The sequence below is a fragment of the Oryzias latipes genome, chromosome 20 (genome assembly GCF_002234675.1).
Source record: "Oryzias latipes chromosome 20, ASM223467v1".
Classification (NCBI taxonomy): domain Eukaryota; kingdom Metazoa; phylum Chordata; class Actinopteri; order Beloniformes; family Adrianichthyidae; genus Oryzias; species Oryzias latipes.
Genome location: NC_019878.2, coordinates 1,138,759 through 1,210,391, shown reverse-complemented (window position 1 = coordinate 1,210,391; position 71,633 = coordinate 1,138,759). Strand labels below are relative to the sequence as shown.

Sequence of the window (71,633 nt, the reverse complement as noted above, 5' to 3'; positions counted from 1 at the left end):
AGAGGAGCAGAAGTGGATTCTTCCTCTCAACCCAAACTCACGTGTCTGCCAGCTTCCCTTACAAACATGTATGTAGGTAAAGGTCAGGAGGGCAGCTCATTTTCTCTCAAATGAAGACGTTTTTCCATCACAAAGACTCGATGAGCAGCGCTGACTGAAGCTTTATGGTTGAAGTCTGGATGTAGACTTTGTTCTGTCTCCATTTTCACCCCAATGATTCAGCTTTGACATTTTAAAAAAAGTATTTATTTCCAGTGAAGTTATTATTTTCTGACTACTGCTCCATGTTTAACAGATTCACTTAAGTAGTAAAAAAAAGTCCTGTAAAAGTGTCGAGTCGTTACAGACAAGACGGGAGAAAAGTTTCTATTGAACTGCAAGGTGGAGGCAGAACGTTGTGTCAGGAAGAGCATCTGACACGGAACCAAAGCCGAATCATTCATGCAGACCACAGAACTAACATGTCGGATCAGTCATGGCCCAAAAACAATAAAGACCGCCAAGAGCAGTGCTCTTATTCAATCAGAAACGTTCTGACAGATGAACTCATTGGCCACTTTATTAGCTACACCTTACTAGTACCGGTTTGGACCCCCTTTTGTCTTCAGAACTCCCTAAATCCTTGGTTGCATTGCTTCAACATGGTTCTGGAAACATTCCTCAGAGACTTTGGTCCATATTGACATGACATCATCAGTTGCTGCAGGTTTGTCGGCTGAACATCCATGATGCTGGTCTCCCGTTCCACCACATCCCAAAGGTTCTCTATTGGGTTCTGGTGACTGTGGAGGCCGTTTGAGTCCAGAGAACTCATTGTCATGTTCTAGAAACCAGTCTGAGATGATTCCAGCTTGATGACATGGAGCCTTATCCTGCTGGAAGTAGCCTCAGAAGATGGTCCACTGTGGTCATGAAGGGATGGACACAGTCAGCAACAATACTCAGGTAGACTGTGGGGTTGGAAACATGCTCTGTTTAATTTTTGAAAATTTTATGGCTTCATTGTATTAGATTTTCATGTCTGAATATTTTATAGATTTATCATATTTTTCAAATAATATGAGTACTATTTTTAACCAACACATTTTAATATTGATTGTTTTTATGGCTTTTTTTTAATTGTTTATTTTAGTGTGTGTGTTGAATGCAAGCAGCTGGTTGCTTTTTCCATCTTCTATGGTCCAGTTTTGGTGAGTCTCTGTAAATTGTAGCCTCAGTTTCCTGTTCTTAGCTGACAGCAGTGGTACCCGGTGTGGTCTTCTGCTGCTGCTGTCCATCTGCCTCCAGGTTGGACGTGTTGTTCTTTCAGAGATGCTCTTCTGCAGACCTCGGTTGGAACAAGTGGTTCTTTGAGTTACTGTTGTCTTTCTATCAGCTGGAACCAGTCTGACCTCTGGCATCAACAAGACATTTCCACCCACAGAACTGCTGCTCTTAGAACTTTTAGATTAGTCATTTTTAATATTCAAACACCGTTTAGTCATAATACAACAATACTGTAACCCTTGTGCTCTCCTAGGCACTTTAACATTGGGAGTTGGGTCATCTAGACCCACTTGACCACATGTGTCAAACTCAAGGCCTGGGGGCCAAATGTGGCCTGCCATGTCATTTTATGTGAGAGCATAAAAGTTTTTAATTTCTTAGAATGAAAAATAAAAATTGGTGTGTATTTGTTCATATCTAGGGGGAATCAGACTTGAAGTATCGGATTGTGCTACTTACTATACATTAGAACTTAAACAGGTTCAATAACAATAAAGGATTTATGCTAGAAAAACAAGCAAACATGTTTTCTATGCAACTGTAATTGTCCCTTTAAAAAGTTATTTTTAAAGGTCTAATCTGTTATTTAAAATTAAGTAGTAGTTACGTTTATTTTTCATTACATTTAGTTACATGTATAAGTTATATCTGGCCCTTTGAGGACAGCCACTATGCTGATGTGGCCCTCAGTGGAAATGAGTTTGACACTCCTGCACTAGACAGTGATCTGAACCTTTTTTCTTCAATGATTTGTGATTTTCACTGGTGTCCATGGATTACATGAAATCTTTCCACCTTTATCCACCTTTGTCATGGTAGGGAGAACACCTCAATGGAAGGGGGGGGTCTGACTACAGGCTAAAGTCTGAATAATGTCTCGAAAACTTTCACGTTTCAAAGAAGGTGTAGATAGCAACTGGACTGTCACAATCTACCGTCTCAGTGGCCATGTGGTAGAGTGTCTGCCCAGAGACCAGAAGGTCCGACCAAAGACTAAAAACGGGAATGCTTGACTCCAGCATTAACGGGTTGGATTGGGGGGGACATCAAATGCAGAAAACAGTGATGGCAGTTATAAAATATGGCATTAGGTAAATAAATGAGTTAAACCAGTGTTGATTAGTGATTCTATGTTGTCTCTTGGGGTTTGTGTGGAGCTGCAATGGCCCAGCAAAAAATCCCTTTTTAAGAAAAATGACAGTAAAAAACATACTTGAAAGCATTTTAAAGTTTTGCAGCTGTAAGTTATTTGATGAAAAACGGACTCAAGAGATATGCAAAGATTCCTACTAGGGCTGTGACGATAACCGCATCACCGCGGTGATGAGGTAATCACCGCATCACCACACTTTTTTTGAAAGTTTTGCCATATGGTGCGTGATTGGAACTATAATAAACACATTAAACACATTCATCTTTGCTGATAATTTACATTCTCTGTTAGTCCTGTGTTCAGACTTCAAGGGTTTCTATGGGAAACCTTTTATCACTCTTCTCCTTCCCTCCTTGTCGGACCTGCCTGCGTGCGCCCGCGGCTGTCACTGTCTTAAGGCCCGTTCACACCGGGACGAATTTCGCCCGCGATTTTCGCCGACGTTTAACGCCTCGTGACTAAACAAAGGGCCCCAATGTGAGTGTGCACACCGACGCGAAAAACACCACGCGTCAAAGCGTCACTTTTTAAAAAACGCCTCGGGTTCGTTTTTTTGGTTTGATGCGCCGCGTCGAAAACTATACGACCAATGAGAACAGCGCTTTTGCACACGTGTCTGGAGCTTCTGAAGTTACAGTAAAACACAACTTGGGGGCGCTCAAACACAAAACTGCCTTTCTGAGCACACATACCAGCGAAGAAGATAGACGCCAAGTAGCGTCTACACTGCCGCGAAGAAATAATGACGGTCATTCTAAAATATCCCAGAACCAAGCACCAGTTGGAGCAACTGGTGCTTGAAATATTCATGTTTTCTTTGTATGATTCTGACAAGCACGTAAATACTTGCTCTCTTCTTCTGAGTGAAAAGAGACTTTAAGAAGCGTAAAGTTGCGCAGCGCCACCTTGTGTACAGGAGTATTTCTGTTTACATTAAGCGCCATCTAATGTCAGGGAATGAAATTGTATGTTCGCTCGGCTCATCGTCAGCGAAAATCGCCTGGGTGTGAACACAAAAAACGTGGCGAAAAACGCTGGAGAACAACGCCTGGCAAATATTCGTCCTGGTGTGTACGGGCCATTAGAGAAGCACGTGGCACGTGCGCACTGCAATTAGACACAAACCCGTGCGCTGTTTCAGAAACACACACACATCTTCATTCTACAAAAGAAGTTTATGTCTTGCGAGGAAATACAACAAATTTACTGCGTTCTAATTATTCATTTCTGTTACAAGCTGCGTACGTTCTTAAGTGCTCGACACGGCCGCCCGCCGGAGGATTTATTGTTGGGGTGGGTGGGTATATTACTGTTCTCAGTCACTCTGTAACACCAAACATGAACGCGCGCTGTTAGATTTCCATGAATATCACTACTTTTTTTTCTTTGGGAACTCTTTTGTGCGACGCACAGCTAGAGAGCAGAAGAATCAACACACACCCCCAACACACGTCACGTGTGTGCGCTCCTTCCACCTAGTCCTACACAAGACGCACCGTGCTGACACAGTCACAGTCAATCTACAACACCTCCATAATTCGTTCATTAGTTAGACAGGTAGTAGTTAGTTGTTACTGTTATTTGTTTAAAAAAAAATAGTACGTTGTAATTGTATTTATTTCCGATGCAGTCGCCGGGGGATTTTGTGTGTTTTTTTTGGGGGGGGGGCTGCGGTTAACCGCGACACCGCGCCCCCTGGTGGTTTATCACCAAAAGCCTGTCTTCCTCTTGCTCAGTTTCCCTCCAGGTTTCGTTCTTCCATTTGTCTGCTTTAAATTCTTGGGCTGGTTGACATGGCATCCCATCACCGTCACCATCCATGTCAGCTCTGTGATTGGTTCAGTGTTTCCTGTCAAACAATCCCCTAAATCCTTTGTTTAGACTCATGTTAGAATCATTTTAAAGATGAAAACGTGAATACATCATTACTGTCATCTTCTGACACAATCAAAATCATGGCATCTGATTTCTGGCATCTGCTTTCATCCCATTTTTTTCCACAAATGGAAAAATCTGGATTCCTCACATCTGACTGCAACCCAGAGCAGTCAAATGACCACAGTGCTGCCTTCCTAACAGACTGCAGCTTCATCTTTGTCTTCATTAGTCTTCAAACGTTCACTTTTCAGAAGTCCCTGAGATCTCTGCCAAGGTAACCAAGGGCAGCTGGATTGGCATTCACTCAATAAGGCCACAATGAGTGATGAATGGCTTGAATAATGAAGGATGTGACAGACTAAGAGTCCTGCTGTTCAGAGTAAAGGAGAAGCTGAAGAGGAAACAAAAACCTCTCATTATTCTCTTTATAAGGATGGCCGACGAAGTATGCGTTATTACTTTTTAACACATGCCGTGGAAGCCTGAACCTCAGCTTCGCGTCGGACGGTTGCTTCTGCAAAGTGTGTTAAAAAGTGATAATGCATACTTTGAAGGCCATTAACCCCTTATTCCATGGTCACTTACAAAATAAATAAATAGTAACCAGTTTTTAGTCCTTAATTCTTTTTTTTTCTCCATTTGGATCATTTTTCTCACAAAAGCGGACTATTTGTTACGTTGCACCACGTAACAAATAGTTACCATTGCTGCAGTCAAGATTCTGCGATATATATATGGTGATCTTTCCAATGGGTTGAATAAAGCATCAGTTCAGAGAGAAAGTTCACCTCTTACTGCTTGTTTTTGTACAAATGATGAAGCTAAAGGTTGTTGTAACCCTTGTGCTATCCTAGGTACTTTAGCATTGGGAGTTGGGTCATCTAGACCCACTAGATCAGGGGTCGGCAACCTTTTTTACTCAAAGAGCCATTTGGGACCGCCCCTAATGAAAAGAAAGCACCCGGAGCCACAACCCGTTTTGACATCATTATATCTATTATGCATGTATATATTATTCAAAGGTGCTCATTACGTCGATCACGATCGACCGGTCGATCTTCAAGGACATGAGTGTAGACCTTTATCCACCTTTGTCATGGTAGGGAGAACACGTCAATGGAAGGGGGGGTCATCTAAGACAGCACAAGGGTTAAAGACGCCAGGGTAGTGATACAAAACATTTAAGCTAGGTGACCGGAACTTATTTTCTCACAGTGCGGTTATCCTGTGGTATATCACTTTTTAATGCACACCCAGCAGCCATTCAGATTCGAGTATTCACCCGGACCATGGTATAAATTGAGTTATCCTCCAGCTGGTTAGGATTACTGAAACTTTGTTCAGCTAAAGGTTGTTGTCTTTATTTAACCCTTGTGCTATCCAATGGGGTCCAGATGACCCCCCCCCCCCCTTCCATTGACGTGTTCTCCCTACCATGACAAAGGTGGATAAAGGTGGAAAGATTTCATGTAATCCATGGACACCAGTGAAGATCACAAATCATTGAAGAAAAAAGGTTCAGCGCACTGTCTAGTGGGTCTAGATGACCCAACTCCCAATGTTAAAGTGTCTGGGATAGCACAAGGGATAAAAAACAGACCAAAGGAAATGCCTCAGTCTTTCAGACTGTGAGGATGTCACACTCAAAGGTGGAAAGTGAGCCTGTCTTCCACCTGACAGGTTGGAAATGTGAAGGAGACGGGCTCCCTGACATCTGACGCCCCCTGCTGATGCCTTCACAGCTGCATGCGCTCCCCTTCTAATGTGCATCACTGTGGTTAGTAAAGTAACTGCAACAACATCCCAAATCCTGTTGGCATGTTACACGTCTGCTTGTTCTGGCAAAGGCAACAGAAAGGCAGGCTTACGTGACGTTCATATTCGGACGTGAGCTTGTTTGGACAAGCATGGGTGAGACCTTCCATGAACTGAAGGAGCTGTGAGAAGCAGGCGTCAGATCAGACCATTCGGTCCACGCTCTCCTTTAACCTTCTGGTTGTGGGATGGGATTCCGTTTTTTCTGTGGCTGCTAAGTTCCTCCAGAAAACTTCATATAGAGCAGTTCACACACTCTCAACTGCAATCAAATCTTCCAAAGAAAGTTAAGATTATATTTAGATGAATCAGATCTGAAGGAGGGACATCTTGTAACGTCTTTGTGTTCCATGTGTTGATGGAAATCAAAGATTCACGTGAAGTTTGAATGAATTTAACCTGGTTCAATGAGGTAAATATGGATCTTTTTAGATCCACGTATGTTTATAAAACTCAGAGAGGTTGGTAAATGACTTCAGTCAGGGACTTTCTAAGAAGAAGCCGTCTCCGCTGGACATCTGTTATGTGTAAAAGAATAAGATATGAAGCATTTCAAGGAGTTTCTCCTGTTTCATCTTTGAGAGAAAGGGAAGCATGATGGGCTAAAGATAAATGTTAGAAGATGGGGGTTTTGTGATTGGCTTTATGATGTAAACGTTAAAAAAGTATTTGTTTTGAAGAGAGAGGTTCATGTCTCCTGACGCAATATATGTCCAACCACAAAAGTGTAACTGAATGAAACCCAGAAGAAAACCTGCAAATCAGCCATGGAAGTGAGTGTTAAAATGTGTGCGTGAGGTTTTCTGATGACCCAAAGCAGCAGCTGCATGTTAGCAGCCTGTCCTCAGCACAGTGAGGATGCTCTTTTCTTCAGCCCATGTCATCGCCTTCATTAGGGAGGAACTGCTGTTAACACACGCCAACTATAAATCACCCAGTGAAAATCAATGGGCTTTAGTTAGCTGGAGACCCACTGTGCACATGGAAACGTGTGAGACGAATTGAGATGAAGGGAGAACAAAACAGGAACGATGTCCAGCTACAGAGTCTGGGGTTCAATTTCTTAATTTCAAACAAAACTAAAGTAGACGGAAGAGTTTGAAACAGACAGATAAAACAAGACAGTGTTCTTGAAAAGGGGTGGGTCGAAGAGAAATGTTGTCTGACTCCGCCCCTTTTTTACAACACCAGGGGGTATTCCAGAAAGCATGTCTAACCCTTGTGCTATCTTAGATGACCCCCCCCCCCTCACATTGACGTGTTCTTCTTACCATGACAAAGGTGGATAAAGGTGGAAAGATTTCATGTAATCAATGGACACCAGTGAAGATCACAAATCGTTGAAGAAAAAAGGTTCAGAGCACTGTCTAGTGGGTCTAGATGACCCAACTCCCAATGGTAAAGTGCCTAGGATAGCACAAGGGTTACACTACCCTGAGTTTAACCCTGAACTCTGGCTGAAATCCGCCTGAACTTGCTTACTCTGGGTATGTCGGTTCCAACAGACCGGATATGAGTTGGCGTAATCACGCTCGACTTAGTAACCCTGGGTTAATGCACGTGCACAGCAAGTACATAAAGACATTCTCAATAGATCGCCGATTTCCAGAGTCACCATGGAAACACGTGGAGAAAAAAGAGACTGCTATACTTCAGTGAGACGGAGTCGGAGATTTTAATGACGACGTATGAAGATTATACGTCCGTCAATACTAATACCGCTGCATCATCTGCAAAAGAAAGACTTTCTGCTTGGAGAAAAAGAACGGACAAAGTAAAGGCACGAGTTTCTGATCTTATTTCCAACTACATTGTGATGTATATATATAGAACGTATACAACTTTAATTAATTGATTTAATTGGTAACAAGTAATTGAGTTAAATTTATTCAACCTAATTTCTTACGTCTACCCAACTCAATATTTTTTTACAACTCAAATATACATATTTATCTAACTAAATGTCATAGTACTCCAATTCAATAAAATGTTTTTCCATTTTGATTTATTGTAATCCTTGAACTCTCATATGTCTAAGTTTGAGCCTGCAGATATTCTCATTTTCATAACAACAAAATGAATGAAAAAAATGAATGAATTTATCATAGCACCACTATACAGTATATCCTTATCATCCTCTCCCTCCCTCTCGCTCATGGTGCAGAAAGAATTAAACATCACAGGATAAAATAACTAGATGAAACACAGTAAAACAGCTAAACAATTAAACACATTTGGTCAAAAACCCACACTTAAACCCAAATCCGTCCAGACAGGCAAAGGGAATGATATCCCACAATCCCTTGCGGTGCCGATCTAACAGCAGCACCAAAGTTACACCTACTTAATTGAATTAATTTAAAAGAAATTTAAATAAATGTCTGATAACTACGTGTTATTTTTAAACTGACTTAACAAAAAAATGATTTATTTTAACTGAAGCAAATAATTAAGTTAGATCAAAGTAAAAAGTTTATGTTTCCAACATCCATATGTGGTCTTATCACCCTCTCATGGTGGAAAAAGTATTATCTGAGCTTCTTCATTCACTAAATCATCTTCAAATGGACACGCCATGCTGTTTCACCTCTCTGTAAACAAACTGACCTTCAACTAAACCTGCTCCAGACCAGGGGCCTGTTTCAGAAAGGAGGTTCAACCAACTCTGAGGTTAAACTTGAACTCTGAGTTGGTCAATCGAGAGATTAACAACTGAAGAGAGCAGTTACCTATGTTTAAAATCTCGGACTCAAAAAATTTATAAAATGTTTTAAAAAGAGAAGTAGGAATAGGGTCTAAGAGGCAGGTTGTAGTGTTTGCTTGGGAAAAAACTCGACCAAGCATCTCTGCATCAACCAGGACAAAACTCTCCAGTGTTTCCTCAGGTAAAGACAATTACACTGACCTGCTAGGATTACTGTTATATACCGGTTGAAGGATGGATCTAATAGCATTGACTTTACTCCTGAAGTGGTCAGCAAAGTCCTCACATGCAGTTTGTGAGTGAGGCATGATGGATTTATTAAAATCTTTGTTTAATAAAAAATCAATATTCTTAAAAAGAAACCGGGGGTTGTGTTAATTGTTTGTGATGAGATTTGAAAAATAAAGTGTCCTTGCCTGCTTAACAGCGTGGTTGTAGGTTTTTAGTTGATCCTTTAAAACAGGGGTCGGGAACCTTTTTGGCCAAGAGAGCCATAAATGCCACATATTTTGAAATGTAATTTCGAAAGAGCCATACAGTAATGTAGTGTCCCTTCCCCACACTGAGGCACGGAGACTTAACCTCTTTTAAAGTTCTTTATTCCGTTTACTGCAGACCACAACAAACGCCGTTCAATTAATTCAGCAACTCCTGAATCTCTCCCGCCGAGACGAGAGCTTCTCCCAACTTTATATTCCCCCCTCCCGCTCCAGCCCTCCCCTTTCCCTTATTCGGCCCATAGCTGAACCCCATTGGTCCAAACTACCTAACAACAGGCTGAGCGACAGAACTGAGGGCCAATAAGATCTCTGCTTGACGCGTTCAATGAACTCCAGAACTTTTAACGCGGCCCAACAGCCAAGTTAAACTCACTCCGCGACAATTTGTTTAAAGCTAAATATACAAATGAATGTGTGCATTTGGTGTAATTTCAACATTTTTAAAGTACAATAAGTCTGTGGATTCTTTTTAATAACATTGTTATTCTGTTGCTAATAAATGATGAGTATTTCTCGTGGTAGTTTTGCTGATTGTCTAGTCTGGTTGATACGTGGTGAGTTTCTGCTTCGTTCAGGCGTTGAGACTTTAAACGTGATTGTAGGTCTGAATGTTCTGTAGATGTGACAAAGACTGATCACATGCAGACGGGGAGCCAAACACACACTCACACGCTGCAGTGAGTGACGGGCAGTGGGTTTTACGTTTTTACAATCCCTGCGCGATTCACCTGCTGCCTGTCCCCACAACACCTCACCCCCACCCTCTGCTTTCTTCCTCACACATCCCGTCTCCGCAACTGCGCTTCACAGAGTTTGTACCAGTTTCCAGCTGGTACAAACTCTGTGAAATAATAGATAATAGTAACTGATAGCGCTGGTGTAGATTTTTCTCTCTAAGCACCGCTACTACTGCGCGCCTCTGGCATCGCATCGCGCCTGAGAAGGACTGGTCTAATGAAAAAAAAAAAACTATAATTAAAGATTTGTCTGCGAGCCACATGTGACCATCAAAAGAGCCATATATGGCTCGCGAGCCATAGGTTCCCGACCCCTGCTTTAAAAAGTCATAGTCGACTGTTAAATTAGTTTTTCTAAATTTTCTCTCTGCTCTCCTACAAATTCTCTTCAGATTTAAAATAGCACCGTTTCTCCAAGGCGTCTTCGGATTCTGTTTCAAGATTTTTGTTTTCATTGGAGCGGCTGTATCAATGGCAGACTTAAGTCTGTCGTTAAAATCATCAGTCAGAGAATCGCAGGACAAAGGTAAAATCTGAGCAGGAGTTTGTTTTAAAATGTCAATAAAATGTTCTGCCACTGCCAGGAGTTATATATCGCTTCGTCACAGTTCTCACTGAGGCCTCTTGCTGGATAGAACCAGTCACCTTAAAAAACACACAATAATGGTCTGACACAGCCAAGTCAACAACAGAGGACACACCAGCAGACAGGCCGTAGGTGATGACCAAGTCCAGGGTGTGTCCTCTGTTGTGAGTCGGCTGTGCCACATGCTGGGTAAAATCCATACTATTTAAAAGATTTAAAAACTCAGAGGCAAAAGGGTCATTCATGTTGTCAACATGAATATTAAAATCTCCAGTTATTAAAATCCTATTGTGCCTCAGAAGAATGACAGATAAAAGTTCAGAAAAATCTTGTAAAAAACCGGAGGGAGGACTTGGTGGCCTGTAAACAGTCACTGCTAAAATAGGTGGGTTGCTGAACAGGAAGGAGTGATGCTCAAATGAAGGATAATCAGTTGATGGAAAGGTTTCCGTTTTTAAAATCTTGTTGAGCAACGGATGCTGTTCCACCACCTCTCTTACCTTCCCTTACAGAGAATAAAAAATTAAAATTAGGTGGAGAGGCCTCAGTGAGAGTAGCTGGAGCATCAGTACCAAGCCAGGTTTCAGTTAAAAACAAACAGTTCAAATCACGGTCAACAATCAGATCATTAATTATAAAAGACTTGTTAGAAAGAGATCTGATGTTAAAAACAGCCATATTCAGTGTGGCAGGTGAAACCAGTGATTTTTCAGTTAATTTTATTTCTGTATTTAGTGCTATGTGAACAGGACGGAGACATCTGACAGAAGGAATGGTTGACTTTGAATGTGAATGTTTGTGATCTCTGCTCGTGATGTGTACTGGAATAAAGGATATGGAGGGAATGTGTGTGCTTTGGTCGAACCGTCAGCTGGAAGGTGCGTGCAGGAGAGGAGGGTGAGATCTATGTTCATCCCCAGAAGATGGGAGCCTTTATGGTTTGGATGTAAGCCGTCTGGTTTGAAAAGGTTTGTTCTATTGTAAAATGCGGTGAAATTGTCAACGTAGTGAATATTCAGGGAGTGGCAGTAACTTTTTAACCAGATATGGAGCTGACGGATTCGGGAGAATTTTGTGTCTCTGTAACGGGGGAAGGTAGTGGTCCAGATATGATGCAATGTACATTTAACTGCTGGATGTGATGAATAAGGTGGATGAAGTCTGCTTTCAAAGTATCAGACTGCTGGAATTTAATGTCATTGGTACCTGCGTGGATTATGATGGTTGAGGCAGATGGGGGTTTACTGGTGAGATGATTGTGGATGTCCTTTACTGATGCCCCTGAGATGGAGTGTGTGTGGCACCTCTTGATGCCGACTTGTCGGATCATAGAGTCTCCCAGGATGAGAACTGGACGGGGCGCTGATCCCGGATCCGGTGCGGGGCCCCCATACCTGACAGCCGGGTTTTGCGAGGCAGCAGAATGCCCGACAGACAGCGATCCCGGGTGAAGCTTAGGAGGAAGATCTGGCAGAGGCTGATCGGGCGAGATGTTCTCCAAACCCCGGAGGGGCTCGCCCGATCGCCGGGTAACCGCGTCACGTAACAGCCTGCGGTGCTTCACTCCTGCGGCGGAGAACGAAGGGATAGCGGCGGCGTCAGGCGACGGGACCGGCGCTGCAGCTCCTGGAAAGAATGTGCTCCGGTATGGCTCCCGCGAGGCGTGCCCGGAGGCAGTGGCCTGGTCAGGCTCATTCGAAGCGGGCCCGGAGGCCGCAGTGGACGTCGCTCCCCGATTCCGAACCCTGATCGTAGCCGAGGGGTGAACGGCAGGAGGCTCCTTCCGATCACATCCGGCACCAGCTGTGGGAGATGGGAGTGCAGGAGGACGACGGTGACACAACCCCAAACCCGGTGGTCCTGTTGGTTTGTTGGCGGATCAGCGGATCCCAGATCTTCAGCCAGCGGGGCATAGCGGTTGGAGAGCGCCAGTCTAGCCGAGCAGGAAGGATCAGTTTTCGGCCCGTGCCTCCTCCGGCTGCGCCGTGTCACCTCCGCCCATGACAGCTTGGGTGTAGAGCTGAGAGCCGGGTCCCTGAGCCCCGCATCGGCCTTCTCCTGCTCGACGTCAGCTGGAAACCGTACAGACTCTCCAGAGTTGGGGTTGTCTGGGCCTCGGATCTCATCGGTCGGCTCCAATCCGTCTGTCACGCCACGTAGCTGCACAATATTGCTGTCGGAGCCGGTGGAGTGAGCTTCAGCAGGCTTTCCTCCAGACCATGGAAGAGTCTGTGACAGGGAGCGACTGGTTTGGTCCACGATGACTGATTGCTGGAGGTATAAAATATAATTTGACTGTGAGGCTGAAACTGAGAGTATTTTATCAATCAGGTTGTATTTCTCCTTAAGCTCCGATCTTAGCCTTTGAATAGTGGCTTGAAGGTGGCAGTGATTTGAGTTGCAGTCCTCACAAACGACGGCTCCAGGAGCGCCAGCCCTGATTTCAGGGTTAACGCACTCAGAGTTTACACTTAACCTCCTTTCTGAAACAGGCCCCAGGTTATGTTCAGAGTATTAGTTGCCATGGCAACTTGACATACCCTGAAACATACCTCTTGTGGCAAGTAGGACACGCCCACTAATTGTGAGGCAGCAGAACACACTTGTGTTAATTTGGTGGCGGTGCTTTAGAAGCTCTCCTCCTCTTCGTTCAGACATGAATTTGTGCTGTGCCATACATCCAAGGCATCGGGAAGTAGAGCGGGGGTTGACAGGCAGGTAAGCCGGGCTTTGAGTTTTCTGAACCGAATAGGGAGTGGGAGCTGACAAGTAAACTTGTTCACAGCTCCATGCACACAAGAAACCGGCCAGACTTTGGCGCATCTGCAACGTAGCGGCAATGATCTGCAAGCGTGACGTGTCTCTGTTTGCCTAGATCCGCCCTCCTCTCAGTGACCGGTATGTTTAACTGGCTTCCACCTGCACATACAAGTAAGGCTCCTGCAAACTATTTTTCTTTTCCTTCAGGAACGTGTTTGAGGCTGCACGCCCTTCTCTCCCCCCAAATAGGGGTGTAAGCTGCTGCTTTGCTTTTATTGTTTTTATTGTGATTTCTGTCCGGGTCCCACCCCCGCCACGACGGAACCGGTTAGAGTGAACGCCCAGCTCACGGAGACGTCGTTGCTGTGGCATCTCACCTGACTGTGGACGACTCCCACCAGCTGATCGGCGGTGGTTGGGCGGCTTACCAGCGCCCCGGAACACTAATCATCTTTTTAACCTTTACTTTTAATTGTGTGTCTTTTATTGATATCGTCAATTTTATTCTTGTTTCAGGAGGTAGGAGGCCGAGGTGGTGGACTGCTGTGTCTGGTGGTGGGTCCCAGTGTGCTGTGTGGTTTCCCTCACGTGTGCAGTGATTCACAAAAGGGTGTTTGCATTGTTTTTATGCTGTTTTTAGCCACCTCGGTAAGCTCCTCCTCCAGAACATTTTTAACTGACTTTTATCAAGGATTGTTTTACTAAAAGGTTTCTTAACATTGTTTTTTTAACTGAATTCTAATAAATTATATTTTAAAACAGACCACAGCCTCTGCCTTGGTTTAGAGCAGGACCTGCACCTGCCTTACTTCAAATCTTTTCCTGGGGCTCAGCAGCCCCAGGTGGCGTTGTCAACCCGTTTTCTCGTGCTGCCACATTCTGGCGTTGTCGGCAGGATCTTTTAAACATTATAGGCAGAGGCTGGTGTGTTTTTTTAAAAGCGATTTTATGTTGGAAACCTTGACGTTTGTGTGTCATTGTTCTTAAGGCAAAGCAGCAGCATTTTTTTTCCCCCCAGTCCTCGGAGTTTAGGATTTTTACATTTTATATTTTTTTTTCCTGCTGAACAGAATGGAGGAAGAACTCAGAGAATTGAAGAGTTTAGTGGCCCAGCTAAAAGCTGACAATGAGAGACTCCGTCAGGAACAGGTTCACACACAGTCGGAACCCATAGCGGGTCCGAACACTGATGTGCATGCAGATCTCCCTCCTACAGCTTCTGGATCAGTAACCGAGAGACTAATTTTTGTTCCCAGGGATCGCAGATGCCCCATGTTTAGTGGGATGTCCAACCTTTCTCTGGATGACTGGTTGGAGGAGGTACAAGCCTGTAGTAGGGCCAGACATTTGTCTGTGTCTGAACAGGCCTTTTTTATGTTTGATCACCTGGAAGGGGAAGCGCGTGCAGAGATAAAGTTTCGGCCCACTGCAGACAGATGTGATCCGGAGAAAATTATTTCTGTGCTGCAAGAACTCTATGGTTGCTCACAGTCCTATGTTTCATTGCAGGAGGCCTTTTTTTCTAGAAAACAGCAGGATGGGGAGAGCTTACTGGAGTTCTCCTTGGCACTGATGAGTTTGATGGAGAAGGTGAAGCAGCAGTCACCATGCAGGATGACAAACGCAGAATCGCTGTTAAGGGACCAGTTCACTGAACATGTGCTGGACAGCTCCTTGCAGCGTGAGTTAAAGAAATGGGTTCGGGGTCATGCGAATGCTACATTGCTAGAGGTTCGGAGAGAGGCCATGAGATGGGAATGGGAAGGCTTACAGGGTGGCACTAAGGGCCGCAGTAATTCTCCACCTTCGATAGTGGGTATGCAGTATGGGGTGCAGGGTGGCTCCCAGCAAAAGGCTCATACTCCTCCCACATCTGAAATGGCCGAACTAAAAGAGCTAATTAAATGTCAGCAGGAGCAGTTGAACGAGCTCACAAAAAATGTTAATGTTTTGCAGAAGTCATGCCAGCAGGGTCGCGTACAGCGCAACCGGCAAATAGTATGCCGGCGGTGTGAGCAACCTGGTCATTTTGCACGAGAGTGCGATGGAGTAAGAGTTCCCCATCAACCCTCCTCCCAGCCGCGTAAGGTTAAGCCTTCAGCGTCGGAAAACTAGCGCCCACCAAACCGCAGAGCCACGGTTTGGTTGGGGCAGTGATGGGCTCACAGCAGATGTCGGGTGACGTGGGTGATGCTGGCCGGCTGATCTCAGAGTGCCCCTACCTAAATGTAGATATGGGGGGTGTCCAGGTCAGGTGCTTGTTGGACACTGGTTCAATGGTGACTACAATCACTGAAAGTTTTTATCAAAACCATTTTGAGCCTTTAAGCAGAGAACGCCTCCATCACTGCAACTGGTTGCAGCTCAAAGCAGCAAATGGGTTGTCCATCCCTTATGCCGGGTATTTGGAGTTGGACATTCAGTTTTGTGGCAAACTGATGCCAAATTGTGGTGTGTTGGTTGTTAAAGACCCACCCAGTACTACCATCTCTCAGGCACCTGGAGTTTTAGGAATGAATGTTCTCCGAAAGTGCTGTCACGAGCTGTTTGGTGGGCGCGGGATCGCCATGTTCGAGTCATCTCTCCTTTCGGGGGTTCCAGAATCTGTGATGCAGGCATTGCAGCAGTGTCATCGTGTCATCACACAGGAGGCGGGTACGCCAACAGGGCGGGTAAAAGTCAGGGGGGCGAAGGTCTGCCGCATTCCAGGTGGGACCATGAAATTAGTGGGTGCTACCTGCTCCGAGCAGTACTCTGGTTGCACTGTGCTCTTTGATCCCTCAGACTGTAAGCTGCCAGCTGGACTCCTGGCGTCTCCCTCTCTGGTGGAGGTGGTTCGAGGTACTGCGTACATCCCCGTTGTTAATGTTGGTTCTGCAGATGTTTCGCTGTATCCTCGCACCCTTTTAGGAACCCTGGACAGAGTTCATGTTGTTAGCCTGCCCGCTGGGGTCACAGAGGTGGCTGTCGTGGGGTCGCAGGTCGCGTCAACGGTACCAGCCCAGATAGAGGGCCTGGATCTGTCTATGTTGCCGGCTGAGGACCAAGGTGAGGTAAGGTCCCTTTTAAGCAGATATAGCTCTGTCTTTTCTGCTCACGATGGGGACTTGGGATGTACTAACCTCATCTCTCACGACATCCCACTCCTCGATGACACACCCGTCCGGCAGAGGTACAGACGAATCCCACCCTCGGAATACGAGGTTGTGAAGGAGCACATCAACCAGCTACTTAAAACGCAGATCATTAGGGAGAGTAGCAGCCCATATGCCTCCCCACTGGTGCTGGTAAGAAAAAAAGATGGCAGCCTTCGGATGTGTGTCGACTACCGTCCCTTAAATGCGAAGACCCGGAAAGATGCGTTTCCTTTGCCCCGGATCGAAGAGACTTTGGACTCTCTGGCTGGTGCGCGTTGGTTTTCCACCATGGATCTGGCCAGTGGTTACAACCAAGTGCCAGTAACTGAAGCTGACCGCCCAAAGACTGCCTTTTGCACCCCATTCGGCCTATTCGAATGGAACCGGATGCCGTTTGGGCTTTGTAATGCTCCCAGAACATTCCAACGTCTAATGCAGAGACTTTTTGGTGACCAACAGGGCCAGACTTTGCTACTATATCTTGACGATATAGTGGTTTTCTCGTCTACCATTCCCCAGCATTTGGAACGATTGGAGGTGGTGCTGGGACGGCTGCAGCTGGAGGGTCTCAAGGTAAAATTGTCCAAGTGTTCTTTCCTCCACCGGGAGGTGAATTATTTGGGACATGTCATCTCAGACCAGGGTGTTTCCACCGACCCAGCGAAGTTGGAGGCCGTGTCTGGATGGCCGCGTCCAACCACTGGTACGGAGCTGCGTTCATTTTTAGGGTTTGCCAGCTATTACAGGAGGTTTGTGGAGGGTTTTGCCAAGTTGGCAGCCCCCCTTCACAGGTTGGCAGCTGAGTGGGGTGCGAAGAAGTCCAGCAGGCGAAGTCCCCAGACTAGCACTGGCATGTGGACAGAAGAATGCCAACAGGCTTTTGACATGTTAAAGGTAAAGCTGACCACCGCTCCAATACTGGCATATGCAGATTTTTCTCTGCCCTTCATACTGGAGGTGGATGCCAGTTATGCAGGCCTTGGGGCTGTGCTCTCCCAGGAGCAGGATGGGAAAGTGCGACCCATAGCATATGCTAGCAGGGGTCTGAGGCCCACGGAGCGAAACATGTCAAATTATAGCTCCATGAAACTCGAGTTTTTGGCCCTGAAATGGGCCATGACCGAGAAGTTCCGGGACTACCTGTTGGGCCAGAGGTGTGTTGTCTATACAGACAACAACCCTCTTAGTCATTTGTTTACAGCTAAGCTGGGTGCCACCGAACAGCGTTGGGCAGCTCAGCTGGCCGCCTTCGACTTTGACATAAAGTATCGGCCCGGTCGGAGCAACAGCAATGCAGACGCGCTGTCACGTCAACACTCCCTGAACTGTGTGGATGTTGATTCTGTGGTTCCAGGTACATCTGTCCCACCAGCGCTACAGCAAGCATTGGGGCCGCTGTCAGTCGAGGCTGCTCAGGCTCCGATTGCTGCTTTTGTCGAACGAACGCCTGTGGAGCTGGTTAAGTTCCAGCAAACGGACCACACGATTAAAGTCGTTTGGGATTTTTGGAGGCGCCAGAGACGTCCGGATGCGGCAGAGCGGAAACAGATGTCCCCTGCTGTGCTGACTTTGTTTAAACAGTGGAGTCGGCTTACTGAAGTCAGTGGTGTTTTATACCGCCAGGTGTTGCGCCCAGATGGGGCCGAACCAGTGATGCAGTTGGTTCTGCCAAGCTCTCTGAAGAATGAGGTTTTAACCCAGGTTCATCAGGAGCACGGCCACCAGGGGATCGAGAGGACCTTGTCGCTTTTAAAATCGCGCTGTTATTGGCCAGGGATGGCGTCGGAGGTCACTCAGTGGTGCCAAGCATGCGAGAGGTGTCAATTGGGAAAAGATGCCCCCCAGCCGGCTCTTAGTCTAATGGGACACTTGATGGCATCACAGCCTAATGAAATTTTGGCAGTTGATTATACCCTCCTGGAACCAGCAAGGAACGGTGTTGAAAATGTGTTGGTCATCACTGACGTTTTCAGCAAATACACCATAGCAATCCCCACTCGGGACCAGTGTGCCTCCACGGTGGCCCAGGTGCTGGTGCAGGAGTGGTTTACAAAGTTTGGTGTCCCAGCCCGTATCCACTCTGACCAGGGTCGCAGTTTTGAGAGTTCTCTCATTGCGCAGCTCTGCCATCTCTACGGGATACAAAAGTCCCGCACAACCCCGTATCATCCGGCAGGGAATGGCCAGGTGGAACGTTTTAACAGGACTCTGCACAACTTGCTGCGTACTCTGCCTGTTTCCAGGAAAAGGGATTGGCATGCATGTTTGCCTCAGGTATTATATTACTATAATACCACACCACATCAGTCAACAGGGGAGTCTCCCTTTTTCCTCATGTTTGGGCGGGAACCAAGGCTCCCTGTCGATTTTCTTCTGGGAAGGGTAAATGATCATGGTGGGGGTGGTGTTCATGAGTGGGTTCAAGAACACCAGGCCCGGTTGCAGGTGGCTTATCGGGGAGCACAGGAGCGCCTGAAAGCTTCTGCATCCCGAAGGAAGCATAACCATGACCAAAATGCAAAGGACTCTCCACTGACTGAAGGGCAACAAGTACTGGTCAGAGACTTTAGTGCCAGGGGCCGCCACAAAATTCAGGATTTGTGGAATTCTGTGGTGCACAAGGTCATTAGAGCGCCACGTGAGAGTGGGTCCGTGTACACCATTGCTCCAGTTAGCAACCTGGCTCGAACGAGACAAGTCCACCGCTCATTATTGAAGGCGTGGTTAGGCGAGCCTTTGGTGGAGAATGCTGGCCTTGGCGAGCCTTTAACATCAGCTTGCTCTAGCTTAGAGGAGGAACATGAGAGTGACTTTGACCTGGCGATTCAGAGAGCATCTCATCCATCAGCCACTATAGAACAATCAGTTGTCCCACCAGTGGTGGTCTCTGAGACTTCCCGGCCAGCGGCAATTCTGTTACCCGACACATTTGGGGCCACAGCCGTCCCACAGAGTGACGCTTGCGAGCAGGCGGTACCACCCGTAATATCACCGACCCGGCCTGCTTTACTGGAACATGGAGTTCGCAGGTCAAACCGGGCAACTGCTGGTCAGCATCAAAATCCTCATCACCTTCCAAGATCAGTAGCAGAGACTGTTAGAGGAAGTCAGCCATTTTCCAATACAGTTACTGCTTGGTTTAGACCTTGGGATGGAACTTGACATCGGGACGATGACAAAAGAAAGGGGGGTAGATTGTGGCAAGTAGGACACGCCCACTAATTGTGAGGCAGCAGAACACACTTGTGTTAATTTGGTGGCGGTGCTTTAAAAGCTCTCCTCCTCTTCGTTCAGACATGAATTTGTGCTGTGCCATACATCCAAGGCATCGGGAAGTAGAGCGGGGGTTGACAGGCAGGTAAGCCGGGCTTTGAGTTTTCTGAACCGAATAGGGAGTGGGAGCTGACAAGTAAACTTGTTCACAGCTCCATGCACACAAGAAACCGGCCAGACTTTGGCGCATCTGCAACGTAGCGGCAATGATCTGCAAGCGTGACGTGTCTCTGTTTGCCTAGATCCGCCCTCCTCTCAGTGACCGGTATGTTTAACTGGCTTCCACCTGCACATACAAGTAAGGCTCCTGCAAACTATTTTTCTTTTCCTTCAGGAACGTGTTTGAGGCTGCACGCCCTTCTCTCCCCGCAAATAGGGGTGTAAGCTGCTGCTTTGCTTTTATTGTTTTTATTGTGATTTCTGTCCGGGTCCCACCCCCGCCACGACGAAACTGGTTGGAGCGAACGCCCAGCTCACGGAGACGTCGTTGCTGTGGCATCTCACCTGACTGTGGACGACTCCCACCAGCTGATCGGCGGTGGTTGGGCGGCTTACCAGCGCCCCGGAACACTAATCATCTTTTTAACCTTTACTTTTAATTGTGTGTCTTTTATTGATATCGTCAATTTTATTCTTGTTTCAGGAGGTAGGAGGCCGAGGTGGTGGACTGCTGTGTCTGGTGGTGGGTCCCAGTGTGCTGTGTGGTTTCCCTCACGTGTGCAGTGATTCACAAAAGGGTGTTTGCATTGTTTTTATGCTGTTTTTAGCCACCTCGGTAAGCTCCTCCTCCAGAACATTTTTAACTGACTTTTATCAAGGATTGTTTTACTAAAAGGTTTCTTAACATTGTTTTTTTAACTGAATTCTAATAAATTATATTTTAAAACAGACCACAGCCTCTGCCTTGGTTTAGAGCAGGACCTGCACCTGCCTTACTTCAAATCTTTTCCTGGGGCTCAGCAGCCCCAGGTGGCGTTGTCAACCCGTTTTCTCGTGCTGCCACACTCTGTTTCTGGATCCGAGAGCGGTGGTTGTACACTTCTTTAGCGCCAAACTTACCGTGGCAGCTAGCATAACCTGCTTTCTGGAATACCCCCCTCACTGATGATCTTCATGTTTCTATTGACAGTTTTGTTCAAAACATTCACGTTACATTCTGCATAGCACCTGTGCAGAAGTGACATTTTTGTTTCTATTCATCATTTCTGGCCTTGTACAGTTCCATCAGTGACATCTTGCAGTTTTCTTTAAATACAAGTAAACTATTGCTTTGTTTTAAAGTTGCACATTTACGAGAAAAAAACTTGAAAATTTACAAGATTAAAGTCAAAGCTACAGTCCAGCGAGTGAACGCCATGTGCAGCAGACCGACTAAACTCACTTTGGTCAAACTGTCTTGGATTTGAACAGGTGAGCTGAATTTTTATTGATAGTTACTGATTGTCCATTGTTTGAGTTACAGTTTATTGATATGTGATGTATTGATGGGCAGCTTGCAGGATCTCTGCAGCAATCAGTCCCTGCAGATGTCCACTTCCATCCTTTCTTCCTCCACCACAGACCAGATTTCCTCCAAGTCTGTAATGATTCTGTCTAAAGAGAACCAGTCTTCTGCATTTTCATTCAATGTTCTTATGCCAAAAAATAATTTGGTTTTGAGTTTTTCAAAGGTTCAGAATTTGTTTGTTCTTGAAACCTATCTGGAAATAAAGCTTCACGAAACGCTCCACGTCTTTCATCTTCGAGCAAGGCTCCAATAAAAAGACAACTTTTGTGTTTATCTCATTAATTATGTGACATGATTAGGGTTCTTTTTTCCTTTAGTTTTCTCCTGTTTTGTTTCTGTCATGATTAGAGTTCTGCTTCCTGTTTTATTTTGAAGGTTTCCTGTTTGTTTTTGTTTTTCAGTTTGACTTCCCTGGGGCCTGTTTCAGAAAGGAGGTTAAGTGTAAACTCTGAGTGCATTAACCCTGAAATCAGGGAAACCCTGGGTTTTCTGTTTCAGAATGGGAGGTTTGTTAAACCAGAGAAAGCAGAGTAAGTCAAACCCGTTTCTGAAAGAGAGGTAACTTATACTCTGAGTCAGTGTCCACGGTTACTTATGCTGTGAACCTAACCTGGTCGGGAGCAGGTTTTATTCTCTAAACTCAAGGTTTCTGCCTGTCCCCTCCCCTTTTTAAAGACGAAGCGGTATTTTTCGCTTTAACCTTCATTGCCCACATTTCCGTCACACAGAGACGGTCTAAGTGACAAGAATGGCTTGTCCTGTTTTGGAGGACCCAATAGACGAGGAGGCTGCATTAATTCATAGAGAATTACATTTATGTCGTGCGAGGATTTTGAGACCTAGACTCAATTTTTTGTCATTTCTCCATACGTTTTTGTTTGAGCGTTACCGTTTTTCGTTGCAGTCAATTACATATATACAATGAAAACAACATTAGGTATTGCTATGTAGATGTTTCATATGTCAAATATTGTCAACAAAGCCTACATCCATGACATGCTCACATTTGACCTGATTGAATTATGTTTTTATACTTCATTTTTAGCTGCTGCCATGTTCTTTTAATTCCTGCAGGATTGCATCTACATGAAAATGAAATCGGGGACATTGAATTAGATTAATGTAACAATTACTTTTGGGAAACACAATTTGCTAGCACTGCTTACTTTCTTAATCCCATATAAACCTATACCACTTGATCAATACAAGGGTAGACAAAAGTAAAAACACAATTCTGTAGCAGCCCATGCAGTGTCTCATGTTCATGCATTTACTACTGCAGTTACGGTAGTGGGACTGTAGGGGGCATGTGTTCTGCTGTGCAAGATTTATAATAAAGAGACCTGTGGAGTGAACAGACGTGTGTGTCTGAGCGCCATAATGTCATTCACATCTACCGACACTGAACCCTGTGAGGCCGGCTACAATTGAATGTATTAATATTAAACCGACCAACGTTTGCAAGAGGGGAAGGTTAACAAAAAAGTCCTCTAAACATTACCGACGTTAAATGCATTTTTCCCCCAGATTGGTTCTGTACACTATGCAGCATTTCATGCATTTACACCAGGAATAACACTTCAAAAGTACACCTAAATGTCGCCATTTTTTATTTCACACCTTACGCTATTTAAAAAGTTATTACAGCCAATATTTTATAACAATGATTTAAATGCAAACTTGCGCATTAACTTGAGCAGCTATGTTTCCCACGCTAACTGTCTCTGTTTTGCAGATGCAGCGGTGTTGCTTTTTTTCTGGAATATGTGCTCATATTCACTGTAACTCTGCAGCAGCACGTCAAGTTCAGCTGGCGAAAAATACGCAGACCTCTTTTTTTCCACGGTTGCCATGGTGACTCGTGATATCTGCGCTCCATTGATAATGGCTTCTTATAGTCGCGGTGCGGACGCTTAACTCCGAATCAGTCCACTCAGAGTTGATTGACCTAACTCTGATCAGCTTCTCTGAAACAGAAAACTCAGAGTTGTTAATCTCTCGATTGACCAACTCAGAGTTCAAGTTCAACCTCAGAGTTGGTTGAACCTCCTTTCTGAAACAGGCCCCTGGTCCCAATCTCGCCTGATTGTGTTCACCTGTGTCTCGTCAGTCCTGTTGGTAAAAAAGTCTTGTCTCTGTCCTCCTTTGTGCTGGTCCATACTGTCTTCTTCCTGTTTACTTGGTAAGCCCACAGTTGGTTTAGTTTCCCTTCCCACCAGCGCTTTTGTTATGTTATTAAAACCCTTCGTACTTGGAACCGCCTGCCTCCCGTCTCTGCATTTGGGTCCTTCACCAACTCAGTACCTGACATTATGACTTTTTTCTCATAAACGTAAGTCCTTTTTTCTTGCAAATTTACGTGCTTTAAAGTCATAAATTTCCAAAATTTAAAGTGATATAATTATCACTCTATAACTCTGCCAGGGTGGGTGACACAAGCGCAGGATGCCAGAAGGTAGGTTTACCAAAGATTTAATTATAATCGAACTCGAAGTAGTAATCAAAACGATCCGGCGACAAGTGCCGGACAACACACAGAATATATACACAACAGTGAATGGGAAACAGGTGCGTAACCAGGTGCGAACAATGAATGAACGTAAAGACAAGTGTGATGAGGAACCAGTAACCGGAAATGTCAAAATAAAACCGGAAGTGAACTGAAATAAAACAAGCCGCCCTGGCCCCGGTACCTAACAAACTCTTAAATGTATGAGAAAAATGTCATAAATTTAACCTATGACTTTTAAAGTTGTAAATTTAGGACTTGTTGGTAAACTGGCCCTAACACTCCGTCATATGGACGTAACCCTTGTGCTATCCTAGGCACGTTAACATTGGGAGTTGGGTCATCTAGACCCACTAGACAGTGCGCTGAACCTTTTGTCTTCAATGATTTGTGATCTTCACTGGTGTCCATGGATTACATGAAATCTTTCCACCTTTATCCACCTTTGTCATGGTAGGAAGAACACGTCAATGGAAGGGTTATAGGACAGCACAAGGGTTAAAGGAGTAACAGCGTTGGTTTGTTTCCTGAGGCTGTCAAAAGGTGTCACTTCATGTCAGAACTCTGACTCTCAGACCAAACCTCTGCTGTCAGTCAAGCCCCTTCAGGAAGGCTCCTGATGATGCTAACAATGAAGCTCCGGCACTGGCTGGTCTCACTGGCTGCATGAATTTAGGCTGAGCTCCCATGTATGGAGTTATTTCAGTCTCAATAATCAGAAATGCACACAACCGGTTTTACAAATACACACGCTCCGATTCACAAATGTCATTTTATGCAAACGTGAAAAATAAATTTGGAAATACACACCCTGTGTTTCACAAACACACACATTGTGTTTCACACATGCACACTAAATGTTTTACAAATGCACAATAAGTGTTTCTCACAAATGTGCACACTGTTTTTCACAAAAACATTTTAGAAATTCACAATAAATGTATCAGAAATGCAGACTAAGTGCTTCACAAACATGATTTTTAGTTACACATGTGATGTGAACTCACAGATCATTCGAATTGCAGACTGTGCATTCAAAATCCCGTTCTCGTTTGTGAATCTCCCCGTGTGTGTGAGAGATTTTTCTACGGTGAATATTGAGACTCATCTGACGGAGCGGGTCGACTAATCTCACCATTGGCTAGTGAATCTGTCAATCAAACTCATCGGCAAAGCAGGCGGGTTCGCTTTTAGCCAATCGAATGGCCCCTTACACTCTTCACTCTCAACTGACGAGGGAGGGAGCTGTTCAGCACAGCAGTTGGGAGGACGCGGGCGGCAAACATGGCGGAGAGGTCTTCCGAACGGGATCAGTCTCAGCCCGTAAGTAATGCACTTATTTGATTATTATTCCCTCGTTGTACGTCCTGTAATGTTATTGAATACTAAGTTGAAGCGTTCTCCTTGGCCAAGTGACATGTGTGAATGCTTTATGAACATTTCAGCCGAGTCGTTTGCAGAGTACCCCCACCGCAAATTAGCTTAGCTTAGCCTGTGCGGTCATATTTTTTATGAAAGCGGGGGAGGACTTATGATGGTTTTGTCAAGTTTTATACTTGGCATACCAGCTCTTCACACAACACGAGTAACTACAACCAACCAGGGGCCTCGAAACTAGCCGGCTTTCGACTCAAATTGTGTCTGTCTGCCCTGTGAGTGTGAGGGGAGTTTAAGCTAGCGCGTCGGTTCAAGCTAGATATACAGCCAATCTGTAGGTTCTTAACATGATTCATAAGGAACTAAGGGGAAAACATGCCGGATTTACAGCAGCACAGAAAGTTTAATAAAAAGTATTGATTTGGAGACGGGGATTTGTTTAAACACTGATGCTATGCTAACTAGCTAGTAAGTTAGCTGTTCCGTGTGCTGCCTTTATGTAAACGCGATCTGGGTTAAAGTTAGACACAGTCTTTTCACAACCCAGACTTTAAGACGGGGTGGATATGTGCAACAAAGTTAATTCATATGACATTCATGAAAACGGCATTTTTTGAATATAACAGAGACGTGAATCCACTGTTGAATGAAAGAAGCCTCATTAAGTTTCTAACGTTAGAACCCGTATTGTGCTGAAAAGCCCTGTGTGATTGTGTCAGAGTGACAGCCACTAAATTCCCCGTATCTTTACTTCCAATGACGTAATGACAAGAATCCCAAACATTATGATGTTTTTAGTCTGTTTTGTAGTCGATAAGTAGTCACAGAAAGGGCGGATGGGAGAAATATGCTGCCAACAGTGATTTGAGTAGAAGTTACTGTAAGTATTACACACAGGCTTCCTGTGTTCAGTGTCTTGTCTCTGATTTTTTTAAAGCTGTTCTTTACTACAAGCTCAAGTTATCATAGCAAGAGTGTTTTAAAAAATTCCCCTTTCTAATATTTGAAAATTATGTAATTTAATCTCAGACAGCTAAATGATCTAATCCATGTTTGTCGTGTTTTTATTTATTCTCTAGGAATTGCTGAAGTGTGACATCCTAAATACCTTTCTATTCTATTCTATTTCATATTTTATCATCCTATTGTATTACTGTTTTACCTATCAATTGGGAATTTAGCATTTTTGCCCCTGTAAATATCTGTCAGTTGAAAGTATTTGTACTTGTATTCCATAGGTCTTGTACCTGAAGATGGCAGACAACAACTATGCAGACTTGGCCTTCTTCAGTGACGCTGTGAACGTTTATGGCTTTCCTCTGAGGTATTCATGTTATTCATAAAGAAATCTTTTATTCACATATCAGGCAGTATAAGTACTTGGTTATTTGTACAAAAATAAAATTACTTTTTTTAGACTCCTCTGAAAACAAAGGCAACTCTAAAACTCTTTCCCCTCATGAATAACATTTACCCCCCCCCCCCCCCCCCAACAGTCTCTCTCACCTCATTTTTTTCCCCAGTGATACATGTAACCCACTCCTGCAATTTGTCTAACCTAGAAATTCTACTTATTGGCAACATACATAAGAACATTACATTTTAAATTGATGTGTACCGTATTTGCGATGCATTTGTAATTATGTGTTTGAGACATGATTTTCATGTTATTGTCAGGGTGAGAGGAGATCACGGAGGAGAACATGTGGGCATAGCCGAGTTGATGCTCACAGTACGTACAACTGACACAAACAGCTTCATTGTGGGAAAAGTGTACACACAATCAATGGTGAGTTGAACCTAGTTTTAGAAGCTTTAATATAAACATAAAAGTGAATGATGTATTAAAAATAAATCTGACAATATAATATTTCTTTTTGCTTTTTTCCAAATACAGGATTGAGCTCCTCTGGTGTGATGTCTTCGTGAGTGTTACTGGTTTATATTACAACATCCTGCACTCTCCTGAGGACCAAGACTTGCTCAATATCAGTAACATCACGTATTCTGCTGCCACTATATTTTCCGACCACGCATTCAGGCCAGTTTGGATGTCTTTAGTGACGCGTGGGACAGCCATCCAATCAGGACGGATGCATGACACCAAATCAGCTGTGGCAGTTGGGCTTGACCCAGAACCCTGTTTCTGATCCCTGGGTAAATGCTTTATTTCAGTGTTTTTTATTTCAGGCACATAATTACATACAGAAGAAGAGAGACTGAGGGGAGCAAGACAGAGTTCAAATCAATACTGCTGTATTGTTCAAGGGACTTCATTGTATGTAAGGATGTTATGAAAATTAGTTCCAGTTTAAATAAAATTCAAATCAGTAGAGATCCCACATTTGCTTAAATTTTGATGTTTTAATCTGTCCATGTTTTCTCTGAATTTTACTCGGCAATAAAGGGTGAATGTTTGCACTTTGTTGTTCTATGACCATCTTTTGTTGTGTAGTATTTAAGCAGCTATAAAACCCAGAGAGATGAGGATCTTTTTTGCAAGGGTGACCTGGCCAAGAGGTGTATATGTATATGGTTACAATATAAATTCAATGACATTTGAGTTATTAAAAAATAATAAAATTAAGGTCAAGCAAAGTGACTTCGGGCTGAGCAGCGGAGGTGTGTTGGGTATCTGTGATTGACAGTGAGATGAACTTGAGGTAATGTAGTCCCACTGCGTGGTACGGAGCAAAGTGATGCCAGTTTCTCCACAGAACCTACTGTGGAAGTTGCAGGTTTTTCTCCTCCACCTTCATATGATCAAAACCGTGTCTGAGTGTTGAAATGACGCTAGCATGAAAGCTAAGAGAATAACGTACAAACAATCCCGAGTGAAACATTCATTTTAAATCTCATGACCAGTACAGAGTTCGATGGATTCTATGTCAACTGCATTCAACCACTGTTGCCTTGCTACCAGGTCCACTGAAAAGTTGCGCAAGCCAGTAAATTTTGACAACCGAAGGCAAATAAACCGACAAGCCATGCTAAAGCTAACACGCTAACGACCGACTGGTCCAGAATCAAATATGGGCGGGGCTTTTGCCACCTGCAGAAAGCGTAGAGAAAGTGTAAGGGGCCATTCGATTGGCTAAAAGCGAACCCGCCTGCTTTGCCGACGAGTTTGATTGACAGATTCACTAGCCAATGGTGAGATTAGTCGACCCGCTCCGTCAGATGAGTCTCAATATTCACCGTAGAAAAATCTCTCACACACACGGGGAGATTCACAAACGAGAACGGGATTTTGAATGCACAGTCTGCAATTCGAATGATCTGTGAGTTCACATCACATGTGTAACTAAAAATCATGTTTGTGAAGCACTTACTGTGCATTTCTGATATATTTATTGTGAATTTCTAAAATGTTTTTGTGAAAAACAGTGTGCACATTTGTGAGAAACACTTATTGTGCAGTTGTAAAACATTTAGTGTGCATTTGTGAAACACAATGTGTGTGTTTGTGAAACACAGGGTGTGTATTTCCGAATTTATTTTTCACGTTTGCATAAAATGACATTTGTGAATCGGAGCGTGTGCATTTGTAAAACCGGTTGTGTGCATTTCTGATTATTGAGACTGAAATAACTCCATACCCATGATGCCCGGCCAGTGGCGGTTCTACACTAACTTACTCCCTGGGCGAGTAACCCCCCCCCCCGCCCCCCCCCCCCCCCCGCACACATACAAAATTTGACAACATCCTGTTGTGTTCCCTATCTTCTATTTAGCCATTTTACACAAAAAATGCATGCATTTTCTAGACTCGTATTACAGGGGGGTCAAACTCAGTCACACAGGGGGCCTAAGTTAAAACATGCTTAAGGTTTGGGCCGAAGAAGATAAACATTTACTGAACACACTAAAGCTAAACTTTTAAACCTTTTAAACTGAACTTTTTCAACATAAATATGAAAAAAAAACAGGAACACAAGTTAACTTAAACCCTAAATAACTTGTAATATTTTGCTCTCCATAGAAATATATTCTGTCAAAATTATACAAATATGAACATGCTGCAGAATAAAACAAAGAAAGCCTGGAAATATTAATAAGAAATTACAAATCAAATATTTCCGTATTTTTTGCTCTTTAATCATTTTTTAAAGCTTTTTTTTTTAGAGCTGGACTCCTGCTTCATTTTTAGCAATAATTTCTTAATGTGTGACGTCCTGTGTGTCTTTGTGAAACATATCAGAGGGATTAGATCTAAAAAAAAACTTATTGTGATTAATATTTTTAGGTCTTATAAAACATTAAAGACTAAATCATAGAAATTCATCAGTGGGATTACTCCAAAAATATTTGGCATTTCCCTAAATTTGTGCAACACCAACAGCAGAAATCCTCCAAAAAAACTCAATCCATAAAAAATGGTCTGCACCCAGCACCCCTGTTACGGTTTCTGTTTCTTTGTTTCCTTTTTGTTCTGGCATGTTTTGAGTTTAACTTCCTGTTTTATTTTGTAGGGTTTCCTGCTTTGTTTTTGTTGTGAGTTTTTCTTTGGTTCCCCATCCTAACTGATTGTGTTCACCTGTGTCTTGGTTGTCTGTATGTATTTAAGTCTTTTCATTCCCTTCCTCTTGGGCTGGTCCATAGTATGTTAGTCTGCTCCCCCGGTTTGGGGGGTTTAGTGTTTAGTGTTTAGTGTTCTAGCCTGCCATCTGCAGTGGTTTTGGTTTTGTGTCCTTAGTTTTGTTTATTAAAGCCCCCGTTCCCCTGCAACCTCCTGCCTCCTCTCGCTCTCTGCGCCTGGGTGCTTCCTCCCTTCTCCCCCCGTAACAATCCCTCCCCCTCCCCTTCCCTCTCACACACGCGGCTCCGTCTCTGTGACGGGAGGCGCAGCTGCGGCCCAGAGTTGATTTTCAGATAGAAAAAGACTCCCCTCACACCTGTTAGTGTGATTCAGCCAGCCACCGGCGAGTTGCGCCCCTCTCTCGAGTTTTTTGACTTATGCTCCAAAGACTACCGCAAAGAGGTGTGGCCGCAAATGTCTTGCAGCAGAGGGCGGTGGTCACGTGCGCGTCGGGTCTGCTGTGTCGGAGCACGGACTTGTGGGAAATAATCCCCATTGCCTGCTTTTGTCGAAATTGGGTTGAGCACGGGTGTTTGTTCTGCCTAATTCCTTTTCATGTGCCTGTTTTACGTTGTTTCACTCTGAGTTATTTCATCTTTTTTTTTTTTTTGCACCATAAGTGTGAAGGGGAAACAGGATGAAGACATTCTTAATAGTCTGATGTGTTAAGATAAAAGTGTTAAGTGTCGGCAGCTGAAGCAATTTCAAATTAAAAGCGCAAAGCTTACTCTTTGAATATAGTAGCCTCTTTGAATATAGTAGCAAAAAAATATGTAAAACGCCTCGGACATGGCAAATGCCGCCCCCTATGAAGTGCCGCCCTGGGCGACCGCCCACATCGCCCATATCGAAAACCGCCACTGTGCCCGGCAGCATTTATTCACACAGATGAAGGTGATCTTCAATGAGCCTTCTCTGCTCTAATAGTTAATAACAGTGAAGACCTCAGGCTTTGGCTCAGAGCCCTGAAGCTGTTGAGGTTGCATAGTGGTATGGGACAGTGTGTGTATTAAATGTGTGGTAATGCTTGAAATAGCATTGTTGATAGTTCAGCAAGTCCTAACAAGGGTGAGTTTAGGGTCTGTGATCTTCTTCACCTTTAAATAAAGAAGGCTAAGCCATCATGAAGTCCAGGTGGGATTCTTTGCCAGCCCTGGAGGAGGAGCTTCCAGCTGAGGATTACAAAAAGAAAACTTGGAAATGACCAACATGAACGTAGATGCGAAGTGTCGCAGTGTCTCTGAATGGATGAAACAGCCACTAGTGACTTCCCCGTGTGTAGATCAAAGGTCTCTCCCAGAAACCACCTCTTTCTACCCGACAACAGCAGCCAACTTACCGTAAAATCCCAGTTGGAGAGCAAATTCAAGCGGAGTCTGAACTTTGACTTTTCCTATTGCAACTCTGATCTGAATCGACTACAAACGCACTGAAGAATGACACAAGCTCACACTTTCAACACAATGGTTTTTTTGAAGACAGCCCCGGAGCTAACAAGGACAACCTGGTCTGTTCTAGAGCCGGCGAAACGTGCACGGGGAGAGAGAGCGTGGTCGGCGTCAAACTTCATGTTTCACACAGAAAGACTTTGTCTCTAAATGAAGAGCTCAGTCGTGCTTTACATGACTTTATTTGGTGAGTAACACACTGAAAGGTGAAACGTGGACAGTGAAGCTTAAGGCAGAGGTCAGATGTCAGCCAGCACACGGCTGTCAATGCCAAACAGGTCCTTACAGAAGAGCTGCCCTGTCTCTTAGCTGCACAAAGTGGACTCTTTCAGGCTCATGTGTCAGCGCCTCACGCTAGACAGCAGAAATACTTCAACATGTAGAGGATGAGCCTTCTGCTGGCTTCCTGGATGGGTTCAGTCAGTGTTCTGGAAAGGCCCGGAGGCGGACCCTTTGGTCGAAGGACAGGCAGGAAGGTGTACAGAGAGAAGACAGAACCCTCTACATTCAGGATGCTGTGGAGGAACCGTTGGCTCCTCCCACACTGAACGCCAGAATGCCGAAAGTCCCGCTTAGACTCCTGCATCAGCTGTCTGCAGTGACGGGGGGGTAAACAACGCTCCACTGTAATCTCATTGACGTTTAGTCGGGACAGAATTGGTGTCTTTAAAAAAAAAGGTTTACGTTTCAACACTGACACACCAGGAATCAACCAAAACACATCTCTAGTTTCTGTGGAATTTCAGTCAACAGAAACTTCAGTCGTGATGGGAGTGGGCGGGAACACGCCTGTGACGTCACAGGGGAACACGCCTGTGACGTCACAGGGGAACACGCCTGTGACGTCACAGGGGAACACGCCTGTGACGTCACAGGGGAACACGCCTGTGACGTCACAGGGGAACACGCCTGTGACGTCACAGGGGAACACGCCTGTGACGTCACAGGGGAACACGCCTGTGACGTCACAGGCTCCCTTCAGTCATCTGATAATGAACGCCAGCAGCCTCACAGCCCCGCTGGGCGTCATCTGCTGCTGCCCGTTCAGCAGGAAGGTGGGTTTCTGTCAAACCCTCAAAATCAAGGTTGATGAGTGGAAGCCAGACACCACTGGACTCCAGGCCCGACGTTTAAACCAACACCTGAGCCCAAATTTGGTTAAAAAAGGGGTTCTGTGCAATTCCTGACAGATGTGATTGAATGTGTAGTAAGTGAGCCTGATGCTCTTCCAGCACTTAGAGAACCCAAACGTCAAACCCCGTCCTCGGGGTTCTGTGATGCCACTGTCTTCCCTCTGTAGGAACCCCCCCCGCCATGGGAGAAAACAAAGCATCAAACTGCTGAGGGCAAAAAAGTGTTCAAAGGCGGTTAGCAGACAGTCTGTCCATGTGATCTGCTGTGAGAAGCACTGAAGGCACATGCAGCTCCTCCTCCTCCTGCGGCTCCTCCTCCTGCAGCTCCTCCTCCTCCTGTAGCTCCTCCTCCTCCTGTAGCTCCTCCTCCTCCTGCAGCTCCTCCTCACTTGTTCTTTGCAGCCAGAGGTTTGCGGCTGATCTTCTTGCTCTTGTCGTTGTTCTTCTTGGGAGGCTCTGGATTGGCTTGCATGTGTCTGCCATAGAGACTGGGGGGGACACACACACACACAAAATGAGAGATTTTTCACACACTCCAGTCACTTCTGTAAATGAATGACATGCATGTGGCATCTGCCTCGCAGACGTCTTCTGTTAGCAATCTATGAGCATGAAGGGAGCTGGACAGCTGCAGGACGACCGGCTCTGTTTCGTGAACTCCACATCATCGTTCCTCGGTTCAGCCAGACTTTACCGGCATTGTTAGAGGCGATGGAGGCGTCACCCTCCTTGTTCTGGAAACCGTCTTAAATGATTCCCTCCTTTCATTCCCGACACTCAGGAACTCGTCAGGAGGTTAAGACACAGGTTTGTGGATGAACTTATGACGAGCGTGTTTTCATCACCGGGGGCGGCTCCAGCTCTGATGGATGGGGGGGGTGGGGGGGGGGGGGGGGTGCATGATCAGCCGGTGTCAGAAAGTGAAACTCACTTTACCACAGATTGGTCTGGTTCCCAACGGTTCCCAACACCCTGTGCTTAGGGAGGACCCTTAAGGGGGACATCACAGATAAACTCTGGGATGTCTTATCGGTGACTTTAAGCTACCCAAAGTTTCCTCAGAAAAAATACACAACACCAAAATTCTCAAGTTTGGTGCCTGAAACCTGAAGCTGTGAGTCTTAACTTTCACAATTAACCGTCTGAACATCCAGAAATGACAGCATTGGTTTGAGTCAAGTTTGAAATGATACAGACAGGGGACTTCTGGGGACACAGGAGAAAGTTTAGGGTATTTCTTTGAAGCAGAGAACAGAAAAAAACTCTTCAATCAGGCCCACACTGATGCACAGTGTAATAGAACGCTGTAGAAAACACAGATGCTCGCCTCTAACAGTGGACTCTCATCCACAGCATTTAAGGTTAATGTCATTTTAACACTTTTACTACAGAAATGTCCTCACCGTATCCAGGCAGGGTTCTGTCTTGGCTCACATTTAACGGAGTCTTTCTGAGTTTGGGAAAACTCGACCTAGATTCCAAGCTCAGACTAACTTTTCCACCTCTGACACATCCAGACACCAGTGTTCTTTAGCTCCTTTGGCGTCTGGTGGCAGACAAGTCATTCTGACGCCAGGCTTACCCTGGAGAAGTTCCAAGTTTCACCTGTGACTGCAGACATCCACTCCCATTGTTGGCTGAATGGATCTAATGTGTCCACACGTGGCTGAGTGGGTGTGGATCCACACAGGGTGACTGTATATTAGTCTGCTAACTGTGTTCTCTCCATAAATACCAGAAGAGGCGAAGGAGGCTTTACATCTTCAACAGAACAAAGAAACTGGAGCTAAAGCTTCAGCGGCTGACTGCACTTTCTTCTCTTTATGTGTGCAGCAGACGCCTGGACCCAGGAGGACATGATCTCCATCCAGCCAGAAACACTTGAAACCCATACACACACGCACACACATGCAAACACACACACGCACACACAACCAGAGCTCATGTCGGGGTTGCTTCTTGTTTTATTGTGTCTTTTTCCAAGTGCTGCAGAGCTTTCAGACTCAGCTACAGATCAACATATTGGTTTTTGGCTACATGAAGTGTTTTAGTGTGAAGGGTGTGTGTGGGCGCGTGTGTGTGTGTGAGTGGGCGTGTGTGTTCACGGGAAGCCCTCTAATGACCTGTTAAGAGCCAATTAAAGCAGACCATGAAAGTGGAGTGGATTCAGATTCTTGATGACATTTTTATGGACTTCTGCTGTTCCTCACGGCTTAATTAACCCCAGCCTGTGTGTGTGTGTGTGTGTGTGTGTGTGTGTTGATACTTGTCTTCTTTGGTGTCTTTAGAGTTTAAAATCTATGTTTATGTGATGAACGTGAAGGAAGAACACTATTGACTGGAGGTGGACCTTCCCCTTATAGCCACATCGTAAGGGCGGCTAAATGACCTCATATAGTTGCTTTTCTCCATTCTTTACACTTTTTTACACACAGATGTGATCAGTAAATCAGTGCAAATAACAAGAAGAGGAAAAAGGAAAAATACAGAAGGAAGTGTGTGGCAAGAACAAAAAAAATCTTTACAAATTTAAAACGTTTTTTTCTTTTCTGGTCTCATCCTTTTTCTTTAAATCAGCAACATTTACTTTGAGAGAAGCCGATTCCTCCTCGGTCTGAGCTTTTTAAATAACTCCTGAATCCCTGACCTTACGGAAGAAACGGAGCACAACAGGAAGGAAAGCTGAGTCTGGCTGTTGTCGTGGTGAACATTTCCACCATAGCTGCATTGCTGATACTGTTTTGTGAAGCACCTTGAATTACTTTGTGTACGAATTGTGCTATACAAATAAACTTGCCTTGCCTTGCCTTGCCTTATGAGCAGCACATTGTGCACACGGGTTAAAAACATGCCAACTGCCTGGGAGTTACTGCGTCTACACTGACAACAGGCTGGACCAGAGTCGGAACTCGGATGCTCTCTCTAAAAAAAGTCGTCTCTACCTCCTGAAGAGGCTCAGGTCATTGACATCTGTCAGACCATGATGAGGATGTTTTACGACTCTGTGGTCTCTAGTGCCTTCTCGTTTGCTGGGATTCATTGGGGCAGCAGACTGAGGGTTGCAGACTTCAGCTGATGCTCTTCCTGCTGGTCTCCTGACCTCTGACCTCCCCTTAGGAGCAGCTAAACAGTCTGAGTTTATTGGGAAATGGCGTATTCTTGTATAACTCTCTTCTACCCTTCCTGAAGGCCAAAGGACTTTCCAATCACAGTCCTATTCACACACCGTCATGAGTGTGTGAATGTATCCACCGGGCCTGGAGCCCACCACACAGGGTACCGCCCAATTCACAGGGTACTGCCCACCTCACAGGGTACCGCCTTCGCAGGGTACCGCCCACTTAACAGGGCACTGCCCACCACACAGGGTACTGCCCACTTCACAGGGTACCGCCCACTTCACTGGGCACTGCCCACCACACAGGGTACCGCCCACTTCACAGGGTACCGCCCACTTCACTGGGCACTGCCCACCACACAGGGTACTGCCCACTTCACAGGGTACCGCCCACTTAACAGGGCACTGCCCACCACACAGGGTACCGCCCACCTCACAGGGTACCGCCCACTTCACTGGGCACTGCCCACCACACAGGGTACCGCCCACCACACAGGGTCCCGCCCACCTCACAGGGTACTGCCCACCCCGCAGGGTAACGCCCACCTCACAGGTTATCATCTTCGCAGGGCACCGTCCACTTCACAGGGTACTGCCCACCCCGCAGGGTACTGCCCGCTTCGCAGAGTACCGCCCACCTCACAGGGTACCACCCGCTTCACAGGGCACTGCCCACCACACAGGGTACCGCCCACTTCACAGGGCACTGCCCACTTCACAGGGCACTGCCCACTTCACAGGGCACTGCCCACCACACAGGGCACTGCCCACCACACAGGGTACCGCCCATTTCACAGGGTACCACCAACTTTACAGGGTACAACCAACTTCACAGGGTACTGCCCACCTCACAGGGCACTGCCTGCTTCACAGGGTACTGCCCACCACACAGGGCACTGCCCACCTCACAGGGTACCGCCCGCTTCACAGGGTAGCGCCTACCTCACAGGATACTGTCCACTTGACAGGGCACTGCCTGCTTCACAGGGTACTGGCCACCACACAGGGTACCGCCCACTTCACAGGGTACCACCCACCACACAGGGTACTGCCCACCTCACAGGGTACCGCCCACTTCACAGGGTACCACCCACCACACAGGGTACTGCCCACCACACAGGGTACCGCCCACTTCACAGGGTACCACCCACCACACAGGGTACCGCCCACTTCACAGGGTACCACCCACCACACAGGGTACCGCCCGCTTCACAGGGTACCGCCTGCTTCATAGGATGTGCTAATGGCAGACAGAGATCAGCAGCTTCTCTGACTGGGAACCGTAGGCGAAGTCAGAGCTGTCAGCAGCTTCCCAGCAGAGGAACAGATAAAGAACAGCTTTTTTACACCTTGTCAGTCACAGGAGTGTGAGGCGGCGCATGATGAAACCTCTGTGGTCACATGACTCCACACTGAAATCACTCCAAAGCAGTTTTCAGCTTTTAGGTCGTCATTTACCCACACGGGAACGGGGGAGGGGCTGGATGATAAAGCTCATGCAGACAGGTGTAAATGAAGCTGTGATGACATTAGCACCTGTCCACAGACCAGCTGCTGCTGTGTGTGTGTGTGTGTGGGGGGGGGGGGGGGGGGGGGGCTTTAGTGCTTGGCATCCTCCTGTCCCTGCAGCTCTCAGGTCATTGGGCCCCCACCAGGCCAGCAAATCAGCTGAACTACATTTCCATCCTCACAATTTTGTGATCCAGTCTCTCAGAACGATGAGTGTCAGCAGCTGATGACGGCCAGGTGTTACACCCCTGTCTAGGGGTTTGTAAGTGGGTGTAACAGAAAGGTAAAAAGGAAAATTAAATTCACCAATGACTCATAAACTCTCTAGGGACCCAGACTGAAATTAAGCTGGGAATTCATTTACAATGAAAAACTCAAAGCTATACAAAAAAACAACCAAACCTGAATTTGAACTGAATGGTAAACTTCTTTGAAAAATAACAAAGGGGATGCTCAACACCATGTTCATCTTCCTGCAGCAGAACTGCCCCAGCACCACAATCACTGGCATCGACTTCTAATTTGAAGGGACGCTCAAAATCAGGAGCAGCCAGGACAGGGCCACTGCAAAGAAGAGCTCTGACAGAGTTAAATGCATTCTGGCATTCAGGTGACCAAACAAAAGGTTTACGGACACTAGTCTGGCTTGTTAAGGGAGCCACAACATCTGCAAAGTTACGGCAGAAACCTCGGTAGTACCCCGCCGTTCCTAAGAAACGTCGGAGTAATTTGTGGATCTGAGGGGCTGGAAAATCGAGGATAGTCTGAACTTTTGCAGTCAGAGGATGAATTTGACCCTGACCTACTTCTTTCCCCAAGTAGGTTACAGTAGCTTTCGGTAAGTTCAAGGTGAGTGAAGCTCTACTTTGCCGCTCAAAAACATTGGTCAAATGTTTTAAATGTTCTTTCCAGGTTTAAGAATGGACAACAATATCATCAAGGTAGACTTCACAGTTCTTTACTCCTGAAAGAACTTTGTTGGAAAGTGGCAGGTGCATTTCTAAGACCAAAAGGCATGACAGTGTACTGCAAAAAATGATCAGGAGTAACGAAAGCAGATATTTCAGATGCACGAGGGAGTCAATGGAACCTGTCAATAGCCTTATAGCAGATCTAATTTGGTAACAAAAGGTGCTGAACCAACTCGGTCCACACTATCTTCCATGCGTGGTAGAGGGTATGACTCAGGTTTTGTGATTTGATTCACCTTTCTGAAATCTGTGCAAAATTGAACGGTTTTGTCAGGTTTGGGGACAAGCAGACAGAGAACTCCAGGAACTGGAACTAGGTATAGCCAATCTGTTTTCCAACAGGTATTTAACTTCCTGTTGAAGCTGTGAACGTTTGGTGGGGTTAACACGATAGGCATGTTGTTTGATCGGAAAATGTTCACCAACATCAATGTCATGGGATATTGCAGAAGTACGGGAGGGAATATCTGAAAAAAAGAGAGATGTGGTTATGGATTAGTCTGGAAATGTCCTCCTGTGCAGACTTACTTAGGTGACCTAGGTAAGATGCTAAATCATCCAGTATTCCTGAATTTTGAAGTCGAGAACATGACGGGACCTGTCGAAGACCGTCACTCTCTGGACTGTACTGAGATGGGGAACCTGTTGTGGACAGAGAAACAACAACTCCCACAGTACGGTCAAAATTAGGCTTCAGCATGTTAATGTGGCACACTCTGGATTTCCTGCGTCTGTCTGGAATGCTCACAACTTAATCAGTTTCACTGAGTTTTTCTTGGATCATGTAAGGTCCACTAAATTTTGCCTGGAGAACTGAACCAGGAAAATGGAGAAAAGTGAGAACTTTATCTCCAATGTCAAAATGTCTTTGCACAACTTTCTGGTCAAATGTTCTTTTCATTTTTTTCTGTGACACAGACAGATTGCTGCGAGCCACTTCACAAGCTCGATGCAACTTTTCCCTGAAAGAACTAACATAATCTAACACATTTTGTTTAGCATCACAAGAATTAGACAGAATTTTGTCTTTCAAACGTTTCAAAGGGCCACGAACAGTGTGACCAAACACGAGCTCTGCTGAGCTGAATCCAGTGGATTCCTGAACACTCTCTCGGGTGGCTAACATCAAAAATGGCAGACCTTCATCCCACTCTCTACCAGAGTCTAAGCAGAATTTCTTCAACATAGATTTCGACGTTTGGTGGAATCTTTCCAGTGCGCCTTGTGACTATGGATGATACGCACTTGACGACCCATGTTTAATGGAAAGTGATTTAATAACCTGTTCAAAGAGCTTTGCAGTGAAAATTGACCCTTGATCAGACTGTATGGATTGTGGAAAACCAAATGTGGAGAAGAAGTTAACCAGAGCTTTAATTATAGCTTTGGTTCTTAGTGTGCTCAAGGGAATTGCTTCTGGGTAGCTCGTTGCAGCACACATCAGGGTCAGAAGGTACTGATGCCCTGATTTGGTTTTAGGTAGTGGACCCACACAGTCTAGGATGAGATGTTCAAACGTTTCACCTATTGCAGGAATTGGATGCATAGGTGCAGGTGGAATTACCTGGTTTGGTTTTCCACTCATCTGACAAATGTGACATGAACGACAATATTTGGTCACATCAGATTTCAAGCCTGGACAAAAAAAATGACGCAAAATGAGATGGTATGTTTTCTTTAACCCCAAATGACCCGATGGTCCATCATGGGCTAGGCTGAGAATCTGGCAACGATACTTCTCCGGTACAACGATTTGCTGAACAACATTCCATCCCAAATTACCAAGAGCGGGAGGAAACCAATTACGAACCAAAAGTCCATCTTTGAAAGCATAAGCTGATTTCTCTTTATTTGAATTAGCAGCAGACAAACATTTGGCAAGAGATGGATCAGCTTGCTGGACATGAACAAATTCATTTTTGTCAACATCAAAAGAAAGTGTCGCTTCATTAAATGGCAGGTTAGGCATTACATTTGACTCAGGTTCAGCTTTAGCATGTTTAGAAACATCTGGATTACAGAGAAATGAATCAGACAAATCCACAACATCACTCATTTTTTTCGTTTGCGCACGAGTAACAGCACAAGCAGGAAACAGAAAAGGTTCGCTGGCAGCAACTTCCGAGTCATTGGATTTTCCATAACTTCTGGGGCAGGAAAAACTTTTTCCCCAGCCAGCTCATTTCCTAAGATCATGGCGACCCCACACACAGGTAACTGAGCACGGAGCACGACTTTTGCCGGCCCAGAAAAAAGTGGCGAATATAAAAACACGTTATGCGTCGGAGCCCGAATGACATTCATGTTCACGCCCCACACAAATGTGTCAAACCCACAGGAAGAATCAGGAGAAAATGGCAAAACACTGTCAAGGAGAAGGGACTGACTTGCGCCGGTCTCGCGCAGAATTAAAATCGGCACCTGCTCTTCCTCCTTCCCCGTCAGGGAGACAGAACCTTTAAAGATGAAGGGGCGAAAACTTTCTTCCGCCTCCTCGCAGGGCTGATCAGTGACAACAGGAGATTTTACAGGACCAGATCGAACAAAACCGACCCCTTTGGGCTTTTTGGGACTTTGATTGTTCTCTTTTGACAGGAGCACGGGACAGTTAGAGATGACGTGTCCGTAACACCAGGATTACCAAGAACAGTCCACACCCTCCGTCTCCTGCACTCCATCAGCATCCCGTCCTCCATAGTTTTACCAAGGCCCTATTTCAGACGGATTTACATGTAAATCAGGGAGTTTTGCTGCAGTCAGATGCTCTTTCTGCTCCTCCTCTCTCACTCTCAGGTCTTCTCTGTCCCGCCCACTGACCACCTGTGCTTAGGGGTGCAGCGGATCATGTCTGATTCCTGATCCTTGTGGATCACTGGTCACGCTTTAGCGTACTGCAGATTGCACCCCTAACCCCTGTGGGCAGTGGGTGCAGCATTTAAAACAGTTGTGTGGTGTTGAATGCGATCTGCCATCAAATTCCCCGTCCTCGCTTTAGCACGTGTCAAAGTTGCTGCTTGTCCAGACATGTTTTAACAAACCTGAAGCTCCCGCCGCGTGTGGGAGGAGCTACCATCAAAAGTTCTTCCTGACCTCATCATGGAGGACGGAGAGGATGATGGAGGAGCAGTGCACGTGTCCATGTCTGGGTTCATGACATCATCCAGGCGTCCTCAGGTGCGTCTAAATCACATATGTCAAACTCAAGGCCCGGGGGCCAAATGTGGCCCTCCATGACATTTTATGTGGCCCCCAAGAGCATAAAAGTGATTTCTTAAAATAAAAAATAAAAATTGGTGTGTATTTAATCATATCTAGGGGGAATCTGCCTTGAAATATCGGATTGCGCAACTATACATTAGGACTTAAAGACTGTCCATATAATCTAACCTGACAGAATCTAATTTAAGAGGATTTATGCTAAAGTAACAAGCAAACATGTTTTCTATGCAACTGTAATTGTCACATTAAAAAGTTATAATAAATAAATAATGAGTTCTTTAACATTAAGGAGTAGTTACATTTATTTTTCTTTTTTTTAGTTACATGTATAAGTTATATCTGGCCCTTTGAGGACAGCCACTATGCTGATGTGGCCCTCGGTGGAAATGAGTTTGACACCCCTGGTCTAAATGAATGCCACTTTCCGCCCTACGTACATCCGTCTCTCTGTGAGCCAGTTTGAGGACTTGCTGTCCCGCTCTGTGGCAGGAGACAGACTTGTTGCAGCAGGACGCAGTAAAGAGGCTGACATCCCCTGATTGTCTTCCTTTTTTCAAAAAAAGCAACAAACCAACTGGTTCTTTTCGAAAATGCACCAAAGTGCTCTTTGTTTAAATGGGAATATCTTGAGTTCCCAGATGTCATTAATGTTTGTTGTTATAAACAGGCCTCATTTTGTGTTTGTATGTTTAGAAGTACTATATATTACATAAATGTTTTGAAACTAATTGTAGGCTGTTATTTTGTTCTGTTGCTTTTTCCCATTTACTGATCCGAAAAATGATCCAAACTGGACTCTAAAAGTGTGACACCATGCGGACCGGGAGTTTTCTTTCCCCTTTAGTAAAACCGTTTCTGCCTTCTCACTCTGAAAGTGGATTTGATGAGCTGCTCTTTGGATTTGATGGACCGTCTGATCCTCAGTGGATGTTGAAAACGTATATGGATGATTGATAATCGGTTTTCTGACGATCAGGACTGGAGGATTTCTGCTGTGCCCTTGCAGTGAGAGGTGGGTTGGTGGAGCTTTGTGGTTCAGACTGAGACTCAGACGTAGCTGGACCAAAAGCTCCATCCGGCCTTCTGTGCCCGATAAACAAAATGCTTGTGGTCTTGAGCTACAACTTGAAGGGACAAAGTGAATCAAATTGCTCAGGGTTTTTGGGCTCCACCGCCTCCATCCCCACCGCCGTACAGTGACAGAAGTTGGCAGTGGCCCTGAACGCAGCAGCAGATCAACACCTGCCATCTACCTACTACCAGGGTCACCTATTGTCAGAAACCTCTTTCCATGAAAATGTCCAGAGGTTATGGAGTAAAGGAGGGCCGGGTCCACAGCCCAGATAAAATACGGCGTTGTGTCAGGAAGGACATCCGGCGTAAAAATCACCTGAAGGAAACTGTGCGAGCTGATTCGGCAGACCCGTAAGGGAGGTCCTGAAAGGTGAACAACATCCCTTAAATCTTAAGGGATGTTGGTACCAGTCAGAGCCAAGATCCAAAAACTTTATTCACATCAACAACTGATCTGAAGGAGAAAGCCAGTATGGATGGTTTTCTGTCACTTAGCAGGCAAACCTACTGAAGTAGAGAAGAACAGTCCAGGTTCTGCTGAAGGCCCTGAGCTTCAGGACACTCAGAGACGGAGTGAAAAGTTTGACAGACACAACATCTGAAATGGTCTTAGAGTTCGTCCTGTGCTCCACTTTGAGAGTCTGGGCCTTCCTAAAGGTGGAGTGTGAACAGAGGGGGGGTGTCTGTACTTACTACTTGTACGTCTCTGAGCGAACGTATTCAAAGACGTGCGAGACGCCGAGCTGGAACTGGTCTGCGATGGGAGTGACCCATGGATTGTTCTCGGCCTTGAAAACCTGTTTAGGACCAGTCAGATCCAGATTCCCTGCAGACACAAGAAGGACACTGAAGTGACGCGCCCTGATCTTCACATAGACGGGTGAAGTGCCGATTGGTCATTTTCTGCACGTCCTGCTCAGTCCCAGATAAACATCTGGCTTTGCAGTCCAGCATGTTCCTCAGCTACCGACTCATCCACCGCCCACCCCCAAAGATGAGTTTTACAGCTGAAAACGTCAAAAGGCCACCGTCTGACTTGCATGCCTAAATCTCAGGTCTGGATTAAAGTTGGAGTACTTTCAAAAGGTCAAGTTTGATGACGGGGAGTGGGGGCCGGATTGTCCTGGACGGCTGAATCAGTCCCGTCTGATGTGCCTGAGCCCTGAAATCTGAGCCTCTGAAGCTTCAACTCCACTGGGCTCCCTGCTAATTCTTCATTTTTAGTCCAGTAAACCTGATTTCCATATATGCCTATTTTTAAAGGTTTTGACGACCTTTTCTTAGCAGTTAAGGCCCGTACACACCGGAACGAATTTCGCGCGCGATTTTCGCCGACGTTTAACGCCTCGTGACTAAACAAAGGGCACCAATGTGAGTGTGCACACCGACGCGAAAAAACGCCACGCGTCAAAGCGTCACTTTTTAAAAAACGCCTCGGGTTCGTTTTTTTGGTTTGACGCGCGGCGTCAAAATCTATTCGACCATTGAGAATGGCGCTTTTGCACACGTATCTGGAGCTTCTGAAGTTACAGTAAAACACAACTTGGGGGGGCTCAAACACAAAACTGCCTTGCTGAGCACACATACCAGCGAAGAAGATAGACGCCAGGTCTACACTGCCGCGAAGAAATAATGACGGACATTCTAAAAGATCCCCGAAAACGCTCATGATACATTTTCAGCTCTTGTACCAGTCGATAAAACTCCCCATGTTCTTCTCTTCTCGTAATTATGGGATGTACCCAAAATCGGCGTCTTTTCCGGCGTCTTTCATCATTCAACTGAACAATAATTTCTTCATCATTGGAACTGGAGCTACTGGTGCTTGAAATATTCATGTTTTCTTTGTTTGATTCTGACAAGCGCGTAAATACTTGCTCTCTTCTTCTGAGTGAAAATCGACTTTAAGAAGCGTAAAGTTGCGCAGCGCCACCGTGTGTACAGGAGTATTTCTGTTTTACATTAAGCGCCATCTAATGTCAGGGAATGAAATTGCATGGTCACTCGGCTCATTGTCAGCGAAAATCGCCTGGGTGTGAACACAAAAAACGTGGCGAAAAACGTGGCGAAAAACGCCTGGCGAATATTCGTCCCGGTGTGTACGGGCCTTTAGATGTGACGGTGTTATGCTGGAAATGAACCTTTTTTTTTCAAGTATTCTAGGACATGAACCTGTTTTCTTGGATGTGGTGCTGACTGCTGCTTGCACTGTTTTCAACTGGAGCTTTGTTTTAATCACTTACTGCCTCCCCGGGGGGCAGTAAACCTGTGGACTGTTAGCCAGCGGGCAGCAACGTTTTCATTGAGAGGTTCAGTTCATCCTCATGGTGTGGTCTGTCATCGTCATAATAGTGTTAGCACTGCTTAGTCCACCAAACTGTGAGCCTAACGGTGGGGTGGGGTACATACCCAGCTCTGGAGGCAGGACGGTCAGCCTGTTGCCCTGAATGTGGAGCTCTTTGAGCTGAGCCAGCTCGCCGATCTCTTTGGGCAGGGAGATCAGATCGTTATCCCGAAGACTCAGCTGGAAATAAAGAGACAAACGCTCAGTTCCAAACGCACAACACACATGATCAGAACCCTGCATGTCCGACAGGAAACCCTGCTGCTGCGGGCACAGCTCAGGCAGGAGCAGCTCAGGGCTGGGGGGGGCCGCGGGGCCACAGGGCAGCGGGGCCACAGGGCCGTGGGGCCACAGGGCCGCGCCTCTAGACTCAACAGTAAGGATAAGACAGTTCTTTAGGGAGCTTTTCTTTGTACACTGAGGTTTTCTACATCCTGTACAAAACTGGACATTTTTGCCTTTTTCTTGTCAATTCTCAGGATTTTCTCATTTAACCTGAGTGTCTCCGTAAAAGTGACAGTGTCTACTGTTCTCACCTGTTCTCCCCTGTTCCTTGGGGTCCCTGTCCTTTAACCTGACCTGATTTATCTCACACCGTCAGATGTAGAGCCTGGAAGTGGAGAAGTGCCTTGCCCAAGGACACAGTCTGGCCTGGAATTGGACCTGATCTGTGCCTCGGGGAGCTGAAGTCTATTGACCTGAAAGAGCCTAAAGCATCTCCTTCTCCAGCAGAATGCAGACTATGAAGAGACACGCAGGTGAGGGGGGGGTGGGAGAGGGGGTGCGCCCTGAGACCGGGGAAAGTGGGATCAAATGAACAACAGAGTCCCAACCCGACCCCTCCCACCTTAACTCAGTGCAGCAGAGACAGCAGCTCGCTGCATCCTTGTGTGGTGACACTAACCCCACTCTTTCTTCAGGACTACAGAGACGCTGGACAATAACAGCATCCAGACCGTTAAATGGGGGGAGGACTTACTATTTGCAGCTTGGTCAGCTTTCCGATGTCCGCAGGAAGAACCTCAAAGTCATTGTCGCTTAGATAAAGGGCACGCAGGGTGGCTACAAAAGAAAGATGTCTGTTAGTCTGCAGCAGTGTGGAGCTCGACCTCTGAGGAGACGCTTCAGGAACGACAACAAACAAAGTAAAGGAGAGAGGACGTTTGGGGGGGGGGGGGGGCATACACCTGCTGGTTACCTGTCCCACCTGTGAGAGAAGCAGCAGGGACAAATGGGACACAGGAACTTGGGATCGGTCGTCCCGCCATACACCGTGGTGTCAAAACCCCCCAGAGCCACATCAGCACGTCATTTCCACGCTTTCAGAGGAAGCTCTCTGCTCAGAGGCTCCGCCCATGGACCGGCCGTCCTCTGCCTGCTTGATTTGGTTTGATTGTTTTTGCACGACTGTCAACACGGACTAATGCAGAGGTCCTCTGAGAGGTTCCACACACTTCTACTGTGCAGGAGGTTCTAAGAAGATCCACAACATGGAAGAACCGTAGGTCTGTCATTTAACACTCACAAAGAACAGTAAACTCCCACAATGCCATTCAACTGTCAACAGTGACGCTGATCCACATCCTGACTGACTGGTCCACATCCAGCAGTCCAGGGAGGGCTGGAAATGGCCTCTTCAGGACCCGGGTTGGCCCAGTCCTGCTGTAGTCCCTCACAGACGGAGAAGCCTGATGCTTCCAGAACTTTTTCCATGAACCGGCTCAAGGAAATCCAAACAATGATGAGCTGTGTGGGTGTGGGTTCAATTCTGAGGTTTGAACACGAGCAGAGCTAAATGATTCATCTTCATCAAAAGCTGTCAGTCCTCTGATGGATCCAGCTGGTCTTCAGCTTTCAGCATCCGTGTTTGGTTGGACTCCTCCGTCTCATGCAGGTCCTCCCTGATGCTCTGCAGAGCAGCGTCTGGTCTGTGGTCCACTGGACCCTCTTTTCTACTCTGTTCACTACCAAAGCAATGATCTGAGCTGCTCACGTCCCTCATGACAGCATCCGCTCCTTCCTAAAGAAGGGAATCAACTCTTCACCAAACTTCAGTGCAGTTTTCTGCTGAAAGGGATTCCAAGTTCCAGAAACGTGAATCCCACAGCAACATGGAGAATGAGAACAATGAGTGACAAAGGCTAAATACTAAACCACTGTTTGGTTAGGAAAAGCTAAAGGTCAGTGAGTGAGTCAGCTGTGAGGGGGGGGGGGGGGGGGGGGTCGTGTTGAACTCACTCAGGTAGAAGAAGTTTCCTGGCAGAGAGCCTTGGTTCAGGTTGTTGTACGTCAGGTCAAGAACTTCCAGAGCAGGAAGGGAACCGAATCCTCTTGGCAAACCGCTCAGACGGTTCATGCTGGATCACAAAGACAGAGTAAAGCAATGTCCTGGATGTCCTGGGCATGAACACGGCATGAACACGGCATGAACACGGCATGAACACGGCATGAACACGGCATGAACACGGAAACATACCCCAGGTTCAGGTGCTTGAGCTTCTGTAGACTGCTGATCTGAGTGGGCAGTTCTTCAATCTGGTTGTTGAACATGTTCAGAACCTCCAGGTTCTTCAGCTCAGAGATGTTAGCAGGAACAGCTGGAGGAGACATGGAGGAGCACAGACACCAGGACACACCCTCACTAAAGCAGCTCACATGTTCAAATCCATCCGCATGCATTACCGCCTTCACGCGTGAGCCAGCCACTGCCGTCAAGACTGAGACCTGACGGACAGATTTGGTTACCTGTGATCTTGTTGTGACTCAGGACCAGCTGGGTGATGTGAGACAGCGTGACTGAAAAGACAAGAAGACTTCATGTTAGTGTTTCTGCATCTGAGGACGGATGGAGGAGAACTGTTCTTCAGTGTTTGTCCACCATACTGGTTCCAACAATAACTCAAACCATCTGAGCCGGATCAGCCCAGCAGCACTACTCTGTGTGGCCAACAGGCAACAGGGAGGCTGGTAGAGACGCCAGTTCAAAGTCTAGAAAGTCCCCATCCTGGTCCTCAGGGCACAGAGTCCTTCATGTGATCCATGTTAGCCTGCTAAACCGCACCTGATTCAGCCAACAGAGGAAGGACTCCAGAACCACTACATCCAGTCCAAAACCACTACAACCAGTCCAGAACCACTACAACCAGTCCAGAACCACTACAACCAGTCCAGAACCACTACATTCAGTCCAGAACCACTACATCCAGTCCAAAACCACTACAACCAGTCCAGAACCACTACAACCAGTCCAGAACCACTACATTCAGTCCAGAATTACTACAACCAGTCCAGAACCACTACATCCAGTCCAGAACCTCTACATTTAGTCCAGAACCACTACATCCAGAACCACTACATCCAGTCCAGAACCACTACAACCAGTCCAGAACCACTACATTCAGTCCAGAACCACTACATCCAGTCCAAAACCACTACAACCAGTCCAGAACCACTACAACCAGTCCAGAACCACTACATTCAGTCCAGAACCACTACAACCAGTCCAGAACCACTACATCCAGTCCAGAACCTCTACATTTAGTCCAGAACCACTACATCCAGAACCACTACATCCAGTCCAGAACCACTACAACCAGTCCAGAACCACTACAACCAGAACCACTACATCCAGTCCAGAACCACTACAACCAGTCCAGAACCACTACAACCAGTCCAAAACCACTAAATTTAGTCCAGAACTACTATATCCAGTCCAGAACCACTACAACCAGTCCAAAACCACTACAACCAGTCCAAAACCACTAAATTTAGTCCAGAACTACTATATCCAGTCCAGAACCACTACAACCAGTCTAAAACCACTAAATCCAGTCCAGAACCACTACAACCAGTCCAGAACCACTACAACCAGTCCAAAACCACTAAATCCAGTCCAAAACCACTAAATTTAGTCCAGAACTACTATATCCAGTCCAGAACCACTACAACCAGTCTAAAACCACTAAATCCAGTCCAGAACCACTACATCCAGTCCAGAACCACTAAAACCAGCCCAGAACCACTACAACCAGTCCAAAACCACTAAATCCAGTCAAGAACCACTACATCCAGTCCATAACCACTACAACCAGTCCAAAACCACTACATCCAGTCCAAAACCACTACAACCAGTCCAGAACCACTACAACCAGTCCAGAACCACTACATTCAGTCCAGAACCACTACATTCAGTCCAGAACCACTACATCCAGTCCAAAACCACTACAACCAGTCCAAAACCACTACATCCAGTCCAGAACCACTACAACCAGTCCAAAACCACTACATCCAGTCCAGAACCACTACAACCAGTCCAGAACCACTACAACCAGTCCAAAACCACTACATTCAGTCCAGAACCACTACAACCAGTCCAGAACCACTACAACCAGTCCAAAACCACTAAATCCAGTCCAGAACCACTAAATCCAGTCCAGAACCACTACATCCAGTCCAGAGCCACTACAACCAGTCCAGAACCACTAAATCCAGTCCAGAACCACTACATCCAGTCCAGAACCACTACATCCAGTCCAGAACCACTACATGCAGTCCAGAACCACTACATTCAGTCCAGAACCACTACATCCAGTCCAAAACCACTACAAACAGTCCAAAACCACTACATCCAGTCCAAAACCACTACATCCAGTCCAAAACCACTACATCCAGTCCAGAACCACTACAACCAGTCCAGAACCACTACAACCAGTCCAAAACCACTACATTCAGTCCAGAACCACTACAACCAGTCCAGAACCACTACAACCAGTCCAAAACCACTACATCCAGTCCAAAACCACTACATCCAGTCCAGAACCACTACAAGCAGTCCAAAACCACTACATTCAGTCCAGAACCACTACAACCAGTCCAGAACCACTACAACCAGTCCAAAACCACTAAAGCCAGTCCAGAACCACTAAATCCAGTCCAGAACCACTACATCCAGTCCAGAGCCACTACAACCAGTCCAGAACCACTAAATCCAGTCCAGAACCACTACATCCAGTCCAAAACCACTACAACCAGTCCAAAACCACTACATCCAGTCCAAAACCACTAAATCCAGTCCAGAACCCCTACATCCAGTCCAAAACCACTACAACCAGTCCAGAACCACTACATCCAGTCCAAAACCACTACAACCAGTCCAAAACCACTACATCCAGTCCAAAACCACTAAATCCAGTCCAGAACCCCTACATCCAGTCCAAAACCACTACAACCAGTCCAGAACCACTACAACCAGTCCAAAACCACTAAATCCAGTCAAGAACCACTACATCCAGTCCAGAACCTCTACATTCAGTCCAGAACCACTACATCCAGAACCACTACATCCAGTCCAGAACCACTACATTCAGTCCAGAACCACTACATCCAGAACCACTACATCCAGAACCACTACATCCAGTCCAGAATCACTACAACCAGTCCAGAACCACTAAAACCAGTCCAAAACCACTACATCCAGTCCAGAACCACTACAACCAGTCCAAAACCACTAAATCCAGTCCAGAACCACTACATCCAGTCCAGAACCACTACATCCAGTCCAGAACCTCTACATTCAGTCCAGAACCACTACATCCAGAACCACTACATCCAGTCCAGAATCACTACAACCAGTCCAGAACCACTAAAACCAGTCCAAAACCACTACATCCAGTCCAGAACCACTACATCCAGTCCAGAACCACTACAACCAGTCCAGAACCACTACATCCAGTCCAGAACCTCTACATTTAGTCCAGAACCACTACATCCAGAACCACTACATCCAGTCCAGAACCACTACAACCAGTCCAGAACCACTACAACCAGTCCAAAACCACTAAATCCAGTCCAAAACCACTAAATTTAGTCCAGAACTACTATATCCAGTCCAGAACCACTACAACCAGTCTAAAACCACTAAATCCAGTCCAGAACCACTACATCCAGTCCAGAACCACTAAAACCAGTCCAGAACCACTACAACCAGTCCAAAACCACTAAATCCAGTCAAAAACCACTACATCCAGTCCATAACCACTACAACCAGTCCAAAACCACTAAATCCAGTCCAGAACCACTACAACCAGTCCAGAACCACTACAACCAGTCCAGAATCACTACAACCAGTCCAGAACCACTAAAACCAGTCCAAAACCACTACATCCAGTCCAGAACCACTACATCCAGTCCAGAACCACTACAACCAGTCCAGAACCACTACATCCAGTCCAGAACCTCTAAATTTAGTCCAGAACCACTACATCCAGAACCACTACATCCAGTCCAGAACCACTACAACCAGTCCAAATGCACTGAATCCAGTCCAGAACCAGTACATTCAGTCCAGAACCACTACAACCAGTCCAGAACCACTACATCCAGTCCAAAACCACTAAAGCCAGTCCAGAACGTCTGCATCCGGTCCAGATTCTCTGCATCCAGGCTAAGACCACTGCATCCAGTCCAGAACCTTTGCATCCAGTCCAGAACCTCTGCATCCAGTTCAGAACCTCTGAATCCAGTCTAAGAACTCTACACCCGGTCCAGAACCTCTGCATCCAGTCCAGAACCTCTGCATTCAGTCCAGAACCACTACATCCAGAACCATTACATCCAGTCCAGAACCACTACAACCAGTCCAGAACCTTTGCATCCAGTCTAAGAGCTCTACATCCAGTCCAGAACTTCTGCATCCGGTCCAGAACCTCTGCATCCGGTCCAGTACCTCTGCATCCAGTCCAGAACCTCTGCATCCAGTTCAGTACCTCTGCATCCAGTTTAAGACCTCTGCATCCAGTCCAGAACCTCTGCATCCAGTTCAGAACCTTTGCATCCAGTCTAAGAACTCTACATCCAGTCCAGAACCTCTGCATCCGGTCCAGAACCTCTGCATCCGGTCCAGAACCTCTGCATGCAGTCTAAAACTTCTGCATCCAGTCCAGAATCTCTGCATCCAGTCCAGTACCGCTGCATCCAGTCCAGTACCCCTGCATCTAGTCCAGAACCTCTGCATCTAGTCCAGAACCTCTGCATCCAGTTCAGAACCTCTGCATCCAGTTCAGAACCTCTGCATCCAGTCCAGAACCTCTGCATCCAGTCCAGTTCCTTTGCATCTAGTCCAGAACCTCTGCATCAAGTCTGAAACTTCTGCATCCAGTCCAGAACCACTACATCCAGTCCAAAAACGTCCCTGCAGTTCTACAATTGTATCCAACTTGAAAAGCTCTAGACGTCCCTGACGTCACTGTGACGCACACAGCTGGCTGCTCTCCCTGTTCCAGATGTGCAGCGGAGCCTTAAGTTCCTGTTTCTTATCAGGTAAGGATGCAGGGCCGCACGCGCACGCACGCTCCTGATGCAAACCCATCCTATGAGTGGCAGTTTAAAACTCCTGCAGCCCCGCAGAGGAGCCCCCGCAGGAGGAGCAGAGGAACCCCGCAGCAGCCCATGATGCGGGGAGACTTTCTCACATGGAGCTCTGAACGGGTCCTGTGTTTGCAGGTACCCCCCACCCCCACAACAAATCCTGCTTCCAGTTTTCTCTCTTTCCGGGACTCTGCTGGGCCGATGGACCCCACGTCCGCGGCCACGCCCCAGACCCCGTATGAGCACGAGCGTCTTACACAGTCCCGGGACGTCCAGCATGTTGGAGATGCCCCGGTCGGACATGTCCACCTCGGGGAGACTCTTGTCTCGACTCTCGTCCACGATCTTCCTCAGGGACTTGGACATCTTTCTGAAACGACACGGACACGGCGTCAGCTTGGTGCTTCCGGTCCACCGCGAGCGCGGCTCTGACCGTCCGCGCCTGCGCACCGCCTCAGGAAAAAGAGTCCGTGGAGGCTTACCGTTCTTCTGTGGAGCAGGGTTTCAGGATTTTAGGGATTTTTCTTCAGGATAAAAACTTCCCTTCCAACTCACAGCGAACCGGAAGTTGTACTGACACCCTACGCTCCATAAAAGGAAACTTCCTGTTTCTGCAGCGGGCGGGTCCGAGCTAACTCCACGGATCACCAGCACGATTCCTGAGCCTTTCTTTAAAAGTTTTCATTATATATTCGTCTTTTTACACCAATGATCGATATTGAAGCGGCAGCCATTAATAGTTTGATCTCGTCTGAAGGCAGAACCGGGACATCCTTCCCGAGGGGAAAGATCCTCATCTATCCCACAATGCTTCGCGGTCGCAAATTATATTTTTCCATAGAGGCTAAATACATGTTAAGATCTGTTTCTTTAAAAAACAAAGTTTAGTTAGAGGATTTTATTGTGTATTTAATATTTTTTTAGGCGGCTGCAATGGAAAACTTAATGACTGTAAATGTGACCGTATGTTTACAGTCAATGGGAAAGCATTACTTGGTTGATTGCAGTTCTCTGTCAGGTCATCCAAGATCATGTAGAGAGCATAAACCACTGTGTCCAGGATTTGGCTAGTCTAGTTTATTTTATCTTAGTAAGTAGCTATTGTTCATTTTTTATGACTGATTCTGTGTTTTCGTACAATTATTTATTTGAAGCCCATTGAGATGACTATGTTGTGATATTGGGCTAAATAACTACTTGAATGTGTAAGTCCTTGAATTGAATATAGCCAAGAATAAATGTGAAAACAGAGACAATAAAAACATCGGTCGCTGAGTTGCCTTTCTGTCCAGACGTTTCCACAGATGGTCTGACCGACCCACCACCCATTGGTTGCACAGGATATCCTTTTAAGTCCAGACCCAACACGATGCACATCTACAACCTGTGATTTATACACAAACCAATTGAGCAGATTCTATCTGAAATTATCAACGCTTTCCAAAAAATGTGAAAATCACGAAAAAGTATATTCTCAAAAAAAAATGTACACATTAAAACGCTACTACAATAAATTTTGTTTCAAACATCAGAACGCATTACTAGTTTCTTTTGTTCCTTTTTTTTTGCAGATGAAAAGGATTCAGTGAAGAAAAATTATTGATTTGTAGAAGTGGTTTCTGATTTGTGTAAATTCAATAAAAGCTAAAATACAGTGTATTTTTCATAGAACGCAAATATAACATTGAGCAAAATGACACAAACGTCCTAAAACTGGTATTTTCTAAAAATAATAAACATGAATCCACCGTGTCTGCAGCTTTTTTATCAGTGTGACTCATTCAAAAGTCAGTTGCTGTGTATTAAACAGAGCAGCTTCTACTAAAGTGAGAACAAACGGTCTTAATAAATCCGTATGTCGAGGAAAACTCATGTTTTTCTGTAAATAGCAGCCTTATGTTTTTTAAGTCGAAGACTCGGTTTTCTCACTGGCTCTCTTCTCCCTGAAGAAACAGCATTAAGCGGACCATTCTGTTGCGGACTAAAGCTTGTAAACAAAACCATGTGACTAAAGATCTTTTCAGTCATTGGCCAGGAACTGCCACCTGCAGCTAAAAGCAAAAATCAAAAGACCTTTTTTTTGCAGTTCCTTCACATTACCTCCACTATACGGTGATCAGTTTTTAGAAACTTTAATGTAAAATTTGACATCAGGTTTTAAAGACAAAATGAAAAATAATGAAACCCTCTGGGTCCCGGGGGCAGACCCCAACTCTAGTGTAGAGTAAGAAATGATTCATTCACTGCACATTAAAGGACAACCAGGACAAGCAAACCTTTGACAAACAAAGGTTCACGCTGACGTGAAGAAATCAGTGAGTAGAGTCAGAGCAGCTCAGGAGGAGACATGGATGAACACAACACCACAAAGTGTTGTTTAACATGTTCTTGTTCCAGGAACTCAGAGCATTCTTTCCATTTTTATTGTGGTTTTACAAAAGTACAAATCGAGTTTGAAATTAAATGTCAGGGAGAAAAGAGATAAACTTAACAAAAGTGTCTTCTTCTGTGTATGGACCATGTTTTTCTCCATGAACACTGGATGCCCATACCAAAGAAATCAAAGATCACTACATGGTGGATTAAATCAATTCATTTCTTCTATTCATTCCATTCATGTTCCCCATCAACTTACATTGCAGCATTTGGCTTTGAGGAGTCAAAACAGCAGCTTACGAGAAACAGAGCCCCGCTGGGACGGGAAGGCTTTTTAAATTCCTTCACAAGTTGAAGCTTTCATTGACTAAACGAAGGTGAGGAGTACCAGGACTGTGATGATGAGATCCTTTATGATGAAGATGGATTGCTGGAGTCCTACTATGAAGCCTCATCGTTCATCAAACAATAGAGCCAGCAGGGCCTGTAACAATGGTATCACACTGGACTGTGCCAGGATGAGGCTCACAGGAGGACCACTACAAGATGTCCTTTTGATTCATTTAAGTGTCCACAGCTGAGCCTGGCCTTGGTTCTGGGGGTTGTGGAGCAGCACTGCTTGAGTTCTCACAGCTGTGAGTTGGCTGTATGGAAAACAGCAACTGCACCAGCTTGGCCACCAGTAGAACGTTGAGACTGTTTCCCAACACGCGGTACCGCTGGATGGTGGAGATGTGCTCTGGAAATGCTGCAATCACATCCATAGAGAGAGGAACCGATCAGAGGAGATGGATGGCAGCGGCTTTTCACCTTAACCGCTTAAGACGCTAGCTAATATTAGAGCTAACCCTCTATAAACAGGTAATATGGGGAATCTTGCTCTGGGCCTTTACTTTCACACGTCTATTCTGACATATGAAGGGCTTGGCGTCATAGAATTCCAGAAACTGCATTTATTATTTTTTCTTTTAGGATCAATACTCAATGGTTACCACGCCTGTGTTTTGAAAAGGACTCCACCCACACGTCACTACTTCGTGTTCCTGACTGGTTTAACTTTTGATGCATGTTCAATTGCCGTGCGTTTTGCCGGTAGAGCCCAAAAATAGTCTTGCGTAGTGGCGTGTGAATGCGAGAGTATCCAACGTGGAATCCTGAAACATGCATATATGTGTGTTTACATAGATTTTTAATTGGAAGTGGTCGTTTCGGAGCACGGCGTGAACGTAGAATTCCATGTTCAATGAAAGTTTCTGCATGCAGCCAAAGCGGAGTAGCGTCATTTACTTTAAGGCCACAGATACAAAATGAGCTTTTGTCCACCTCACTGTGCCAAACAATTAACATTTAAGCAAACTGGTAAACTCTGCAGTTTATCACCTGCAATTTTAACAGTCCATGTAAATACTGCATCAAGTAAAAGCAGCAGAAACACAAGCTCACCAGGCACAGGTGTTTTTAGTGTTGCTCAGTAAAATAGAAGGTTGTACTTTTGACTTTTGACAGATCTCCAGTGTCAGATTCTAGTCAGACTCAAACTTTCTGTAGTTCAACAAACATTGAGTTAGGAGATTCAACAGGCAGACATTTTTAGCACATTAGCTGGTCATCAAAGACATTCTTCTTTGATCAAGCAGAATCTGCTTTATGTGTTCATAATGTGTCAAAGTCAAACTTATGCTAAGTTTTAGAAAACAGGCTGATGGCGTTTTGTAGTCCCTGATCCTTCTTTAATGTCTGAACTTAGACACTCACACGTTTTGGGCAAACATGGATTATTTTGTGACTAATCTCTTTAAACTGAAGACAACTTCTTTGTCTTTTTGTTTCCTATAACCCTTGTGCTATCCTATGGGGTCCAGATGACCCCACCCTTCCATTGACGTCTTCTCCCTAACATGACAAAGGTGGATAAAGGTGGAAAGACTTCATGTAATCCATGGACACCAGTGAAGATCACAAATCATTGAAGAAAAAAGGTTCAGAGCACTGTCTAGTGGGTCTAGATCAGTGTTTTTCAACCAGTGTGCCGCGGCACACTAGTGTGCCGTGGGAGATGGTCAAGTGTGCCGTGAGAAATTGCCCTCATTAACTGATCTAAAAGCAATTACCATCTCCAGGAAATCAGCTCTTTGTTCATCCAAACAGGCCCTGATAAAACACTGAGAAGTTAAGAATATGAAATATCATAAAATTAATTTCTTTGTGTTTATTTAATTCTATTAAAGACATTTTGATAAGAATAACGGGATACCACGATTTAGCTGCAGCTATAACTGTGTAAGGAAAAGTCCCGCCCCTTTAACTGTCTCCACCAATCATTCTTGAAGGCTTAATCACATGTCATCAGTCTGACCAATCAGAAGTGCTTAAAGTATTCACTTCCTTGTTTCGATTTAGCGCAAAAAAGTTTCTCTGTTCTAACAAAAATACCAACTAAAGCCCGTCTTTAGCGGTGTAGCTTTCCACAGAATCCGGTGTCAGACTGGAACAAGTGAACAAAACCATGAAGCTCAAAGACGCTGGTCTTTCTGCGGTCGGCGGATTACGGGCACTACATCTCCCATGATGCAGTAAAGTGACTGTCTTAGCGCACAATGAGTCTCTCCTCTTAACGTCATAAAACAACGAACACACATCAAACAGTTTTTGAATCTTTTGACTGAATTTTTAATACATCTTTTAGAAAAAACAGCTGCAGCTTCCAGCGTTTTCTGCAACAATTATCACAAAAATGCATGTGAGATTGCAGAGCGGCTGTAGATCAATACAGACTGAGCTTTTTCTTTTTTTTTTATTTATCTATTTTTTTGGATGCTGGTGTGCCGCGGGATTTTTGTCAAGGTTAAAGTGTGCCGTGGCTCAAAAAAGGTTGAAAAACACTGCTCTAGATGACCCAACTCCCAATGTTAAAGTGCCTAAGATAGCATAAGTGTTAGGGGATGCCGCAGCAAATCATCCACTTCCATTTTTCTTTTCTCCGTCCTCTCTGCTTCAACGTGTCCAAACGTCTCCATCTGCTTCCCTGCATTGATCTCCAGAACATCTACATGATCTGTTCCTCAGACGGATTCATTCCTGATCCATCTCTAAACCAGGACTGCTCATTCCTGGTCAAGATCTACCAACTCTTTCTGCACTGCTTGCTGCTGGTTGAATAAACACACGGTCCAGGAGGTGTGTTCATTCAATCAAAATGTGGAGGTTTCTGATTGAGCTAATTGGCAGCAAGTTGGGCTTGGAGATCTGGAAACAGTCAGGGTGATAGACCTGGACCAGGAATGAGCAGCCATGTTGGTTTAGAGCAGGGCTGCTCATTCCTCACCACAGTCCTTTCATTCCTCATGACACTCTTTGGTCACACATCACACCTGAAACCTTCCTCCACCTGTTCCAGCCTGCTTGCAGACGCCTCTTCACCTCTACTGAGTTCAGACACAAGAAGGAGGTCAAAGCTGATGGTTGGTCCAGTCCCACCTCCACCTCCACCTCCTCTGTCAGACCTACTGAACATCTCTGTCTTCCAGCTCTCCTCCATGTCCTGATCAACTCCAACGTTCTTCTCTGCTGCTCCAGACTTCCTCATCCAAACTACAGCCCCTCTCTCTGGATCTACAAAGACACCATGCAGAACCTCTGACCTCCTCTGTCCTTCTCCAAAAGCATATTCTATAACCAAATATCAAAGTAAAAAGTTAAAATACTTTTGGATTTTGTTCTGATTTTTGATCGAGGATGGGTGTTGAACCGACGCATCACTAAGAAGTCCCTCCAGCAGACAGTATGCAGCCTTAGTCTGATTGTTGTTTGGTTCAACTGTTGCTCTTACAGAAGCAGGGAGGAAAGCACATGAGGTTGGCCACTTCTCTGGGAGTGAAATAACGGAGTCGGAGACTCATCAGCCGCTGGAGTCGATCTTCCTCAGAGAGCAGCTCCAGGTCTGTGAAAACACTCTGGACCTGGAAAGCAACAAATTGAACCTTTATTTGATTTGAAAATCACTTACAGACAAAAACACCAACACTCATCTGTCCAACACACATCTGTCCAACACTCATCTGTCCGACACTCATCTGTCCGACACTCATCTGCCCGACACTCATCTGTCCGACACTCATCTGTCCGACACACATCTGTCCGACACTCATCTGCCCGACACTCATCTGCCCGACACTCATCTGTCCGACACACATCTGTCCGACACACATCTGTCCGACACTCATCTGCCCGACACTCATCTGCCCGACACTCATCTGTCCGACACACATCTGTCCGACACACATCTGCCCGACACACATCTGCCCGACACTCATCTGCCCGACACTCATCTGCCCGACACTCATCTGCCCGACACTCATCTGCCCGACACTCATCTGCCCGACACTCATCTGCCCGACACTCATCTGTCCGACACACATCTGTCCAACACTCATCTGTCCAACACACATCTGTCCAACACTCATCTGCCCAACACTCATCTGTCCAACACTCATCTGTCCAACACTCATCTGCCCAACACTCATCTGCCCAACACTCATCTGTCCAACACTCATCTGCCCAACACTCATCTGTCCAACACTCATCTGCCCAACACTCATCTGTCCAACACTCATCTGCCCAACACTCATCTGTCCAACACACATCTGTCCAACACTCATCTGTCCAACACACATCTGTCCAACACTCATCTGCCCAACACTCATCTGCCCAACACTCATCTGCCCAACACTCATCTGCCCAACACTCATCTGTCCAACACACATCTGTCCAACACACATCTGTCCAACACTCATCTGTCCAACACTCATCTGTCCAACACACATCTGTCCAACACACATCTGTCCAACACTCATCTGTCCAACACTCATCTGCCCAACACTCATCTGCCCAACACTCATCTGCCCAACACTCATCTGTCCAACACTCATCTGTCCAACACTCATCTGCCCAACACTCATCTGTCCAACACACATCTTTCCAACACTCATCTGTCCAACACACATCTGTCCAACACTCATCTGTCCAACACTCATCTGTCCAACACTCATCTGTCCAACACTCATCTGCCCAACACTCATCTGTCCAACACTCATCTGCCCAACACTCATCTGTCCAACACTCATCTGCCCAACACTCATCTGTCCAACACACATCTGTCCAACACTCATCTGTCCAACACACATCTGTCCAACACTCATCTGTCCAACACTCATCTGTCCAACACTCATCTGTCCAACACTCATCTGTCCAACACTCATCTGTCCAACACACATCTGTCCAACACTCATCTGTCCAACACTCATCTGTCCAACACTCATCTGCCCAACACTCATCTGTCCAACACTCATCTGCCCAACACTCATCTGTCCAACACACATCTGTCCAACACTCATCTGTCCAACACACATCTGTCCAACACTCATCTGCCCAACACACATCTGTCCAACACTCATCTGTCCAACACACATCTGCCCAACACACATCTGTCCAACACACATCTGTCCAACACTCATCTGTCCAACACACATCTGTCCAACACACATCTGTCCAACACACATCTGTCCAACACACATCTGTCCAACACACATCTGTCCAACACACATCTGTCCAACACACATCTTCATGACCTCAGTTTCCTGATGAATCCTGGTTCTCCTCCCTCTTACTCTGCTTTGCATTTAATGACTCAAACAGGGTTTTGTCCTCATGTGTTGTATTTGAGGAACATCTCGTTTGTGACTGATGACGTACATTTTTTCAAAGGCGATGTGTGAGCTCCTGACTTCCATGAGTTCAATGACGAATGTTTGCACTTTGGGGGCAATTTTACATCCACCATGACACCATCAAATCTGACTGGACAAGCGAATCAAATCTGCCAGAGTGAATGTGCCCAAGGAAATCAGGTAAGCAGGTTACAAATAAACACACCCACTGGATAAACAAGGCACAGTTTTCATTCCCCATGCCAAGCAGTGTGTGAAATGTCCACACAAACCGCCCTCAGCAGCTGTTGTGGCGTACGTTCTGGATTGGGACGTGGAGCGTTGTACTGACAGACTTACCTCAGTGTCCATGCAGCCCTGCAGCACTGAGCCTGTTCCCTCCACGTATCTCCCATATCTACGGACAGAGCACACGGTGAACGGCGTGGCGTAACGAGGAAGGCAAGTTAAAGGCCTGCTGTCATTCATGCTGCCTTCAGGGACGGCAACTTAAAATCACGTCCAAATATTTTATTACTGTAAAATGAAATGAGAGCAAAAATAAACCCCCAGAAATAAAAATAGGCTGGCTATAATAATAATAATTGATACTTTATTGATCCCACAATGGGGAAATTCTTCTCTGCATTTTGACCCATCCCCTGGGGGGGAGCGGTGAGCTGCAGACTAACGGGAGGCAGTAGCGTTAAGGGTCTTGCCTAAGGACCCTCACTGGGTGATGTTCATTGCCTGCCATTGATATGGTAATTGACCCAGTACCATTGTTTATCCCCCTCCGGGAATCGAACCCTGGATTCCTGCATTGTAGCCTTACCAACCGAGCAACCCAGCGGCTATCAGCTGATCAGAGAACTCAGCCTTTAATCTGTGCATAAAGGTGGGAGGTGACACTTCTATCCATGGTTAGACATCCTGAAGGGAAGAGCAATAAGACTGGTTTGTCTCTGAACATAGTCACATGGTTGAGCGCCACATTAAGGCCCTTTCGTACTGAGCTTTCTATTCATGTATGGACGGTCCTACACAAATGAAGCCCTGGTCTTTGAGCAACACTGTCCTGCTTTTTTTTGTCCAACCCTGCTCGGACGCACCTGCCTTTGACGACTGTCATCATCTGGCTTCTGCAGTCAAATAGTCAAATAGTTTGACAACAGAAAAAGTCTCTTAATAATCAAAATACTGAAATATCAAATGGATAAAAATCAGACAAAATAAACCTGGGTGCATATTTAGTGAGAAACTCACCCTTTAGTGAAGCAGACAGAACGTCTGGATGTGGGCTGAACGATGTCCAACAGCAGACTGTACCTCAGTAACGTTTTAGGAGGAAGTAAGTACTCCTCCACATTCACCTGAGAGCCCGCTTCCAAAAAGTCTTGTATCTGCTTCACGTCTGGATTGCTGTTCTGAGTCGTCTTCCTCTGAAGCTGCATCTCCGTCTCCAGTTTATACAGAACCAGCCCATGGCTCGCCTTCTCCTCTGGTGGAGTGGTACCAGAACAGGCTGCCTTTGACACCAAGGCCAAGTCGTCCTCAGCTGGCTGTGCACACACGTCCCACACCTAACATGCAGAAATTAGGCAGAAATGTTGGAAGTCCTGCACTTTTTGTGAGAAGAAGCACGTCTGTGTCAACATTTTTTATTTGCTTTTTAGGTCCAGTGCTGCAAGGCGTTTACTGGCAAGAAGACAGCTGAGAAGGTACGCTGCTCAGTGGTTATGACATATAGATTGTGGGGAAAACAGTGAGAAGCAATGTGTGTCACGTTAAAAGGCATTTTTAATGAAAATGAATTCATCCGACCACTTATCACAGAGTTGCTGTGTCTCATCGTTGTGGTGTACCGCATTGTTTTAAGAAAATTCTGTTAATGAAACTACAAGGTATATTTTAAGATGACGTCATAGCAGCGCCTGTGGGGCGTGTGCTGCGTAACGAGACGCAGACGAAGAGTTCTCAGGTGTTCTAACAAGTAAACAGTTGGTCCCTTTTATTGTGTTTGGTAACACGACAATCGTTGCTTTACATTTGTCCGTGGCTTCTGTTTACAACACGTGACCACCGGCTACGGTGGTCGTTTTGGTTCAGTCGTTCAGCTGCGGGAATGGATTGTATTCAGACTGAGGAATCTCAGAGAGAACCAATTGGAGACAAACCGAGACCACCTCCAAAGATGGGTCCTAAAGCGCTTCCTGGTCCCGGACGACGGTCCATTTGGGTTTTTTCAGACTGAAAATGTGTTTTGTATTATCGGGGACAACGAACTCTGGTTCACTCTAACCCTTGTGCTATCTTAGATGACCCCCCCCTTCCATTGAGGTGTTCTCCCTACCATGACAAAGGTGGATAAAGGTGGAAAGATTTCATGTAATCCATGGACACCAGTGAAGATCACAAATCATTGAAGAAAAAAGGTTCAGAGCACTGTCTAGTGGGTCTAGATGACCCAACTACCAACGTTAAAGTGCCTAGGATAGCACAAGGGTTAAGTGGACCAAATGTGTCCAGTCTGAATACACCCTACAACTCAAGATCCGCATGAAGTTTCTGCGGCTGTGACGGCAGTAAAAAAAGGTAAACTGTTGAATCAGTTATCATCTAAAACTTTTAGCTACATCACAGTAATGGTCCCATGCAAAAGGAAGGGGTGGCTTTCATTCAGACCTCCATCAATCCTGCTTTTGTACCAGAAATATATGAGAGTCGTCTATAATGTTCTTTATACATAGACTTCAATTTAGCTCCTACAAACAAGCGGGACATCTTTCCCTCACAGACCGGTTACTTCTTTTTTTTTGAAGCTCTTATATCTTCCACTTCTTACTTGTATAACAGCCAGTATATGTACAGGTCTGTCTTAAGTTCTCCAGAGTCCATCTGGATGATCCAGAGGAGGACTGGGAGAAGGTCATGTGGTCGCATGAGTCCACAGCTGCCCCTCTGGAATAAACACCACTGGTCATTTTTAGAGAAACGTTGAGCTGCATTCCAGGGATTTTGGGCAAAAGCTTTCTTCCATCAGTGAGAGCATGGCTGGGCCTTCCAGCAAGACAACGATCCCAAACACATCACCCAGACCAGGCAATGAAAGAGGGGCAACGTAAAAAGTATTTCAAAGCTCTGGAGTGGTCTACATAGGCTCTGGAACTCAATCCAAAAGGGAATCTGTGGAAGGAGTTGAAAGTCCATGTTGCCCCAAAACAATCCAACTTTTGAGAAGATCTGCTTGGAAGAATGGACCAAAACCACAGCTACAGTGTAGAAACCTACAGGAAACATTTGACCTCTATCATTGATTTGTATTTGTTATTGAGCAATTACTTCTTTTCTGCACCTTTATACAAATAAATTCTTTAAAGTTGTTTGAGAAATACCAGTCTGTCGTGGTGAGCACCATATTCTTCGCTGTGGTGTGCTGGCATCAAACCAAAGGATGCCAACAGACCGGACAAACTCATTGAAACATTACAACCTGGAGGAGGTGACAAGAGACAGAATGCTGGCTAGACCTCTGACCATCATGGACGGTCCCTCCCCCCTTCTAAAAAGCTGTGGACAAACTGAGAAGCAACTTCAGCAGCAGACTCAGAGGCCGCTACTCCAAGCAACGGCACAGGAAGTCATTCCTGCCGTCCACCATCACACTGTCAGAGCTGTGCTCACAGACTCACATTAATGCATCATCTCAGGTGCACTGCAAGCTTTCAGATATTTTAACTGGGTATTCGTGTTCATTTGTCTGCTGCTGCGTGTGTACATGTATGTAAGGGTTTAGCCGTGTATATGACTGAAAGGTCCTATCTGCACTTTTCTTTCCTTTCCTTCCTTTATTTTTAAATCAATTTTCAATATTATTATTTTTTTTTCTTTTCTTTTAAAGTAAATTTTACGTTGATTATTTCTATGATGTATTGTGATTTTAATGCATTTTCTGTTTTGTGAAGCACCTTGAATTACTTTGTGTACGAATTGTGCTATACAAATAAACTTGCCTTGCCTTGCCTTGCCTTCCCTGTATAGTTTATTATTTAATTGTGCTTGAAATATGCTGCTGCTACTACAACTTCATTTCCCTGCAGGGATTAATAGAGTTGATCTTAATCTCACTGGATTCTTTTTTTTAAACATTCTTTCTCTGACAGTTGAGGTGGTTCTACGATGATGACTCTTCCATTTCATTTAAAGTGATTTCTTTGTCGAATTCATGAGATGGTTCATGGTTCCTGTTTGGTCAAACTGCCTTCCACCTGCAGGGCTGGATTTCACTGCCGAGACTTCTTCGCCTAGCAACTTCACAATTAGATTCCATTTGTGTTTCTATGACCATCCTTCCACTTTCTTCACCTGCTGTGTCCCTTTCGAGGTCACGGGGCAGCAAGAGGCAAACCTAGCTACTGTTGGGGAAAGGTGGGGTCCATGGCGGACAGGTCGCACAATCACACACACTCTCACAATCACACCTAGGGACAATTTAGAATAATGAATCAACCCACAAGGAGAATATGCAAGCTCCAGGCAGAGAGGACCCAGCTGGGATTCCAACCTTTTTGACTGAAGGCGAAGGCTCTAACCACTGCACCACAGGGCCGCCCTCAAGTAGGATTTAGAAGTCATAATTGCATTCAGAAACCTTTGTTTGCTATAACTATTGACTAAAATGAATATAGTTCTTTTTTCTTAACTAAAATATGAATGGTTGTATTTCCAAATTCACAGAAGTTTTTCTTAAAAGTTTATATTAAAAACATCACATTTTCTGAGGGAAACAGCAATGAAACTTTGAATAATAGATTTTAGCAGATGTTTCCCCACACGTCAATCTTTGATTTTCTGGGATGCAGTATCTTCTTTTCATGTGTCGGACAAAAAACATGCAGATTTTCCAAATGGTAAAAAAGCCGCTTTGGGTTGAGCTCAACACCAACAAGCCTCCCATCAATAAAGCTGCACTCACCTTTGAACCCGTATGGATGTTCATGTTTTCTGCTGAACGACGAGCAATCAGAAAGTATCGTAGTCTAGAATTTGGGATTCCAACCTGAAAACGATCAAAATAAACAGGGACATAAATATACCTGACATCTTTCTCCAAATAATCCAACTCATTGCTTCCGATCCTTGACTACAAAAGATAACTGGACGGAGCGAGAGTGACATCACCCACAGAAAACCACTTATTTTTAGATCCAACCAAATGAAGTCAATTCAGTCACCATCTTTTTCGCGACATGGACCCCGCCATGTTGGAACCAGACAACGTTTAATAAATGGTGAGTGGGCCGACTTGGTCCGAGTCATCGTTTCTATAGCAATCACTCTCACCAACCAAGGGTAAACTTGTTGGATGGCCACGCCTCCACCACTTAAAAGCTGTCCCGGGAGAACCTGTCAATCAAACGTCTTGAACGTTCAGTGGGGGGGCCATGGAGTGACTGAGTAACAGCTATTTATTTCTCTGTAAAAGTCTATGGGATTTTGGTTTCTCGAAGCCAGAGAGTACTTCCTGTTTGGAACGGGAGGGGGGAGGGGGGTTTACTCGGTCCAGTTGTCTGATACAGTCAATGCTTCAGATGGATGAAGTGAAACTTTTTCTTACACTTGTGGGAGAGGCCATAATCTCTTGGAAAACGTATCCACACTCGGTCAGAGTGTTTATCAGTCGATCTCTGACGTGAAGATGGATGAAAAAAACAAGTTAGATACAAAAAGATGTTAAACGTTTTCAGGATAATGTTTACGCAGGTGTTGGGACTAAATCTAGGTGACTTTAACACGGACAGATCCAGCAGAAAGATACTTCTATACTTCCAGAGTAACATGGCTAAATTACCCCCAAATTACAGATTCATTATCTTAAAAGTTGTCAGTTTCAGCCTATTGAGAAAGAATAAACCTGTTTCCATAGAATCCAGGTGACCTGGAAGCTTCTAGAAGAGCTCTGGATGTGTCATCACTACCTGGCAGCGGATGTCTCGAAGCCCTTCACGTTCTCCAGCAGAATAAAGCGAGGTGGCCTGTGCAGCCTGCAAACACATCAACATGATGGGAGGAAGATACAGTACTTTCCTGGCAACTCCAGCGCTGGGTCAGAACCCAAAGACCTGCTCTATCCAGCCTTCTGTTCCCTTCAAAGATATTTAGAGAATTCTGCTTCTCATCTCCACACCCATTTTCCATGCAGTCATGTTCTTCTGCCGTGGTTCTGGTTCCTTCCCAGATCACTGTACTGATACCACCTTTTAGTAAAGTAGTAATGATCTCCTACCGACAGCTGGTTCTGCTCCTCTGGCCATCTTTCTAAACCTGAGAGCTTCCTTCAAACCAGCTCAGACACCAGCCAGTAGGAAAGATCATTAGCATCATGTATGCACCTGTTGCTTGATTTAAATGATTTCTACTTAGTTCACTGAGACACAGATCCTCCTTCATGAACCGCAGGGACACGTCAGGGTGCTGTCCTGGGGGTCCTATATTTTTTTAGTATAGTTTTTGCTTTGATCACATTTGTTTAAAACATCACATATTGTAGCATAAATGAACTACATTTCCACAGAATACAGACGGCTCTCTCCCAACTGCCTCCTTGAAGTAAAGAGCCAGATAACATGCACTTTCTTGACATTTAATCAAGATACAGCAGACATGCTAACCACACGTCACCCAAAGAAAGTTTCTCCGCCTGTCAGCACCTCTTTCACCCTTCAGGGTTGGACCACACTGTCCTGCAGCTCAAACATGATCTTCTTGTTACCAAACATGTCCACACATTTACATTCTCCCCATTACTCTGTCTCCTATGGTCACCTCATTACTGTAGAAGGCCCCACTACTTCTGACCTTCCAAATATTCGGACCCAACTGCAAACTCGTTTGTTCAGGGGTTTCTACGCTCTGTTTTCATGCAAGTGTGTAGAACTCCAGACTTCCTACAAAAGTCTGGAGGCCTTGATCGTTTCCACGAGTCTCAAGAGACAAAGATGAGAAAGAAAATATTATTTTATCTGAAGAGCTGCTCAGAAGCATGAAAAAACAAACGGATCTAATTCCAAATACCTGGGCAGAAGATGTAGGATGTGGAGAAAGCTCTTGGTTCTGGGATCGCTGACATCCCCCTGCAGTCCGATCCTGCAGAGAATTCAGTGTCATAGGTGTGCACAGCTGCAGTTTTAGGAACTTCATAAAGATGGAAGTAGGGTGCACGCTGCTTCTCTACCATCCTGTCATGACAGTCCTACAGCAGAGGTGGGGAGGTAACGCTCAGCGCTGTAAAACATCAGACAGACTGCTGCTGTGCGCTGGTATAGACCCGCACACACGTTCCTCACAGTCACACCCACCTTCAGTTTCTGCTCATCGGTAGCAGAGGTCATCCAGCGCCAAAGGGGGCAGTACTGACCCAGCGCTTTAATGAATTCAGCCTCGTTTATGTCAACAGCTCCTCAGGGTTCTTGGATTTCTACAACTGTTTCCTTCATGAAAGCTGTACCTCTGTTTATGCCGGTGTGTTTCTTCACGGTGTTGTGGACAACACTGTCAACTGTTTCTGCAATGACAGCATAGTGGCAACATCTGCTGTCAGTAGAAGAATCTCTTTCGGCTCAAACCCTTTTTTCCTTTGGGGGAATGTTTTTTCCTGGGTGGATTTGTATTTTAATCTTCTGATTTTGAGCTCTCCATTGAACTTTGAAGCTCTAGGTATATAGAGTTGCCTTTGCTGCCATCATCATCATCAGATCTTTGAGGGTAGGGGAACTTCTCTTCATCCTTTGGAGCAACATTCTCTGAAATTCCTTGAAAAACTTATCATGCAGAGCATTTCAACAACCCTGCTGCCAGCTACAGGCAGCAACAGAAACTGCAGACACTCCTCCGTCTACAATTAACCCTTGTGCTACATTGACGTGTTCTCCCTACCATGACAAAGGTGGATGAAGGTGGAAAGATTTCATGTAATCCATGGACACCAGTGAAGATCACAAATCATTGAAGAAAAAAGGTTCAGAGCACTGTCTGGTGGGTCTAGGTGTTAAAGTGCCTCCAAGGCAGTGGGGTCATCTGGACCCCACAAGACAGCACAAAGGTTATTAAAAAACAGGATTTCAGTTTGAAGAGGTGTAAAAAAGAGGGGAACACTAGAGGAAGACTGTATAGAAGCAGCTAACACTCACCTGGTGAAAGGCTGGCAGGGCGGGCTCATCATCACCATGTCAACAGACAGGCCAGCAAAGTCCTCCAGGGTTAGGCCCTACGAATGTCTATCGTTAGTAGCCCACCTGACTGATGATAGAAGCAACACAACTAACACAGTTTTCTTCATGGGTTTAAAGAAAAGAAGCTTCTAATCTTTTTTGAAGAGTCGTTGGGTGATTTGCTGTGAGACATCCCTGAGAGACGGTTTGTCTGACGGGAAGAGCTCTTTTTTTTTTAAAAGAAATATCTTCAGTCTCTCTATGGTTTCTGTCGAACTCTGATAATGGTCTGACACAGAAGAAACTCTATTATTACTCCCACTCATTTGGTTTTTGTTGGCAACTCACTGACAACACAGAGGTCATGAGGAGATTCAGGGTTTCTGCAGGTCTGGAGGGTGAACGCATCTGTAAACTGAGCACTGCAGGGAAAACCTGTCCCATGACTTTGATGGATTTCTGGATGCTGATTGATGAATGAAAAAAATCAATCACAACCAATTTTGTTTGGCTCCCGCTGCCTTTTTTAAACACAAACTAGTATGACTTTTTTTTTACCCGTATGTGTTAACGTGTCCGCGCCCTGAAACACGTTGTGCCTTTTGTACGTGTCAAATACAGGAAAAGCACCCATAACGTTTAGACGACTTTTGGGCTGGAAATCTGGGACACTACCTGGCAACACGGCACAGTGAATGAGAGTCAAGAGTGTTTGAACGGGAACTTCAAGACGTGGACGACCGACGCTTAAAGGGAGCTCCTCCGTGGTGGGGTCCACACAAACCCGGGTTGCTCTCAACTAGCAAAAACGGAGCAATTATCAAGCTGAGCATTTCAAAAATGTCACCGTCTGTCGACAGATTGTCTCTACTTGATCAGCTAATGTCAGCAAAGCCGTGCAGATGTCCCCTAAATATGTCATCTTTCTAACTGGCACACCACAGAGTGGATATCTAGAGATACGAGTAGATTTCCAGGGATCAGCAAATGTGCATTTAGATCCCACCCACTTTCACTGATTGACAGACAGACTCATTCTGCTGAAAAAGCTCATTATGAAATAAATAAATCATTCTGAAAAACAGAAATGTGAAATAAAAACAAAGCTACTTTGGAAAATACTGATTTTGAAATCAGAGTTTCTGAATAAATCCATAGAACTATTATAATATTCAACATAATTTAAATGAATATTGTCTAAAATAATGAACAGGTTTTTAAAGCAAAATCACATATTTCATAATATAATGGCTCATTTAAAATCTGTGTGAAGGTTTTTCACAATATCCTGTTTTTTTAAATATATTTTTATGAGTGTGTGTGATTGCACAAGGTTATATATATATATATATATATATATATATATATATATATATATATATATATATATATATATATATATATATATATATATATATATATATATATATTAATAATGACCAGTTTGGGGCTCTATACTGAGGATGTAAGCCTGGAGTCCAAACCTCAATGGACTTGTTCCAGAGCGGCGTGTCAGGGAAGTTGTGCTTGTAGATCTGGTTGGCCATGGTGTTGATGTCAACAGCAGCCACCACCTCAGCAGGAACCCCACTCTCTGGAGGAAGAACAGAAACCTCATCAGCTCTGAAGACCCATCCATGCATCACTTTGTTCTGTGAACACTAAACACCCAGCAACCCTTCCTTCTGCTCTCTGGGAAACCCTGAATGGAGCCTTTAGAGAGCCCTGCTGTCCTGGTTCAGAGAATAAACTCCCTCTTGGCTGCTTGTCAGTGAACAGACGAGCTGGGGGTTTGGTGCACTTCACCAGAGGCTTTGAGAGGAAACCTTGACTCTGCAGGAGGCTCGTGAGCTACAAATACGGGCAGGAGGCTCACGTTGAGGCAGGAAGTCCACAAACGGCGACTTCCGGTCCACCATAATATTGTCATGTACGGCAAACAACTCCGACTGCACGTTGATTTGACGTCACGGAAGGCAACATGATCACAGCACGCGCCCTGTTCCCACTCTCCATTACTTGCATGAGAAACAGGTGATGATGTTACAAACTGCGATTTCAAAGAATCTGCACAGTTTCCGAACATCATAGCAGCGCCGCTCGGAACCTGCCAGGACCGTCCGGGTCAGGACTCACCTTTCAAAGCGTAATGCATCCCTCCTATGCCGCTGTACAGCTCCAACACCCGCACGGTCTCCATGCTGCCGCTGGCTGTCAGACGTGTGTTTGGTTCGCTGCTGCCCCCTACCGGACCGGAGTGTCATTACACAGGTTTAACGATGCAATCTCTAAGTATTATTGTAGTTAATTAGTCTTTATTTGAAAGTATCACAGTATGTTATACTTGTAATTTCACTTTATTAAAAAAATTAAAACTGTTAATCCAATAACAGCACTAGTTTATGTATTTTGAGGAAAATTTCAAAAACCAAAGAAGCACAACACCAAAGGAACGGTAGGTCCAGACAATGACAGTAAGCTGTGATTGGTTGGGTCGGTCCGAGTTTCTACTTCTTTCTATAAAATCCTTAAAGGCAAAAGCATTAAAGCTTTGTGTGTTTGAAAACGCGGTCAGCACCAGAGAAGGTCCTGGAAGGACTGGACTCTAATCCACCACTCTTCACCAGATTTGCCGCAGACATTCAGTCTGGGGTGGTTTTTCAGAAGAAAACGCAGAATTTGATGAAAACTTTTATTTAGCTGTAAATTCTGGTGATTAAAAAATGTCATGGATAAGACGAGTTCTGTAATACTGTTATCCAACTTTGATCATAAATCGTTCCACTAGATGACATCATGGTATTCTTACAGACACCTGATGGAATGAATACAGTTGGGTGTTTTTAGCTGCAAGTATAAAAGAAAAAGCTTGACATTTGGTTTGAGTTCTTGCTCTTTCTCTCTCCTTAATTTTCAGAACAGAGACTCTCAGAAGGTGCATGATGGTGCATTTCCTCATTAGGATCATGAAAACACAAAATGGCGTGCTAAGAAGATAAGATATGCCTTTATTGTCACTGTCCACTTGGACAATGATATTGAAGCAGTCCTCATCACAGTGCAAAAAAAACAAAATCCACCAAAAGTGTAATATAAAAAATGTCAACATGTACAGAGTATACATAGGAAGATGGATGGAGTTCTGTAATATTGCACAGATGATCGTCCCATTCCCCTCAGTCTTCTGCGGCCTTTTTTGTCTACCTTTCCTGGAGGAAGAAGTTATATTGTAGTTACTGATGCCTTGACCAGTAGAGGGCGCTGTTAGCCACTCCTCCACAGCTGAGCACTGGTAGAATTGGGCAACATGCATCCATCCTGTTTTTGGGCAGTATGTTGTATTCAGGTGAAGGTCTTTCTGTGCGTCATGCTTGGATTTG

At 45.3% G+C, this 71,633-nt stretch overlaps 2 protein-coding genes and 1 long non-coding RNA gene across 4 annotated transcripts; 1 reads left to right on the top strand and 2 right to left on the bottom strand.

The window, feature by feature from the left end:
• Window positions 1–25,109: 25,109 nt before the first annotated feature.
• On the top strand, window positions 25,110–26,924 carry LOC110014235. The gene is made up of 3 exons (XR_002872381.1): window positions 25,110–25,148; window positions 26,441–26,526; window positions 26,880–26,924. It is a non-coding gene; the product is annotated as an uncharacterized LOC110014235 (long non-coding RNA).
• Window positions 26,925–31,392: 4,468 nt separating this feature from the next.
• rsu1 (Ras suppressor protein 1) lies at window positions 31,393–53,113 on the bottom strand. Its single transcript, XM_023950417.1, has 9 exons — window positions 52,445–53,113; window positions 52,220–52,332; window positions 47,343–47,393; window positions 47,074–47,194; window positions 46,836–46,954; window positions 45,577–45,659; window positions 44,663–44,777; window positions 42,947–43,079; window positions 31,393–32,850 (listed from the first exon to the last, which is right to left on the bottom strand). The coding sequence occupies exons 2-9, from the start codon at window positions 52,326–52,328 to the stop codon at window positions 32,748–32,750; spliced, it is 834 nt and encodes a 277-aa protein (XP_023806185.1). The 5' UTR covers window positions 52,329–52,332; window positions 52,445–53,113; the 3' UTR covers window positions 31,393–32,747.
• Window positions 53,114–54,080: 967 nt separating this feature from the next.
• On the bottom strand, window positions 54,081–70,501 carry trdmt1 (tRNA aspartic acid methyltransferase 1). Of its 2 annotated transcripts, XM_004086853.4 has the most exons (11): window positions 70,390–70,501; window positions 69,738–69,847; window positions 68,233–68,309; window positions 67,118–67,189; window positions 66,022–66,087; window positions 65,661–65,730; window positions 65,019–65,102; window positions 61,310–61,626; window positions 60,404–60,461; window positions 58,168–58,297; window positions 54,081–55,086 (listed from the first exon to the last, which is right to left on the bottom strand). In XM_004086853.4, exons 1-11 carry the CDS (start codon window positions 70,451–70,453, stop codon window positions 54,902–54,904), a joined length of 1,233 nt encoding a protein of 410 aa, XP_004086901.1. In that variant the 5' UTR covers window positions 70,454–70,501; the 3' UTR covers window positions 54,081–54,901. The 2 variants fall into 2 exon arrangements, with proteins under 2 accessions (XP_004086901.1, XP_023806184.1); XM_023950416.1 differs by lacking the exon at window positions 70,390–70,501 and having other exon boundaries at window positions 69,694–69,791.
• Window positions 70,502–71,633: the final 1,132 nt, after the last annotated feature.

What these genes read in the sequence shown, in the direction of transcription:
- rsu1 (XM_023950417.1), bottom strand. Translation starts at nt 52,328, where the DNA reads ATGTCCAAGTCCCTGAGGAAGATCGTGGACGAGAGTCGAGACAAGAGT. An exon ending in GCTGGACGTCCCGGGACTGT is followed by an intron (nt 47,394 to 52,219) that starts GTAAGACGCTCG and finishes TTGTCTTTTCAG; the next exon opens with TCACGCTGTCTCACATCACC. An exon ending in CGCTCAGAGACGTACAAGTA is followed by an intron (nt 32,851 to 42,946) that starts GTAAGTACAGAC and finishes TGTCCCCCCCAG; the next exon opens with TCTCTATGGCAGACACATGC.
- trdmt1 (XM_004086853.4), bottom strand. Translation starts at nt 70,453, where the DNA reads ATGGAGACCGTGCGGGTGTTGGAGCTGTACAGCGGCATAGGAGGGATG. An exon ending in GATGCATTACGCTTTGAAAG is followed by an intron (nt 69,848 to 70,389) that starts GTGAGTCCTGAC and finishes TTCTTCCTCCAG; the next exon opens with AGAGTGGGGTTCCTGCTGAG. An exon ending in GTGCTTTCCTCCCTGCTTCT is followed by an intron (nt 55,087 to 58,167) that starts GTAAGAGCAACA and finishes ATGTGATTGCAG; the next exon opens with CATTTCCAGAGCACATCTCC.